At 45.6% G+C, this 59,341-nt stretch overlaps 4 protein-coding genes and 2 non-coding genes across 8 annotated transcripts; 3 read left to right on the forward strand and 3 right to left on the reverse strand.

Annotated features, from left to right (window-relative positions):
- Positions 1-1,276: 1,276 nt before the first annotated feature.
- Positions 1,277-5,461, reverse strand: Mrpl18 (mitochondrial ribosomal protein L18). The gene is made up of 4 exons (XM_038338635.1): positions 5,267-5,461; positions 4,820-5,006; positions 2,834-3,065; positions 1,277-1,654 (listed from the first exon to the last, which is right to left on the reverse strand). The coding sequence occupies exons 1-4, from the start codon at positions 5,316-5,318 to the stop codon at positions 1,583-1,585; spliced, it is 543 nt and encodes a 180-aa protein (XP_038194563.1). The 5' UTR covers positions 5,319-5,461; the 3' UTR covers positions 1,277-1,582.
- A 599-nt stretch (positions 5,462-6,060) lies between these two features.
- On the forward strand, positions 6,061-38,969 carry Tcp1 (t-complex 1). Of its 2 annotated transcripts, XM_038338631.2 has the most exons (13): positions 6,061-6,267; positions 7,375-7,460; positions 7,631-7,759; positions 9,348-9,445; positions 9,795-9,905; positions 10,253-10,434; positions 10,885-11,011; positions 12,586-12,761; positions 13,100-13,223; positions 13,515-13,707; positions 13,831-13,994; positions 14,593-14,716; positions 38,794-38,969. In XM_038338631.2, exons 1-13 carry the CDS (start codon positions 6,204-6,206, stop codon positions 38,884-38,886), a joined length of 1,671 nt encoding a protein of 556 aa, XP_038194559.1. In that variant the 5' UTR covers positions 6,061-6,203; the 3' UTR covers positions 38,887-38,969. The 2 variants fall into 2 exon arrangements, with proteins under 2 accessions (XP_038194559.1, XP_038194557.1); XM_038338629.2 differs by lacking the exon at positions 38,794-38,969 and having other exon boundaries at positions 6,063-6,267; positions 14,593-14,893.
- Positions 9,580-9,716, forward strand: LOC119822077. The gene has a single exon (XR_005286683.1). It is a non-coding gene; the product is annotated as a small nucleolar RNA SNORA29 (small nucleolar RNA).
- Positions 13,281-13,403, forward strand: LOC119822072. Its single transcript, XR_005286678.1, has one exon. It is a non-coding gene; the product is annotated as a small nucleolar RNA SNORA20 (small nucleolar RNA).
- On the reverse strand, positions 14,803-34,272 carry LOC119820386 (acetyl-CoA acetyltransferase, cytosolic). 2 transcript variants are annotated; one of them, XM_038338632.2, is made up of 9 exons: positions 34,112-34,272; positions 33,776-33,910; positions 25,999-26,180; positions 22,235-22,352; positions 18,958-19,101; positions 18,066-18,188; positions 17,093-17,247; positions 15,610-15,720; positions 14,803-15,166 (listed from the first exon to the last, which is right to left on the reverse strand). In XM_038338632.2, exons 1-9 carry the CDS (start codon positions 34,164-34,166, stop codon positions 14,996-14,998), a joined length of 1,194 nt encoding a protein of 397 aa, XP_038194560.1. In that variant the 5' UTR covers positions 34,167-34,272; the 3' UTR covers positions 14,803-14,995. The 2 variants fall into 2 exon arrangements, with proteins under 2 accessions (XP_038194560.1, XP_038194562.1); XM_038338634.2 differs by lacking the exons at positions 33,776-33,910; positions 34,112-34,272 and adding an exon at positions 33,423-33,659.
- LOC121677276 (acetyl-CoA acetyltransferase, cytosolic-like) lies at positions 38,880-56,296 on the reverse strand. Its single transcript, XM_042055487.1, is given in 11 exon segments — positions 38,880-39,243; positions 39,597-39,707; positions 42,439-42,593; positions 43,915-44,037; positions 45,224-45,367; positions 49,416-49,533; positions 50,771-50,938; positions 50,940-50,953; positions 55,621-55,744; positions 55,746-55,756; positions 56,233-56,296. Coding segments are annotated over 11 exon segments (1,194 nt in total). The 5' UTR covers positions 56,288-56,296; the 3' UTR covers positions 38,880-39,072.
- Positions 56,297-59,341: the final 3,045 nt, after the last annotated feature.

Genomic DNA, 59,341 nt, shown 5'->3' on the forward strand with positions numbered 1-59,341 from the left:
TGGTATGCCCTTCAGTTCTAGACTTACGGTCTCCTACAGACCTGAGCTTCCAAGTAAGGTGCTTCAATCCGTATTTAACCGGAGGGAAGAAAAAAATATATATTCGTGCTGGCATTATCATTACTTTGCCTTCACTTGGGTATTTATTGAGCAAAGAGGATTCCTATGCCATTAGATGCTGAATGCCTCAGAATCGACTTTTAAAAAAGAAGGTACGCCGGCTGGTGGTGGCGCACGCCTCTAATCCCAGCACTCGGGAGGCAGAGGCAGGCTGATCTGTTAGTTCGAAGCCAGCCTGGCCTACAAAAGCTAGTTCCAGGACAGGCGCCAAAGATACAGAGAAACCCTGTCTGGAAAAACCAAACAAACAAAAAAGGTACATGCTTGTCATTTTCTAAAATAATGAATTCTCAAAAGTAATATATTTCAATCCCAAGTAAAGCTATTGAGGTACCCAATATTTGGAAACTGCACCAAAATCCACCATGTTTACATGTTTTTCACATTTTATCAACTGAGAGCTGCCATGATCTCTCCAAGCTCCAACCTAACTTGCATGACGTTCTTAATACATAATTTTTTTGTGTATGTTTCTCAGGCAGGCATGTGCATGTGTGCAGTACCTATAGAGGCCAGAAGTGGGCGCTGGATTTCCTAGAACTGAAGTACCAGCTGTGAGTTACTATTCTGGTCTTGGGAGTCTGTTCCTAGAGAACCTAGTTCCTCTCTAAGAGCAACTGCTCCACCATACTGAGCCATCTCTCCAGTCCCTTGTATGACTATTTATAAAGCTTTTTCTAGCTGGGCAGTGGTGGTGCACACCTTTAATCTCAGAGTTCGATGCCAGCCTGGTCTACAGAGCAAGTTCCAGGGCAGGCTCCAAAGCTACAGAGAAACCCTATCTCAACCAAAAATAAACAAATAAATAAAATAAAGCCTTTTCTACAGCCAGATCTGAATTCTTAATGAACAGTCATCACCTATTATTTCCACCTCTCATTGGCTGCTCCTCACACTCACTTCTAAGATTTTCCTGAAATCACTAGGGAGTGAGTCTAGGGAAGTCTAGAAGGCATTTGCAGAATATTGCCATAGCATTTCTGAGTTTACAATTACACTGACATTAAAAAACAAAACAAAACACCAGCCACCATCCTGGGCAGCAAGCAATCCTCACTCCCTGATGACTGGCCAGGAGCCATCCATGACAGTCAGTGCCTTACAGAAACTTCACATTTCCTCCGTAGCCACAAGACGCTAAAAAAGACAGCAAGGGTTGGTAGTTTGTTATAAACATTTTAATTTGTTCTGCAGATGGTTATAACTCGTGATTGCTTTTCTTAAGTATCTCTCATGTCCACAAAAAGGGACAAGTTTGCCCTTCATTGAAACAACAAAACCACACAAGCACATAAAGAAGTGGGAAGAGGTTCTCCGCTGTTACATTATCATTATGAAGCTTTCAGTCTGGTTCTCCTTCCAAAAGCCTGCCTTTCTCTGTTTAGGAGCAGATTCTTCCTTCGAGTGGCTGGAGGAGCTGATGGTTTTGTGTTTACACTTTAAAGCAGTTGGTGCTACTGTTTCATTCATAGATCCTCCGAGGCTCCCGAAGCACCACACCACCCTCTGTCATGGCGTTCTGTAGACATTTTATCTGGTTTGAAGAGCAAAGAAAAACAGCCTTCAGAAAACCTGAAAAATGTTTGCTTTCCAACAGACAAACAATTTGATCTTGCTGACCATCTGGCCTGCATTGGTTTTTCTCTGAGTGATCTTAAGAACATAAGAAGGAAATGGAGAGATATCAGTGATCAGCATCTTCAACTACATGGACAAGTTGCCAGTCTGACAACAGGAAGTACAGTGCTAACATCCTAGACGTCAGGGGCTCCCACATCCTACATCTGAAACTTGCAATACTGACTGACCTCACTTTGTGCAGAGAATGGGAGCAGTAGCTCCTGTGGACTTGCAAAAATCAAATGCTGTCAACCCAGCCACAGGTCTAACACATGGTATATCCTCAGAAAATAATGTAAGTATATCTAATACCAAGAACTAACAAAATGCCCTCTACTGATTCTGTATGTTGCTAGAGGCTGCACATGCTAGGCAGTACTCGCAGAGCTGCATGCCCAGTTTTGTATCGTGTGTATGTGAGTGTGTATTCACGCACACATGTGTGCACACACTATGGATTAAATACAAGATGTACAGCATGCTAGGTAAGAGCAACCACTGACTTACAGCCCTAGTCCCCACCTTTTAAAATTTTGAGACAGGGTCTTAGTAAGTTATTCAAGCCTTGAACTTGATAATCTTCTGCCTCAACCCCTCGACAGCTGACCTGTGTCACCAATAACCAACTTACCACCCTTTTTTGAGTCAGGGTCTCACTATATCCCTGACTAGAAAGGATTTGCTTTGTAGACCTGCCTTGAACTCAAGAGCTCCATCTGCCTCTGCTTCTACCACACCAGAACAAATTTTTATTTTATTATTATTTTTGGTTTTTCTAGACAGGTTTCTCTGTGTGGTTGTGGCTATGCTGGAATTTACTCTGTAGACCAGGTTGGCCTCAGACTCAGAGAGTGCTGGGATTAAAGGTGAGCACCACCACCAACCCCCCAAATTTTTTTTGGTTTTTTCGAGACAGGGTTTCTCTGTAGCTTTGGAGTCTGTCCTGGAACTAGCTCTTGTAGACCAGGCTGGTCTCGAACTCACAGAGATCCGCCTGCCTCTGCCTCCCGAGTGCTGGGATTAAAGGCATGCGCCACCACCGCCCAACCCCCCAAATTTTTATCTTTATGTAAATATATAGAAATGAAAATACCGAGTCTGAGGATGCCTCCCAAGGAGTTGGTTGGTAGACCATGAAGTTGATTCCAGCTTCTAAGCATCGCTGTGCCAACACTCGTCCTATACTCTCACAAGCCACCACATTTCTGGTACTATACAGGTGTTTTTTAATAGCCCATTCCCGAGTGGATGCCGAAACCACCACCTGGCCGTTTTGATGCTCAACCACTGCCTCTATGTGATGCTGAGTCCTTATAACTCGCAACCTAAGAGGGATGAAAAGAGAATAAACCAAAAAGTTAAATTACTTCAGGGGAATAAATGCCTATGTTTCTCAAGAATTTGGTGACTAGGTCTATTAAAACAGTTCAGTGCCAAGGCTCGCCACCCAAACTCAGTCCCCAGGCCTTACAAGCTGCAATGTGACGTGGGTGACGTGGGTGTCTGTGGCACACACAAAGACCTGTGTGCATGCACACACGAATAGCAAACTGAAAAGAGAGAATTCCCAGGCTGACAAATACCGAGGAAGCGAGCACAAGCCACCTGCACCCTGCCACACAGTGGCAATCATCTTAACACTGTGGCTCGACGGCCACACACAAATATGTCTGAATCTTAGCTCATCCTGTCTACCTCCCTTTCAACTCCTCGGTCTCTGTCAAGTGGAGAAAAGTACTACACCTGCTTCTCAATGGAGTGTACATAATTAAATGAAGAAAAATCACAAATTCAAAGCAACTCGCATAGTTCCTGGCAAATACAATATTTTCAATACACAGGCATTTGGGGGCCAGAGAGTCCAGTTCAGAGGCAGAGCACACACTTTGTGTGCTGAAGGTCTGGTCTGGCCCTCACAGTTGTCCCAGAATAAAATCTAACATCTACTTTTATGTGCATGAGTGTTTTGCCTACATGTATATTGTTGTTACAGACTGGAGTTACAGCCAGTTGTGGGTGCTGGGAACTGAACCTGGGTCCTCTGCAAGCTCAGTAAGTGCTTTTAACCAATGAGCTATTGTTCCAACCTCCACAAACAAAATTTTAAGAAAAAAAGAATCTTTTTAAAGCAAGTATCTCATTTCTAGTAAGTCTTTTAGCTGGCTTTCCTTTTATTCTCCACCTTAAAAATTAAGGCCCAACTCAGGAGGCAGAGACAAGTGGATCTCTGTGAGTTTGAAGCCAGCCTAGTCTACAAGAGCTAGTTCCAGGACAGGCTCCAAAGCTACAGAAGAACCCTGTCTCCAAAAAAAAAAAAAAAAATTAAGGCCTAAACTTTATTCTGTGTTATTTACCCCAACTACAAGGTAATCACCTAACTGTACTCTCACTACTCTTTTTATCTTGTTTTGTTTTGTTTTGTTTTGGAGATGAGCTTCTCTGTGTAACACTCCTATGTCTGAACTCGCTCTGTAGACCAGGCTGGCCTGGAACTCAGAGATCCACCTGCCTCTGCTTCCCAAGCGCTGGGATTAAAGGCGTGCGCCCCCACCGCCCAGCTCACACTGACTACTTTATTTCCATCACATTTCACACTTTATTTACTGAACTCAAGGTACACAGACCTGAGGGTCCCTCAGAGACACTAACCAATCCCAGCCCAGTAGCCTCCTCTACCAGACTGTCCTTCGTGGCAGATGATTATCATCCTGTTCTTTAGAGCTCAGCTTTTTTGTTTTTTCGAGACAGGGTTTCTCTGTAGCTTTGGAGCCTGTCCTGGAACTAGCTCTTGTACACCTGGCTGGCCTCGAACTCACAGAGATCCAAGTGCTAGGACTAAAGGCATGCGCTACCACTGCCCACTAGATCTCAATATTTGACATGTCACGTCTTCAGAGTCGTCAGTACATAGTCTCTTATTCTCGAATTATCGTTACGTTGTCTTCTGGACAAGTATTAGTTGTTTGCTCCATGGTTGCCCTCTACTCTCATGTCATCCTTCTGACTCAATCAACCTCGGGTTTCTCTGCCATTGATGAAAATGACGTGTAAGGTGCTATGCACAGCCGACTTTAATTACCTGTGCCAGAACTCACGGCTGGGCCACACTGTAGCCCAGCCCCGCTCTTTCCTGGCTACCCCTAAGAGCTCCAGATTCCGAGGGTTCCGGTTGGTGAACTCTGGGGCCACAGCTTCGTTTTCCTTAGTCGCCACATCGTGCTGGATCGCTGGTGTGGAACTGGTCGCGAGGGCTGCCAGCCCACACTCTAGGAAATGAAAACGACCACATGATCTTTAAAATGACGAACACGAGCACGCGAGGGGTATGCTCTAACCATTCCCATCGTGAGGCCCAGAAGAGGGGAGAAATGGACGTCTGACCACAGACCCATAACGTTCTAACGCCACCCCGGTGTGATTGTGCGTTCACTTTCCCACGCAGAACCTGGGGTGCTAAATCGGATCTGCAAATCCCCGTGTCCTGTGCACCAGGGCACAGCCAATTCAGCGGGGCGAGATTAGTTACCCAGGTTCCTGCAAACAGACAGGCATTTCCAGAACCGCGGCTGAAGCGCCATCGCCGACGGGATGGAGGCAAAGCCTCCCGGTGCCCTGCCTCTCTTCGCTCACGGTCGTCCGAGAGGAGGACTAGACGCAGCCATTTTAACTGAGGGAAAAGCTACAAATGCCAGCACACCCTTGGGACCTCCAGGACCCGGAAACAACAAGCCCCCTCGTGCTGAGTGGTCAGGAGAGCGATCGGTCTCTCCGGTCCGCCAATCGGCGCTGACGTCGGGGCGGGGGCGGGGCACGCTCCCGGGAGCCATTCCTGAGTCACGCGTTGGCCCAGGCTGTCGTTTTGGTGTCTGGTCCGCAGAGCTGCACACCACTGGGGCGCACACGCTTCAGGGCTCGGGGAGAGCGGGGTACACGGCTTTCTCAAAGAGCGGAAGCACCTTGTCCGCTCCGGCCAGACCGGATAGAGTCTCAGCCGACTCGCCGAATGCTCCCCTACATCTAAACATGGGGGAAGCTCAGACGAGAGGCGCTCGGCCGCCCCTCCCACCACACCCCAACTCAGCCCTACCAACTTTTCTAGAAAGCTCTAGAATGTACAAACGCGCACGCGCAACCCGAACAAGTGTGCCAGTCCTTCCGTCCCTGACTTCGGTCCCCCACTTTCGCGCCTTTCTTTTCCAGCCTCTAATAGGACGAAAGTTGTAGGTGCCCCGCCCTCCGCCTCCGGTGTTTTCCGTTTCTTTACCCCCCTTACTCCTTTTTCCCAGCATGCCTCGCGGTTAGCGGAGAGTGCGCAGCGGGCGGGGCGTGTTACCCAGCAGCCCGCGCGCGCGCCGCTCGGGCCTCTCCACGCTGTGGTCGCCGCCGTGGTGGCCGCCGTCCGACCTCGGAGCGGAGATCCCGGCTGTGTGCGGTGTTAGTGAGGTCGGCCAGGCTCCCTGAAGATGGAGGGCCCTCTGTCCGTGTTCGGGGACCGCAGCACTGGGGAAGCGATCCGCTCCCAGAACGGTAAGGGCGAGGGAATCCGGGGCCCGGCCCGCGACGGCGCAGGCCGAGGCCCGACCGTGGTCGGTAGGCCGGGGCCACCCCCTGGGCACCGTGAAGTTCCCCGAGGAGACCGGGCACAGCGAGGCCCTCACCCGCGGGCCGCTTCGGCGCCCAGGCGCCCTTCCGTATAAGGGAAGAACGTTCGAGCACAGCACGCTTTGGGGGAGCGCCCGGGATGGGTGTGGGCATCCACGCCCCGAGGGAGAGCAGCTCTGCACGGAAGGCGAGCTCCAGACCTCCGCGTCTGCCACGCCCCACGCACGGCCCCTTTGTTCTGGTTCTTCCGGGTGGGAGCAACCCTGACACGACCCGTTTGGCCCACGAGGAAATGCCTGCAGAATTTAGGTGGGCTTTGCGGGGCTACCTCTGGCCGGGCGGGTGCTTGGATGTCCAGATCTCGCAGTTGACAGCTGCACCCAGGAAAACCTAACGGAACGTAAAGCGAGTGTTAGGAAGCGGTACTGAGCTACCCGTGCGGCTGTTAGCGGTAGTACGAATTAACACGTGCCTTGCTGTAGTTGACCCTGTTTCCGAAAGCATTTAGCGGCTTGGAATCGTGGTTATGTTTATTAATTTTGTTATTAAGGCCTCCCTCACCTCCGAAACACGATCACTACCCAGACGAACTACTATTCTTACTAAAAGTTTGCTGGAGTGAAGCAGGCTGAAGTGTCCCATTGAATTTTTCTTGCGGGGATGGAGAGATGGTTCAGCAGTTAAGAACACTGGCTGTTCTTCCAGAAGACTCGGGTTCAGTTTCCAGCGTAGGAGCTCACAACTGTTGGTAACTCTAGTTCCAGGAGATATGACACCTTCATACCAATGCACATAAACTAAATTCTAATCAATTATTTTGTACTTATTTTTTGAGTCATTGAACTTTTTAGAACTTATGACATATCAGTACTCAAAATAAAAATATTTAACCTTCACTGGTTCTTAAATAGGTAATTTTGTCTTTCAAAAAGAGTAAGTACAGATTTGTAGATTTGAGAAAACCATATGTGGTTGAGTGTCTCTTAATTTGTGAGTTGATCTAAAAATTTTTTTTTCACTGTTCCTCTACAGTTATGGCTGCAGCTTCTATTGCCAACATTGTTAAAAGTTCTCTTGGGCCAGTTGGCTTGGATAAAATGTTGGTGGATGATATTGGTGTAAGTATATCTTAACTGGTTTTAGTTACTTTGATAAAAATAGTTTCAATAAAATCTTGAAAGTATTTTTTCTCTGTAAAGTCTTTGTTTTTAACTAAATACATTAAAGCTGAGTGTGTGGCATCGTGGAGCTTGGTTTCTGAGGTTACCGCTTCCTTCATATTTCTCAGGATGTGACCATTACTAATGATGGGGCCACCATCCTGAAGTTACTGGAGGTAGAGCATCCTGCGGCTAAGGTTCTCTGTGAGCTGGCTGACCTGCAGGACAAAGAAGTTGGAGATGGAACTACCTCAGTGGTGAGAGGCTCCCTGGGACAGCCTAGAGAACAGTCAGGAGAGTTGAACCCCTGGCAGAATCGTGTGCTCTAGGTCAGAAATGAGTCAGGTGTTTACGGTCTCACAAACATCTGAAAATGAATCATTGTGACTAGTGTGTACAGTTTAAGTAGGAAGGGAACTTAAGGTAGTTGAATAAATACTGAACTCTTATGAATTTGGGGCTCATTTAATCCCCTTGCGGTGATAATGTTTACATGTAGAAAAGAGTTTCGTTTTTGTTGTTGTTGTTTTTATGTTTTTCAAGACCTGGTTTCTCTATAGCTTTGGAGACTGTCCTGGAACTCTCTGTAGATCAGCCTCCCAAGTGCTGTTATTAAAGTGCGCCACCGCCACCCAGCTTAGAAAAGAGTTCATTAAAGAAGAGAATGTTTGGGCTCCTTGGTTTGTTGTTTAATAGATACTTTCGAATTTTAAATATGGGCAGGAAATCTTGGGGATTCAGAGTAGAAATTTGAGGGAGTCAATTTGCTACCTTACAAGGCCATTAGCTAGTTAGCAAGTGTGGTTAATGACATACACTGATGAATTATCCAATGTAGAGATTTAACTAATGGGATCTGTTCCTAAATGATGAAAATGACCTTTGTCTAACTTGTTTATAGATATTGTGACTTAGCAATTACCTTAACTCCTTTCAAAAGAAGGGGACAAATTCTTTTGTTTTGTAATTCAGAAAAATGGTTCTTAGTGTTTCATATTTTAAATGATTTTAAGATTTAGCTAAAAATACTAGATTAGGGGACTGGAGAGATGTCTCATGTTAACATTAGCTCTGGCTGTTCTTCCAGAGGTCCTGAGTACAACTCCCAGCAACCACATGGTGGCTCACAAACCATCTGTAGTGAGGTCTGTGCCCTCTTCTGGCATGGCAGTGTCCATGCAGGAGGAACATTGTACACATAATAAATTTTTTTAATACTTTTTTTTAAGATTTATTGATTAAGTATTTGGTGGTCTGCCTGCACGTCCACAAGAGGGCACCAGATCTCATTTCAGATGGTTATGAACCACCATGTGGTTGCTGGGAATTGAACTGGGGACCTTTGGAAGAGCAGGCAGTGCTCTTAACCACTGAGCCATCTCTCCAGCCCCATAATAAATCTTTTTAAAAAGCTAAAGTTTAAAAAAAATACTAGACTAGCACAAATGATTTCAAATGTTAGCTGTTTAGCTTTTGTTACACTCAGTCTCTAAACGTAATGGATATAAAGTCTGTTGTACTGAGATTTTAGCATTTTTCTGGTGTCTGTAGCTTGGACCATTTACACAGAGTACTTTGTAGTGGTCTCTATTTTTTCAGCTTGTCTACTGTGGCTGCTTAGTAATGCTAGGTCATAGCTGGGCATAGTGGCGCACGCCTTTAGTCCCATCAGTTGGGAGGCATTGGTAGGTGGGTCTTTTGAGTTCTAGGACAGCCAGGGCTACACAGAGAAACCCTGTTATGAAAAAACAAATAAGTAAAGGATGTTAGGTCATTTTAATGCTTTTCTGCATGCACCGTGCATATTGAATGTTATAAATACTTAATGTAGTGTTTACTCAACAGGTAATTATTGCAGCAGAGCTTCTGAAAAATGCAGATGAACTAGTCAAACAGAAAATCCACCCAACATCAGTTATTAGTGGCTATCGGCTTGCCTGCAAGTAAGATTACATTCAAAGAAAACGTTGCTTGTGTAGTGGTTGTAGTTGTCTTACGTTGTGACTGATGTAAATGTTGGAACGGTGTGCCTTAGCATTCAGGTGGTCCTATTTAAAGTACTCGACCCAGGTGCTTTTTTCCCATTTGACTACCACGTTTTCTCCTAATAGATTTTAGTGGCTATGCTTATGGGATAGATGAAAAGTGCCGTGATCTGAAGGGGGAGGACTTTTTGGTGTCTTCCTCCTATATGAAATGGCTCAACAGAAGACATTGACAGCGTGTTAAATGTGGTGAAACACACAACTTTTGAGTAGTGTGCTTAAATTTTCTTTCCCGTGCCTGTAACAGGGAAGCAGTGCGCTATATCAGTGAGAACCTAATTATTAACACAGATGAACTTGGAAGAGACTGCCTGATCAATGCTGCTAAGACATCCATGTCTTCCAAAATTATTGGAATGTATCCTTAAATGATCTAGTGAAATTTGTCCCTGTCACCCTTTCACTCTTAAAAATAAGGCTGGGTTTTATAGAACGTTGATTTTATGCGGTAAAACTTTAATGCTTGTCTAATACAAATTGATCCAGTTAGAGGAAAAACAGCTGAAACTGACTGACGCCGCTGCCTCTCTAGCCTTTCCACGGTGGGGGTGCTTGAAATGTAGATGGTGAGTAGATAGAAGTCACCTCGACGGCAGTAATAGTGCTTTCTTCATGCTGAATTATTTTTTAAAAAGTCTAGTTGAATTGCTTTTTGTGTCCTTGGGTATTTTATTCCATGTCTGTTGTCCTTAACTGTGGTCTCAGAAATGGTGATTTCTTTGCCAATATGGTGGTGGATGCTGTACTTGCTGTCAAATACACAGATACGAGAGGCCAGCCTCGCTATCCAGTCAATTCTGTTAACATTCTGAAAGCCCATGGGAGAAGTCAGGTAGAAAGCATGTTGATCAACGGCTATGCACTCAACTGTGTGGTGGGATCGCAGGGTATGTAAGATTCAGTGTTACATGAAAATTGAGAATGCTACTGTTCCAAGTCACTTTGTTTTGGTTTTTGTTGTTTGGCTGGTTTGGTTTTGTCTCTGTATGTGTTTTCCATAGTATACATCTCCATAGGATTAAATAGTTGCGATGGGGCCAGGCATAGTGGCACTGGCACTTAATTCCAGCACTGAGGAGTGATCGGTAGACAGGTCTCTGAATTTAGGGCCTTGTCTACACAGTGAAACTCTGCCTGTTTTTTAAGAATTTGCTGTGGGTATAGATTGAAATGAATTGTGTGCACTTGTGACTGTCAGGCTTTCCTGAGGTTTAGTGTAATAAATTGCCATCTAAATTTGGTTTATGTGTAACATGATATTTTTTGTTACGTATTTAAGGATAATTGTCTTTTATGAGCCCTAGCATTGTTATAGTTGACCTTTTATTCATTTACAGGCATGCCCAAGAGAATAGTTAATGCAAAAATTGCTTGTCTTGACTTCAGCCTGCAGAAAACAAAAATGAAGCTTGGTGTGCAGGTGGTTATTACAGACCCGGAGAAACTGGACCAGATTAGACAGAGGTATATGGGAAGATTTTTGCCTGTGAAAGGATGTTTGTGTTATAAAGTAATGGTTAGTCAATCCAGTCATGTCCGATCATTTAAGCTGATGAATTGTGGTCATCATGGACAGCAGCATTGCCTCAAGTGTTGGGTACTGTGTGTGGCTTCTCTCCTAAGATACTATGTACTAAGGTGGTGGGACACAGCTGGCAGTGCTGGCTGCAGCTGCTGTGATGTCGCTCCAGCAGGCATGCTCCGCTCCACTTTACTCTTAGGGGACTGCTGTTGTATAGCCAGTGTGTCCATTATGGAGATGTGACGTGACTGCAGTAATTGGCTTTTAAATCTCATATTATGATTTCCATGGCACATGTGACTGCCTCCTGGTAGGTTCATCTGAGGCTTGTTAGAAGTGTCCACAAATGAACCAGGCTGTGGTGACACATCTAGGAGACAGAGACAGGGGATCTCTGAGTTTGGGGCCAGCCTGGTCTACAGAGGAAGTTCCAGGGCAACACAGTGAAACCCTGTCTTCAAAAACCAAACAAAGGGGGCTGGAGAGATGGCTCAGTGGTTAAGAGCACCGCCTGCTCTTCCAAAGGTCCTGAGTTCAATTCCCAGCAACCACATGGTGGCTCCCAACCATCTGTAATGAGATCTGGTGCCCTCTTCTGGCGTGCAGGCAGAGCACTGAGAATACTGTATATATAATAAATAAATAAATCTTTAAAAAAAATCAAAGGAAAGAAAGAAATGTCCACAAATAAACTCTCATTGCCTAACTTGGCCCAAAACCTATATTTTGCTTCAGGGGTACCTTTGCTGTACCTTCCATTACCATAACTTCATAAACTCATACTTTTCTGATCAAGCTGACTGTACTGATAGATTACACAACTCTGGTTTCTGTCTCTGAAGTCTTTTCATTTTCCCAGTTTTTTCACATTGGCATTATAGGCTTATTTGAAGAAAGTAAATTTGTACAATCATAGCCTTGCCTCGGATGTTAAGCATCTTCACCATCTGCTCTTTAACTTACTCTTAAACCTCTCAGGGTTCTTCATTTCCTGGTCTTAAATAACTTCTGCTGTTCAACTCTGCACTAAAACTTTTTTTTTTCCAAGACAGAATTTCTTTGTGTAACCTTGGCTATGCTAGCTCTGTAGACCAAGCTGACTTCGAACACAGAGATCCGCCTGCCTCTGACTCCTGAGTGCTGGGATTAAAGACGTGCGCCACCACCGCCCAGCATGAATCACTTTCTTGTCCCACTATGTAGGGCTTGAGTTCTGCCGCTCACACAGCTTTAGTGATATGTTGTTTTGGGAGTTGCCATTAATTCTCTACTGTATCCTTAACGTGGGAGAGGGCACAAGGGGGTATGTTTTTCTTTTTGCTACTCTTAATTAGGAATTGATTGTTGGTGTAAGAGCAAATGTTACTTTCAAGTGCTTGAAATTAACATAAATTGGACTGATTTAACTTTTGATTTTAGTGGGAAAGAATAAAAGAATAACAAGTCAGAGTTACAGCAGTGTTATCTAAAATTTTAAAGTTGTTAATTTGGGTTTACTGAAATATTTTCTCTGTAGAGAATCAGATATCACCAAGGAGAGAATTCAAAAGATCCTGGTGACTGGGGCCAATGTCATTCTCACCACTGGTGGGATAGATGATATGTGTCTGAAGTATTTTGTGGAGGCTGGTGCCATGGCTGTGAGAAGAGTTTTAAAAAGGGACCTCAAGCGCATTGCTAAAGCTTCTGGAGGTAGGTCTCTCCCAGCCCAAGACACACTACTTAGTAATATGTGACTGGGTCACAGGTCTTTGAACTGAAATGTTGACAATGAGTTTCAAAAACTTTGTTTTTCTCTGTTGTGCTCTGATAGATTTATAGAGCCATATTTTATTTATTTTAGGTAATTGGAAAAGTAGTTTGCTGCTGAGTTGTTGGAAATGAGTGGACTGATTTGACCTTAAAGTGACAGTTTTGTGTTAAGGGGTAGTGTCTTATCTGTGCCCTTGAAATACTACATTGCTCTTCTCATGAGGAAAATGACTAAACTACAGTCATGAAAACAAATGTGTCTTATGATTCTCATGTAGCAACTATCCTGTCCACACTGGCCAATCTGGAAGGCGAAGAGACTTTTGAGGCTACGATGTTGGGACAGGCAGAGGAGGTAGTCCAGGAGAGAATCTGTGATGATGAGCTGATCTTAATAAAAAAGTAAGAACGACTGTTGTAAGTTACAAAGCAATACAGATTCCGTTGTGAAAAGAATTCTTTTCCATTTACTTGCTGCTCTATTCTCTCAGTGATAGAAGCCGTTTAGGCATGGGATAAAGTTATATTGGACCATTGTGAATTGAGATAGAATTTTGTCTCTTCTGCGTGGACTAAACATTGTTCTTGGTGCCTTATGTTTAAATGTGAGCAGGATTTAACCAAGGGTGTTTGTATTAATGCTGCCCTCGTTAATTAAAAAATACTAATGACTTCACTTTTTGTTTTTCATAGTACCAAGGCTCGTACATCTGCATCAATTATCTTACGAGGAGCAAATGATTTCATGTGTGATGAAATGGAGCGATCTTTACATGATGCTCTTTGTGTGGTGAAGAGAGTTTTGGAGTCAAAATCTGTGGTCCCGGGTGGAGGTGCTGTAGAAGCTGCCCTCTCCATCTATCTTGAAAACTACGCAACCAGTATGGTAAGGATGGTTTCAGAAAGGCGCAGGAGACAGTGGTGTTGGGTATACCTGTCAGATCCTACTGCTGTATGCTGTGTGTGCTGTGTTTGCTTTCATGACGACACCTTGTGTTTTTCTTTTTAGGGATCTCGGGAACAGCTTGCTATTGCAGAGTTTGCAAGATCACTTCTTGTTATTCCTAATACACTGGCAGTGAATGCTGCCCAAGACTCTACCGACCTGGTTGCCAAGCTAAGAGCTTTTCACAATGAGGCTCAAGTTAACCCAGAACGTAAAAATCTAAAGTGGTGAGTTTACAATTTCCTTGTGTTCTGTTGTCAGCTGTCATGGGTTTGTTTTAAGTTAACCACAGTACCCCTGTCACATACTGAAGGTTTACAGGCATCATTGTTGATTGGCACCTGTATGTGTAATGGTGGCTGCTGATTTTTAGCACTGTTGCTTTAAGGTGTCATCTCTGGACCCTATTCTGACTCCCTGGGTAGTCTGGAGGAAGTCCAAGAGGGTGATCATAGGTTATTCTCACCTTTTTAGGCAGCCCCCTCAGCTTACACTGAGTACAGTCTCAGAACAGTGTGTCATTAGATAATTTGGTCCTTCTGAGGACATCAAAATATACTTAACACTAAGCAAGATAGCTATGCTGTCACCAGACAAAAGAATCTTTTTGTACCAAACTGTACGAACTGCTGGAACATAATATTATCAGCGTGCAACATGTGACTGTGTGCTAAATGTTTGGCAGATAAGGTTTCTCTGCTACACTACCAGCTTTTCTACGCCTACAGATACACTTGTTAGAATCCCAGTCTCGTGGGCCAGAATAGCTGGAATACACCGCTTCAGCTTGGAAGAGGTCATTGAATCAGATTTTCACCATTACAGGATTGGTCTTGATTTGATCAATGGGAAACCACGAGACAACAAGCAAGCAGGGGTTTTTGAACCAACCATAGTTAAAGTGAAGAGCCTGAAGTTTGCAACAGAAGCTGCGATCACCATTCTTCGAATCGATGATCTGATAAAATTACACCCAGAAAGCAAAGACGATAAACATGGAAGTTATGAAAACGCCGTTCACTCTGGAGCCCTTGATGACTGATTTGATTGGATTTCCCTTTTATTTATAGCAGTGTAAGATGCAATGTCTTAGCCTTGGGTGTCTCATTAAAGTACAACAAGCTGACCACCTGGCTTCCTGTCCTCACTTTGGTCCTCTGATTTCACGTATATGCAGTGTTTCACTGATTTAGCAAGAAGCGTTCAGGGGTGGTGGCTGTCAGGCAGGTCATCCTCTCTGAACACACATTGCTATCCCCATCCCACCCCCAATGCACAGGGCTGCCACACCACGTGTTCCGCCCTTTCTCTCAAGGCTGTGTAACAAGGTCACTAGAATCCTACAGCCGGATGCTCCCAGAGGATGGCCCAAGGCAATGGCTCCTCCATCGATGTTGACCTACAGGAGGGGAAGAGATCAAGTCAGTCTTTTGAGGACACAAGCTAGCACCTCGGTTTATCTTTTTTTTTTTTTTTTAAAGATTTATTTATTATGTATACAACATTCTGCCTCGATGTATGCCCACATGCCAGAGGAGGGCGCAAGATCTCCATACAGATGGTTGTGAGCCACCATGTGGTTGCTGGGAACTGAACTCAGGACCTCTGGAAGAGCAGCCAGTGCTCTTAACCTCTGAGCTATCTCTCCAGCCCACCTCTGTTTATCTTTGTCCTCTCAGGGTTATGCTAGCAAACCACCCTTTCAACGCCCACTGTCAAGCTTAGGAGTAAATACTGCTGATGCCCTCACTGTGAAAACAAGTCAATAACACTGGGCAGAAGTAGCCTTCAACTGGGACTGCAAGTTCTTTAGCAAACAGCAAAGCTTCTCCTGTTGGTTACCTTCTCAGGGTTTAATCCGAGTTCTTTAGCTATTGCAACAGAGAGAGCTGCGTAGGCTTCATTGATTTCAAACGCATCAACATCTTCCAGGGTCCAGCCTGCTTTTGCAACCTACAGGAAGAAAATGAACTGAAGTTAAATCACTAGTTATTAACAAATTCATGATGCATAGGACTCTGGGAACTATGCAGTTAGGTGTGCCATGGTGGACTCTCACTGTCACAAGGGTTTACAAGGTGAACACCAGGCTACACAGTGTTCCCAAAGGAGCACTATGGTGAACTCCTTTAATGACAACACAGTATGGAGGTTAGGGAGAGTGGCATACCTGTAGTTAGGCACTTAAGAGGCTGAGACAGGACAATGAAATTTGAGACTAGGTTGGGCTATGTAGGCCCACTCTCAAAACCAAAAGTCCAGGCTGGAGAGATGGCTCGGTGAGTTTAGTTGCCAGTAACCACATGGCAGCTTATAACCATCTATAATGAGATCTGTTGCATTTGGGCATATGTGCACACAAAACATTATATAAATACACAAAACATGCATAAATAAAATTTAGCTGTGTGGTGGTGATGCATACCTTTAATCCCAGCACTTAGGAGCCAGAGACAGATCTGTTAATTCGAGGCCAGCCTCTGCTACAGAGTAAGTTCCAGGAGGTTGAAAAAGCTACAGAGAAACAAGTCTTAAAAAACTAAAACCCAAGAGCATAATCCAGTACTTTGTGACTAGCATTTTCTTTTAAATATTTATTATGTATATAATAGTCTGTCTGTGTATGTGTCTGCAGGCCAGAAGAGGGCACCAGACCTCATTACAGATGGTTGTGAGTCACCATGTGGTTGCTGGGAATTGAACTCAGGACCTTTGGAAGAGCAGGCAATGCTCTTAACCACTGAGCCATCTCTCTAGCCCTAGCACTTTTTTATACTAAAGAGTCTGAACTGGCAAAGTGACTGCAGGTGAAGTTTTTTGAATAGCACCTCAGTTTTAAGTTTTAACCCCCAGAACCCACGTTTTAAGAAAGGCTTCCAGGCGGTGGTGGCACACACCTTTAATCCAGCACTTGGGAGGCAGAGGCAGGCAGATCTCTGAGAATTCAAAGCCAGCCTAGTCTACAGAGCTAGTAGAGACATGCACTTGTAATCCCATTGCTGAAGAGGCTTGGGTGAGCAGGTTTTAGGATTACGTGCTGCAAATGCAACTGGTAGCATAAACCAAGCGAAAGCACCTCCTAACATTCCAGAGTGGAAAGGGAGCTGACGATAGAGCGGCACACTTGGCACCAGGTACATTGGTACACAGAAAAGTAAAGATTTTCGTTAAAGTCACTACTGATGCATACCTGTAACCCTAGCATTTGGGAAGGTACTAGCTGGAGGAGCAGAAGTTCAAGACCAACCTCTGGCTACACAGTCTGAAAGTAGGCTTCTTCAAACCCTGTCATCTATATGCCAAGTACATTACCAAAGAGACTCACAGCTTGCTTTATGGCTGGAATTGGTCCTACTCCCATAACGCAAGGCTCCACACCAGCTTGTGACCAGGAAACTATTCTTGCTAAAGGTCTCAGCCTTCGACTCTCAGCTTCTGTCTTCTTCATAAGAACCACAGCTGCGGCACCATCATTCATCCCTGTGAACAAGGGACTTGGTTTCTACAGTGCTCTTTGTCAGGTATGTACCCAGGCCACCACCTTTCCCACCTGAAAGCATCAAGCTACTGACAGGTTGGCAAAGCCCTTGACTGTGATTCATCTGACCGTATGGTGTACTTAGAAATGGTCAGGTTTGGAGTATGATGCCCCCAATAGCTATAGAGAAGAGGGGGTCAAAGATGAAACGAAATCGAAGAGACACCCAAAGCCTTCCAGGTGCTGGGGCTTCCTGAAACTTAGAAAAGTACGTAGAGGATGGACATAGGAGGGTTTTGTTTTCAGATGGGGTCTCACCATGTAACCCAAGCTAGCCTAGAATTTATGTAGACCAGGGTAACCTTGAAACCACAGAGCTCTGCCTGCCTTTGCCACCTAAGAGCTAGAAGTGAAGGCCTGAGAAACTGGAGTTTGTTCTTTTCTTTGGAGGGGGTGGTCAGGGGAGATGGTATCCAGACAGGGTTTCTCTGTGTAACAGCACTGGCTATCCTGGAACTCGCTTTGTAGACCAGGCTGGTCTCGAACTCACAAAGATCGGCCTGCCTCTGCTTCCTGAGAACTGGGATTAAAGGTGTGAGCCACCATGCCCAAATACTCTGGAGCTCTTAATTTTACTCTTTTCTCTTGTATGTCTAGACAAGATGTCAGAAAAGCAAGACACTGCAGAACAGATTAATAACCAACAATATAGAAAGGATAAACTTTCCCTAAACTCAGCTTTAGGTATTTTGTGTAGAAAGATTTACTTGGTAGACTTGCCAAAGTTGGTTCTTCCCACAATGCCCTTCAGGAATCGAACCTGTTGCGTTGGCAGACGTGACTGTTCCCGTCCCATCAGTAAGAAAGTAAGGTTTCAGCTTGCCCATGGCTTCCATGTTACTCCCATGGCGAGGAAACTCATCAATTTTCACTTCAGTAGAACCTGCAAAAAGTAAAACCAGCTACCAGGGATGAGTACAGAGAAGGCAGAGTGCCGGGAATTGCTAGAATTACTGCATGCTACCCCCCATGAGAACTCTTCATCACAGTCTTGCTGTGTTCCCAATCCACAGCCCTTCCTAAGGACAGAGGTCATTTGTATTGTATGCACATGGGTTTGGATCACTGCATTCAGCTGGCTACAACTGAGTGGCTCAGGACTGAGACAATCCACCCTTTATGAGCTGAGCATGAATGTCAGTTATGGATAAGGGAACTGTCCTAACTTGATGCGTTCTCTGCAAATGGGATGAGAAACACATGGGAGCAACTGGAAAAGCTTTGCTTAGACTGTGTAGAAGAGTTGTGTCCTCTAACAGCCACAGACCAATGCTCAACTTCTCATGGAGCCCACTGCATACACACTGCAGCCGTGGATGGTTTGAAGATGACAGTTTCCCGTGTGTCCATATCCTGTGTAGACAGCATTTTCCAGCCAGGTGTGGTGGTGCACCTGTAATCCCAGCACTCAGCAGGCAGATGCAGGAGGAGGCCAGCCTGGTCCACAGAGTGAACTCCAGTCCACCCAGGGCTATACAGCTGCACCATGTCTCAAAACAACACATCACCATCAACTCTCTCACATTCCGACGTGTGAAGTCTACACCTCTACAACTTGTAAAGACCAGAGTTCACAAACAGCCTCCATACCACCCTTGGGTGTCAGTCACGCCTATGAACAGGCTCGTGTGGACTGTGGTCTCCATACTCACCGTTCCTGGAGGACACCAGCACTGGCACGATCTCCTTGTCAAAGTGGCCAGCTTTCTGTGCATGTTCCGCCCTGTTCTGGGACAGAACCGCAACCCTGTCCTGGGCTTCTCTGCTCACTTGCCATTTTTTGGCTACATTTTCAGCTGAGGAGAAGAAAAGGCGAAACAGGATTTTCTAGTTCTGGGTGTTGATAGCTCAAGTTACTCACAGTTACACCAGAACACACCAGCACTGCACACCCGCAGGCCTCCTGATAGGCGAGAGGCAGTGCTCTGCAGACTGGCTCGACTGCCCTGACAGTAGACCTGAAAGCTGGTGTCTCTTGAGAGGCATTTCTTCTCTCTATACATGGAAGTGGAAACTTCCAGAAATCAGTATCCAGATTCGTCATTGATATTTTTGTCCCATTTACCTGAACATTCTCTTCCCTAATCATCTGAGGGAAAGATGAACATACAAATTCCCTTTTACCTCTGAATGATAATTTCACTATATACTTTCTGTGAACAAATTATTTACCTATATAATGGGTTGTTTAAAAGCAGAGTCAGGACTGGTGATATGTCTCTGCAGATTAAGATGCTTGCTGCAAAAGCTGAAGACCTGGATTCCACAGAGTGGGGGAATACCTGACTATGACAGGCTGACCTGTGACCTCCAGGCTGACCTGTGACCTCCAGACATTCACTTTGGTACTTGCATCCCTGTGTGCCCAAACACACACAAGAATAGATTTTAAGGGCTGGAGAGATGGCTCAGTGGTTAAGAGCACTAGCTGCTCTTCCAGAGGTCCTGAGTTCAATTCCCAGCAACCACATGGTGGCTTACAACCATCTATAATGAGATCTGGCACCCTCTCTGGCATCCGGGCATACACGGAGGCAGAATGTTGTATACATAATAAATAAATAAATAAATAAATAAATAAATAAATAAATAAATAAATGTTTTAAAAAAAAGAATAGATTTTAAAATCTTTTCTAAACAATCAGGAAATTTCTTAACTCATCTTCAGAGTTTATCTATTGTACTATTAACTCTTAAGAAAAGGCCAGATGACCAGGCGGTGGTGGCGCACGCCTTTAATCCCAGCACTCGGGAGGCAGAGGCAGGCAGATCTCTGAGTTCGAGGCCAGCCTGGTCTACAAGAGCTAGTTCCAGGACAGGCTCTAGAAACTACAGGGAAACCCTGTCTCGAAAAACCAAAAAAATAAAAATAAAATAAAATAAAAGGGCAGATGTTTTAATCCCAGCTCTTGGGGGGCAGAGGCAGGCGGGTCTCTGAGTTCGAGGCCAGGCTGGTCTACTGGGTGAGTTCTAGGACAGCCAGGGCTACCCAGAGAAACCCTGTCTCAAAGAAACAAAACAGAAAAGGAATTCAACTCATTGCTCAGGACCCAGTGCCTAGTGTCTGCTGCACTTAACTGCAGACTAAATGTCTGGACTCTCTGTGGTCCTCAAGTGTGATGCTGTCCCCTGGGCTCTGTTTCCTCAGATTCCATTAGGATCAGGAAACCACCGGTCACATAGGTGATGATCAGCTCATCTCAGGTGCTAGCTCTGCCACCTTGTGGAAGTGGCATGTCCCGTGTTTATGCACTGTTGTTTGAGCATTTCGAGACATGGTCTTACTATGAAGTCCTGGCTACCTGGGAACTTGCCATGTAGACCAGGCTAACCCGGAGCTCACATGGATGTGCCTTGCCTCTCACTCACTACTGGGATCTGGGTGTACATCACTAAACCGGCTCGTATATTGTACAGTTACCACTACTCCACTGAAAACTAATGAGCAGATTCTGACTGTTGTTTTCTTTTTTAACTCTTTCTGCCTCTTGCGCCATGGCTAACCCAGTCAGAAACTGCAACTCCACCACTGCTAGCAGTTTGGCCACAAGAGCCACAGCCTGAGGAGATTCTGTTCCCTCAAACACCAACTCTTTCAAAGCGACAAAGGGAATTTACCTAAATCTCTGTTTCTCTATAAAGAGGCTACGTGTTTGTTCCCGGCTGCTCAACCCTAAAATAACCACACAGAAACTATTAATTAAATCACTGCTTGGCCTATTTCTATTCGCTAGCTCTTACATCCTAAACTAACCCATTTCTATTAATCTGTCTATCACTACATGGCTGTGGCTTACCGGCAAGGTTCCAGCTTGTCTGTCCCTGGTGGCGGCTACATGGCATCTCACAACTCCGCCTTCTTTCTCCCAGCATTCAGTTTAGCTTTCTCGCCTAGCTCTATTCTCCCCTCTCACAGGCCAATGCAAATTCTTTATTCATTAACCAATACAAGCAACACATATATACAGAAGGACTTTCCACACCACCTCTAAAGAATTCAAGATTCAAAGGCTGAGGTAGAATCCTGTTCCCCAGAGAGGCTGCATAGCCATCAGCTCACCTAGCTCACTCCTCACATCCCCAAGGAAGTTCTCCTCGCCCCTCCTTAAAAACCCTTCTCTATCTGGCTCCTCCCTACAACTTCCTGTCAGCTAGTTGCTGAGGCAGCCTCCTGACCACAGGTGAATTTTATTTAATCAAACACATCTTTGCATCATTAAACAAATGTTCCAGATCATAAACAAAAGTAATACACCTTAAATTAATACTCAACAACACTTGAGAATTATTAAGCTATGAAAAATACCTTTTCTTGGCAATACTTGGTGGCATACACCTTTAATTCCAACACTTGGGAGGCAGGGACAGGAGGATCTCTGAAAATTCCGGGCTATCTTGGTTCAAGTTCTGTTAGGACTACTGTCTAGATAAGACCCTGTCACAATTAAAAGAAAAGGAATAGAGAGAGGGAGGGAGAGAAAGAAAGTAAAACCTTTCTTGGACAATTGAAACAGATTAGTGGGTCAAGACACTTGTTGCCAAGGTGGATGATCTGAGTTCACTTTCTCAGGTCCCATGTTGGACACACACAAAAACACAAGAGAGAGAGAGAGAGAGAGACAGAAAGACAGAGACAGAGACAGACAGAGAGAGAGACAGAGAGAAAGAGATAGAGAGAGACAGACAGACAGAGAGAGAGACAGAGAGAGAAAGAGGCAGAGAGAGACAGAGAGAGAAAGAGAGAGAGAAGAGAAAGAGAGAGACAGACAGATAAACAGACAGACAGATCACCAGGTGAACACCTGTTCACTACCACACCATAACAGCTAACTGAGACAGCCTTCAGACTCACAGCCTACACTACGCACCTCAAGTCACACACTCTTTAAACCTTTTTTAAGCCAGTGTTTGCAGCCACATCAGCCTTACCTGTAATGCCCATGTGGTAGTTGTGAAACGCATCTGTAAGGCCATCACAGAGGATGCTGTCAGCCAGCGGCATCTCACCCACCTTGACTCCTGCTCTCAGGTGAGCCAAGTGAGGGGCCTGGAAACAGGACGTGAGAACAGGTTAGACTTGGTGGTCATTATCCTCTCCTTATGAATGGTCTGGACCTGACTTCCTCCCTCTTCATTTACCCATCAAGCCCTTCTCCCCACCACCTGCTTCCCCAGGTCAGGGCCTGAAACCTCTTGGCATTAGCAGGCCATCCCACCTGACTCCTCTTAGGAATCTCTTCCTCTATAACTTGCCCGTTTCCATTTCTCCCTCCAACCTATCCATTCTGGGTCTAATTCCTTATGATTCCACTTTTTCCTCCTAGATAGACAAGTATTGCCTAAGGCAATGGCACAAAAACCCCAATCATGATCCTACTTTAAAAAATGTTATGTGTTAACTGGGTGGTGGTGGTGCACACCTTTAATCCCAGTACTCAGGGGGCAGAGGCAAGCAGATCTCTGTGAGTTCAAGGCCAGCCTGGTTTAGAGAGTGAGTTCCAAAACAGGCTCCAAAGCTATACAAAGAAATGCTGTTTTGAAAAACCAAAAAAAGAAAGAAAGAAATGGTATGTGTGTGCCCGAAGAGACCAGAGGGTACCGGATGCCCTGCAGCTGGATTATAGGCAACTGCGAGGCCCCTGACTATGATGCTAGGAGCTGGACTGGAGCACGTGTCACAACAATACACGCCCTTCACCACTCTCCGTTGAGACAGCACATCTAATGTCCCTTTGGACAGGAGACAGAACCCCCAGAGGAGAACAGTCAGGCTTCAAAATGAACTGAGAGGAGGGTTTCTGAACAGAAGGTATTTCTAACTTCCAGCATACAAACGAAAGGGTAATAATGGACCAGGAGTCCACAGAGGTGAGTCAATCATACAATGATATCTAGAAAAGAAAATGAAATAATTAAACCCATAATATCATATGATTGTTGTTTATAAGAAACAAAAGAACAAAAGCCATGCATTAAAGTGGCAGCTCTGGACATCAGTGTTCCCACCTCTATGTTGGGAATAACAACATTAATTGTTGGGAACAACAACACTGGCTTGTTGACCACACACAACAGCCCTAGGTCCAGGTCTGTACTGTAACTGTATCTGACCAGAAAGACTCCATCTATTGTGTGTGACCTTCGGCCTCCTCCTGAGCTCTGCAGCAGCTGAGCTCACTAGGACTCTGACCAATAGCTTCCAAGGTCAGCCCTGGAGCTGCTGGACAGGAAGAAGATACTGCTCCCCTGCAGTGCCAGCCTCAAGGACAGCACTTGGCAAGACAGAGCAGGATGGCAAACCTCCCAGAGAGGGGCAGTTCTCCATGACCCTTGGCCAGGATCTTTCTTTTGATTTTTGAGACAAGGTCTTGCTGTGTGATCTACGCTGGTCCTGAGCTTCTGGGCTCACGTGCTTCTCAGTCTCAGCCTCCTGAACAGCAGGGCCTGGGCTTGCTTCACCATGGGTGCTTTTTACATGTTCTACCCTCTAGGAGATCAACAAAGTCTGCTCCCTGGGGTTCTGCCCACCCATGGGTCATGGCAGGAAGGTTAAGTGGCCACCTGTGACTGGACCCTTCCTCACAGTAGGAAAGCATAAAGACAAGCTAGCCTGTCTCCTGTTCCCCTCTGTCCAGCTCAGGTGCCTTGTGCTGCGTGTGTGGATCACAGTCTCGAGTATTTGTGTGTGGACTGTTCTGAGCTCTGGCTCCCAGTCTAAAGTAGAACACTGTCTGGGGTTGTGCTGTAACCTGGACTGATGATCTGTGTCTAGGAACAGGCTGCTCGAGCTGCACAGAACCCTACCTGACCTGTTTTGAGTTAAGTTGCCCTAAGACTCTCAGCTGTGCGGCACTGTCTCTAGAGTTCAATCCAATATGAACTAGGGATTTTAAACAGTAGAGTTCATGAGTTCCACTGACCACTCTGTTTAAAGAACATTTAGATCCATCTCTCAAAGGAAAAAAAAAAAGATAGTAGTAGTGTCAGCCTTTGTGTGGGAAGTGATGGGTGGATTTCTGTGAATTTGAGGTCAATGTGAACTACATGACGAGTTATAGGCCATTCCAAGGTACATAGGACCCTGTCTAAAAGAGGAAAAAATAAGCACAGCATTGATAGTGCATACCACTAATCCCATCATTTGAGAATCAGAGACAGGCAGATCCGTGAGTTTGAGGCCAGTCTGGTCTCTAGAGCAAGTTCCAGGACAGCCAGGGATACTCAGAGAACCTATCTTGAAAATAAATAAATAGAAAGGAAGGAAGGAAGGAAGGAAGGAAGGAAGGAAGGAAGGAAGGAAGGAAGGAAGAAGTTTCAGTGAGATGGCTCAGTGGGTACAGGCAGTTGCACCAAGTCTGATGACCTGAGTTTAAGCCCCACAACCCACCTGGTGGAAGAGGAGACTCTGCTCCAGCAGCTGTCCTCTGACCTCCACCTGCCTTGGGGGCACGTACCCACTTTATTTTATTTATTATCATTTCTTTTTTGATATTAAAGGTGTGCCCCAACACTTCCAGCCTCTATTATTGTTATTTTTTTAGAGGAGAGTGATAGCAGTGCATGATGGGAAACAACCTACCACAGAAATGAAAAACCTGCCAGCATCTCGGGTGGCAATCTGTGGCCTAACCAGGATATCAGTCAGGAGAAAGTTGCTCCATTGTTGGACTATCTAATATTTATTCCTTGATAATAAGTAGAGGAGTCGAATTATAAATGTGGATGATTCCGGTGGCTGCAATGACCTTGAGGTCACCTTCGTAGGGATTGACACTTCTCAGAAGTTAGTCACCTGCCTGTGAAACAACCGTCACCTTTCTAGTCTTCTTTCTGTAACAGACATGGCTGCCCAGGAACTCACTCTGTAGACCAGGCTGGCCTCGAACTCACAGAGATCTGCCTGCCTCTGCTTCCCAAGTGCTGGGATTAAAGGTGTGCACCACCACTGCCCGGCATTAAACTTTTAAAGTTGTAAAGAAGACAACTCCTTAAATAAAGCTTTGGCCAGATGTTGGTGGTGCACACCCTTAATCCCAGTACTCAGGAGGCAGAGACAGAGGCAGGTGAATCTCCATGAGTTCTAGGTCTGTCTGGTTTACAGAAGGAGTTTCAAGACAACCAGGACTACACAGAGAAAGCAAAATAAACAAAGGAAGAGAGAGAGAAAGTTAGTTTTGGATACTTGGAAAATACCCTAAAATTTAAAAAGTTTTTTCTGGGCACGGTGGCATATACATATACACATACACATACATGCATGCATGTATGTGTGTGTGTTGTGTGTATATATATATATATGTGTGTGTGTGTGTGTGTGTGTGTGTGTGTGTGTAAATACACACGCATATATAATAGAGCACTCAGAAAGCAGAGGTGGAGAGGCAAGCACTTAAGGTTAGACTAGGCTATGTAACAACTCCTGGGCTAGCCTCGGCTACATAGTAAGCCGGGATGAGACAGCAACCAGCTAATCTTGGGGTTCATTTCACAAAATACTGTATGCTTCTGGAAAAACAGCTTAGAAAAATCACACCCTGGCTCCACTGCCTGGCTGATGAGCTCTTCTTCATTTCCCACCCAACCTGGAGAGCAATGGACATTCAGGCAGGGCTCCAGGCTGAGTCGTTTTCTGTGTGTCCGTCAGCAGCACACGCACCCTAGGTGGCGAGGACGGTGGGCACCTCTGCACTTACCTTGCTCATGTTCTCCATGCCTCCTGCAACCACAATGCTGGAGTCACCTATGGCTATGGACTGGGCTGCAAGGCACACGGCTTTCAGGCCTGAGCCACAGATCATCTGGCAGCTCCATGCTGGAACCGAGTAGGGGATTCCTGCACCCACACTGGCTTGTCGAGTGGGATTCTGCCCACAACCTGGAACAAGGAACACGGAGGCCTCTAAGCCATCAAGGAGAAAGTAAAACACGAGGGGACAAGTGTGGGCTAAAGCCCTCAGGCCAGCTGAGTTCTCAGAGCACAGATGCTTCCCTCCCTCCCTCCCTCCCTGCCACTCCACCTGGGACAAATGGCACCTTGTGCAACTCCTAGGTGTTTCCACGAGATGCTTCCTCCTCCACAAGCAAGTTCCCAAAGCCTTAAGACAGAACCTCAAGACCTTTCTCTCTAGAGGCCAGACTTTTCCTCCTACTCGGCAAGAAATGTAACTAAGACCAAGGGTGACAGCCAGCCGGTCACGTGGCTGTAAACACAAGGCATAATTCAGACATGGAGAGCATTTGCTCCCAGGATCATAGCATATGATACCTAGGAATAAAGGGGGCCTATAACTTATTATACCGTGAGAAAAGCGCATGTAACAAACTATATATAGAATCAGGCTGTTGTAGGGTTCACAGCACTCTTTAAGCTTTGGCAGGAGATCATACACCACAAGTTCAAAGCTATCCTGGGTTGTACACAAAGTTTGAGACCAGCGTGTACTGCATGGTCAGTGAGAGGCCCACATGTTCTGCATAACAACTTGTAGGCCAGCCTGTACTACCTAGTAAGACTGTCTAAAAAGGAAGGGTGGGGTGGGGTCTGGTGGTTAAAAGTACTTATCGGCCCTGCGGAGGACCTGCCTTTTGTTCTCAGTACCCACACAGTGCAGGTCACTACAGCCCTGTGTCTCTGGCTCCATGGGACCTGTCTCCCTCTCCTTGCCTCTGTGGGCATTTCTCTCAAGTACTTAAACTCATGTATACATGCACATATTTTAAAATATAGAAAATAGCTGGACGGTGGTGTTGCACACCTTGAAGGTAGAGGCAGGTGGATCTCTGTGAGTTCAAGGCCAGCTTGCTCAAAGAGAGTTCCAGGACAACCAGGGCTACACACAGAGAAATGCTGCCTTGGAATAAATTCAAAAATAAATAAATAAATAGGTTAAGTAAATAAGTAAATAAAATCTACAAGTAACATACATATATTATATATTACACACACACACACACACACACACACACACACACATATATATATATATAAATCAGAACTGATAAATGCCTCTCTTTCTTAATGGAGGGCACTGTCCTCAGTTGGAATATAACACATACTTAAAAGTAGCAGCAGGCCGGGGAAGCTCTGCTCTTCACCTGCCCAGGATCTTCAGAACCAGGAGAGGCTGCATGGAGTGCTGAGTGGGAGGGGACCAGGAAAAGACTCACCATCGCCCCTGCCGGCACAGAGTGAGGATGCAGAGCCCAAAGGCTCCCATTCTCTGTGGCATCCCTCATAGGGAACCAGACAGCCAGAGGACCTGAGGGCTTTCTTTACCTTTCAGCTGGGCTCCTCTGGGCCAGCCGTTCACTCCCTAGGAATTCGTTTCTCTTATTTCACTGACTCTTGCATAGCTCACGATGCTTTTGCTTTTCTCTACATTGCTCAGGTAGCTTTAGGCCTTTTGTTTGTGTTTCTCCACCCAGGCTGCTATACTTCACGACACTCTTTGGGCACATCTTAAATACTACCCCTCATATTCCTATGTCCTTCCCTTTTCTTCTTCTTTCTCTTCCTCCTCTTCCTATTTTCTCTCTTTTGGAGACAGGGTTTCTCTGTGGAGCCCTGACTGTCACTTTGTAGATACTTCAAACTCACAGATCAGCCTGCCTCCCAAGTTCTTTATGTTCCTGTCTTGAGATTCAGGTATCTGGTGTCATTTCTTGGCTTGCTCGCTTTTTTTTCTTTTAAATCATCTATATTCTTTCAGTTGAAGTATTTGCATTGTTCAAGTGGCACTTGGATATGCTAGTGTTGAGCGTGTAGTTTAGAAAATAATTCCTCAGATCAGAAGCTCTGGATGCCTGACAAAAGCTTTATATTATTCCTTGGGAGAGAAACAAGAGATATTTGATAGTATCATTAAGCACTTATCATACTAGCCAGTTAATAACACTGGCCCCTCTGACATCAATAACTTGGAGAACAAATAATCAAAGATACTATAGAATGTACTGGATTTCAATTAATAAGATTAGGGGTGGGAGGGAAAGAGGGTGGTAAAGATAAGGATTAAATGTTAGACTTTGAAAGGAGAGCACGGGCAGGAAGAAGTCAGTATTTAGATGGACTTTGAAAAAGTAGTGTGGATAAGAATTAAGAATTAGATTAACTTTGGAAAGAAAGAAATCGAGGTGAGCACCTGGGAGGGGAAGGTTGAGGCGGTTATAATCCATAGATTTTAGAGTCTGTTAAAGCAACAGAAGGTTATAGTCAAGTCAAATAGAGAAGAAGGCCAGGTGGTGGTGGCACCTGCCTTTATTCCCAGCACTTAGGGGGCAGACGCAGGTCTACAGAGCTTGTTCCAAGACAACCAAGATTACACACAGAAATCATGTCTCAAAAAACAACACTAAACAGCAACAAGAACATAAACAAAACAACATGAGTCCTCCAAAACTCAACCCTAAAACAGTGGTTTCTGGTGAAAGTAAGTTAAATGAAACCCCAGACATAAAATGTTATAATCATATCCAAGAGCACAAAAAAATGGTTGAATGAAACAAGAAAGGAGATGGATAATGTGAAACAGGAATTCAACAAAGAGAAATGATGAAGGAAAAAGCAACCTGAGATTCTGGAAATAGAAAGTGTACTAAGTTAAAAACAAATACTGAGCAATGGTGGTCCACTCCTTTAATCCCAGCGCTCAGGAGGCAGAGGCAAGTGGATCTCTGAGATCAAGGCCAGCCTGGTCTGCAGAGCAAGTTCCAGGACAGCCAGGACTACACAGAGAAACCCTGTCTGGAAAACCCAGGGAGAAAACCCTCTGTAAAGTCCCAGTGATAGAGCGCACTAAGGACAGACAGACAGTTTGGGCTTAAAGACCAAGTGGAGAAACCGTCACAGTCCGCGAGGACAAAGACAAGAACTCCAAGACAGGTGTGATGGAGAGAAAAGACCACGGTCATAGGTTATAGGCAAAGATGAAAAATCTCATTCTAGGGGCTGGAGAGATGGCTCAGTGGTTAAGAGCATTGCCTGCTCTTCCAAAGGTCCTGAGTTCAATTCCCAGCAACCACATGGTGGCTCACAGCCATCTGTAATGAGGTCTGGTGCCCTTTTCTGGCTAACTGTATACATAATAAATAAATATTTAAAAAAAAAAGAAAAATCTCATTCTAAAGGCAGAGAAAACAGTTTCAAAAGAATCATAACAGAAAATTTCCCAGAGTTAGAAAAATGATGTTAATCCAGATACAGGAGACATTTGGGACACCAAGCAGACCACACTTCTTGTCACAATACAATTAAAACATTTAATATACAGAGGAAAGAAAGTAAACTCTAAATATCAAGAGAGAAGCGCCAAGTCACACACGAAGGTGGGCGCAACAGAATGACACCCGATTACTCTACTAAAATGTTTTGTTTTATTTTATTTTTGTAGGAGGAGGGCACTTGTTCTTCCCAGCTGCCTAGCTAGCTTAGACCTGGAATAATCACACAGAAACTGTATTAATTAAAACACTGCTTAGCCCATTAGCTCTAACTTCTTATTGTCTAAATCTTACATCTTAGTTTAACCCATTTCTAGTAATCTGTGTATCGCCACGAGGCTATGGCTTACCGGCTAAAGTTTCCGCATGTCTGACTCTGGTAGCGGCTCCATAGCTTCTCTCTCTCCCGCCTTCCTTCTTCCAGCATTCAGTCTAGATTCCCCCGCCTACCTAAGTTCTGCCCTACCAACAAGTCAAGGCAGTTTCTTTATTCATTAACCAATAAAAGCAACACATAGACAGAAGTATCTCCCACACCAGATTTTAACTTTTATTTTGTGTGCATTGGTGTGAGGAGGTCAGGTCCCCTGGAATTAGAGTCACAGACAGTTGTGAGCTGCCATGTGGTGCTGGGAATCGAATCTGGATCCTCTGGAAGAGCCCACTGGGCTATCTCTTCAACCCCCTCAGCTGAAAGCTTAAAAGCCAGGGGGCTTAGAAAGATACATAAACTATATGTTATAATAGAAAATAAAGATAAAAAACCATCTGTGACAAAAATACATGGAAGGAATTTATGGATATTAAGCCAACTTTACAGAGCATACTTGAAAAAATACCTAGAAGAGATAAACAAATTCACAAATGCATCCACAGGAAAGAATACACCAAGCTAGAATAATACTGGGCAAGAGAGAAAGATAACAAAATAAAACAAACAAAAACAATAAAATTCAACAAAAAGGCAGGCATCAGTGAGCATCTTTCAAAAATAACTCTGCATATTAATGATCTCAGTCCCCCAATCAAAAGACTCAGACTAGTAGACTGGATGAAAAAAACAGGAACTCTCTGTTCCCTTCAAGAAACACTCCTCACCAAAAAGGACAGATACTACCTGAGGGCGGAGATGGCGCTGGGGATTCCTAGATGTGTGAGTTTAATTTGTTGAGCTCAGGAAGTTAGAAAGGACGCAGGAGAGGAGGAGAGGAGGAGGTGTGCAGGAGTGAGGGGCTGTTAGCCATGGACAGCGCAGTGAGAGGCGGAGTGCTGGGGAACAGAGATGCGGATGGATAATGCGAGAGAGGAGGGGATGAATGAAAACCCTTCCGGAAGCTCACTATTCTGTAAGCTAATTAAAAAACATGTTTTAAAAGGAGTTTAAACAAAGATACCCTACGGAAGTGGAACATGCTTTTGCCAGGAGGCGTGGTTGGTACTGTAAACCTGGTCAAAATCCTATGGGTCAGGAAATCACAAACCCTAATTAGGGGACCTGAATCTTGTTCCCAGCACTATGTCAAGCAACTCACAACTGCCTGTAATTCTAGGCCCAGGGGATTCAAAGTCCTCTTTTGGCCTTCACACACCCTCACATATATGTACATACATGCACACACACAGAGATACTCACATGCTCTAAACAAATAAAAATGGACAGAGACAGTTGGATCGCTGTGAGTTCTAGGCTAGCCTGGTCTTAGAGGTGAGTTCCAGGAAAGTCAAGGCTATAGCATGAGACCTTGTCTCAACAAGCAAATACATCCCCATCCCCAAAAGAAGAACCACACCCCCCCAAACTAAAGCAAAAAACTAACCAGCACAACTACTGTTGTTAACTCCACAAATAAATCACTTTGAAACCCTAACTTTTTATCCCTCGTCCCTAACATCTCAGGTTAATATTGTACTATAAAATGTAGTGCGACTTTAAAAGTCCAGAGTCTTTAAAATCTCCAGTGTGTTAAAAGTCCAAAGTCTCTTTAAAAGTCTAAAGTCATTTAACAGTGATTTCTTAAAAATAAAAGACAAATTATACACTTAAAATATTCTTTCTGGGTTTGGTGGCGCACACCTTTAATCCCAGCACTCAGGAGGCAGAGGCAGGTGGATCTCTGTGAGTTTGAGGGCAGCCTGGTCTAAGAGAGAGTTCCAGGACAGGCTCCAAAGCTACACAGAGGAAACCCTGACTCAAAAAAACCTAAAAAAAAATCCATTTGTCTCAGATTGCCAAGTCTGCTTTGCAGCTCCAGATGTGGCCTGGCCTGGCTTGGGCCAGCTTCGGTGTGCATACCCTGGGGACACACAGTAGGTTTCTTCTCAGCGGTGCAGGTGACCTCTGCTCACAGCTGTATCTCCATCCTGCTCAGCAAACAGAACCTCACTCAAAATATCACATGAGTGGCCCTGGGCCCAGTTCATGATAAAATCTTCTCCCCTCCGATCTCTCATGAGCCAGGCATCCACAGTCCACATTTCTTACAGTATTACTGTTTTCTAAGCTTTCCCCAAAATGGTCCATTAAATATTACAGAGAGAAGGGGATGTTCCAGCCTAAGTCTTCCACGCTCCTCCCAAAGACAACATGGCCAGCTTTTGCACAGCAACCAGCCTATTCCTGATAGCAATTTCTAGTCTAGTGGGTAAATATCTGGCGCCGTGATAAAATATCCTGACAGGACTCAGGAAGGCAAGGCTCATTCGGCTTATTTATTTGACTGGAACAATTCTCTTCCACAGCCCAGCACTCCTGGGGAAACCATGTCACAAGCTCAGTCTCTGAGCTGCATCCCAGCCAGTCAAGGAGACAGAGAAACAAAGGCACCATGGTGCCTGCTTCCTGCTGCTAATGCCCAGCCTGCTCTCATCACCTTAAGCAGCCCAGGGAACAGCTATGATAGGATTCTAAGGGTGATGACCAACCTTCCCTCTCCCTCCTCCTGTCCCTTTCCTTCTCTGACAAAGGGTCTTGCTAGCGGTTCAGACTGGCTTCAGCCTCGTGGTGCTCTGTCCCTGGACTCCAGGGTGCTGGGTTATACCCTCATACCGTCAGGCTGGGCAACACGAACTTTACCACGCTGAAATGATGCCGCGGTGGAAGTCACAATGATGGTGCATAACAGCGTTAGGTCATTGTCAAAGACATCCCGTCCCCTTTACATGGGATGCACGAGATTGGTTTCATGTACAAAATCATAAACATTCTGTAGAACCTCCAGACATTTGAATATTCAATAAATATAACTGAAATTCAATATATATTGAAATTTTAAAAATCTGTTGGTGGTTTTAAATTCTGAAATAAGTAGCTTTCTACATATGGAATATTCAGAGGCTGGAGAGACGGCTCAGTGGTTAGGAGCACTGTCTACTCTTCCAGAGGACAGGTTTGATTCTCAGCAGCCACTTGGCAGCTCACAGCCACAACCATCTGTAATTTCAGTTCCAGGGAATCCAGGGACCTCTTCTGGCTTCTGCCAGCACTAAGCAGGTAAGTGGTGCACAGACACATATGCAGGCAAAACACCCATGCAGAAAACATGGAATAGTCAGCCTGCACACCTGCAGATGGGCCAGGTCCCAGACAGAGTAAGAACAGAAGTCGGTTGTGAATACTAACAGCTAATTCTCTACAATCAGTTCAAATGTATGCCGAGGGACATAGGGGATGGCAGGACGGTACTTGTGATTTCATGCCTGCTAACCACACACGTCACCACTGAGCTACACACCCAGACCCCATGTCAGTTATCAACACGGAATGGTCAGGGTCACTGGTCTACAACCCAGCAGGAAGCAAAGGTAAAGACTCTCCTGCCTCCCTCCATCCCTCCAGGGAGTGATTAGGCTCCCACGGGTGAGGAACAACCTATCTCATGACAAGTGGACATGCACATACCTGTTCTGCTACAGCCATCCTTCCTGCTGCTGGCACAGTGCCAGGCCCGCACGCTTTGATTGAATGTGTGGCATTTCAGGGGTGCGGAGAGGGCCATGCATACTCTCCTATGCACCAGGCTGGCCTTGCTTCTAACAATGCAAAGGCGGCACAGGTCGGTGGTCTGGGATCACTCAGGGAAGAAGCTTGTCAAGGAGGAGGGACAGGAGGAATCCTGGTACACGGAACTCTAAGACAAGAACTGTCCGGAGGTGTGTGTGTGTGTGTGTGTGTGTGTGTGTGTGTGTGTGTTCGTGTGCAAATAAATGTGTTTCCAAAGAGCCTGACCTCTCCTGGGGTTACTGAGGAGTTACCTGCCGCCAAAACGTGTCCAAATATGACCTCGGACACCTCTTCTGGAGCCACCTTGGCTCTCTGCAGGACTTCTTTGATGACAGTTGTCCCCAGGTCGTGGACAGGCACAGTAGACAGGGCACCATTGAAGGAGCCTACAATGGAACGGGGGAGAGAGACGGCGTGTGAACCGAGGGAACACTGAGGATGGCCGAGGAAGAGGATGGGGCCACGTGCATTTTAAACTAATGCTTCCCCAAGTCCAGGGCTGCCCAGAGTCTGCTGAGCTCAGACCACCAGTGCCTGGCACTTGCCACCACAGAGAGACCGATGGGCCACTATTTGGGGACACCCACCTATGGCGGTCCGGGCAGCGGAGACGATGACCACGGGGTCGGAGCCTGCGTTCATCCTGCTGTTCCTCTGGCGTCCACACAACTCTGGCTGCGATTGAGGAAAACTTTGCTCAGTCTGGGCAGAGCTGGGGACTGAGTACACAGCCACCACGCCCCGTTCCGGCTGCGTACACTGCTGGTCCGCCCCCACCCCCCAGGCTCAGGAAGGGGCGGGGCGTGAGCAGCGAGGGGGTGGGGGTGGGAGGTGTCGGTGTGGTGTAGACAGTGTATAGTGGGGTAGAGAGCTTCCTGGTAAGTTTGGGTGGGTGCGGACAGCGTGCAAAAGGCCGAGAAGTTGTTGGGGGGTGGAGGGGAGTCTCAGTCTCAGGCTGTGGACTTCGGACACGGGTAACACACCCCTCGAAACTTTCACTGTATCCCTGTAGATCCCTTTTTCACATCTTGGTTTCTGTTTTTGTGTATTTTCGAAGCAATGAGGGTGACCAAAAGTCTACCTTTGGTTCAGCTGGGAATAGATTACCCTGGCAGAATTCCCGAACCCTGCCATGAGCCAGGGAGCACGCTAGCTACTGTGTCAACTCCATAGGATTTCCCCCACGTGTGCCTGGGCCCCGTGAACTGCAGCTTGCAGCTCACTTGGATGCGAAGAACTGACCCGGTTCTTGTCAAGGGGAGAACCTCAGGAGCCTAGGACGCGGGCGCTTCTGGAAGGTGCTCTGTGGGTCCTCTCCACTGAAGATCCCTTAGGGCCATGGATCTCTGCTGTTTAAAATATCTGTGGCCAAAGTCGGGAATTGCCAGGACTTTCTAACTACCTCTATGATGTTAGAAATGGGCCCAGGTATGTGGGCAAGCAAAGTTTTATTTCTGCAGAGATCGCACGACTGTGTTAAATCCTGCAGGCTGTGGTTGAGGCTGGGCTTTCATCCCTCCCCTCATACCAGGTTGTTTGGCCTCACATTTTTTTCCAAAGTGAAAAAAATTAAAATTTATTTCATATTTATCAGTATTTTGTTTGTTTTTGCCTGATTGCATGCATGTATACCACTTATGTTCCTAGTTCCCCAGGTAAGTCAGGAAAAGGCTTCGATCCCCTGGAATGGAGTTAGAATGGTTTTGAATAACCATGTGGTTGTTAACTCAGGTTCTCTGCAAAAATAAGTGCAAGTGCTCTTAACCTGTGAGCCATCTCTCCAGACCCCCCAAATTATCTCTCTCTCTAGACATGATTTCATAATGAAGCCATTAGCTGACCTGGAAGTCACTTTGTAGATCAGGTTGGCCAGGAATTTAGACATCAACCTGTTTCTACCTTGCTACCTCGCAAGTGCTGGGGTTAAAGCTGTGTGGGCTAACTTAAGTATAACTTTAACTTTTTTTTTTAAGTTTTCCAAGACAAGATTTCTCTGTGTAACAGTCCTGGCTGTCCTGTCCTAGAACTCACTCTGTAGACCAGACTGGCCTTGGACTCACAGAGCTCTGCCTGCCTCTGCCTCTCAAGTGCTACAATTAAAGGCACGAAAACCCCTTCTCCCGCCCCAAGTGTAACTTTTGAGAAGAGATGTAACCTTGAGTACATACTATTAGCTAGAAAAATACTGACGGGGGAGGGGAGTTTTGTGAGGTGATGCCTTTTCTAATTGAAGATGGGACATCCTTGGTCTCATCTAAACTTTTGATAGAAAAGAGAACATTTCACTTACCTTTCCCACAATGCCTTGTGTCATGCCTTTTGCAGACTGGCTCTGGCTATCGTCCCCACCCCCATTCCCTCTCAGGGCAGCTGCAGGGCCCTCAGCGTTCTGAAAGGACAGTCATTCTGGTTTGCACCTGCAGCTTCGTGTCTTGTCTATCCCATGTACCCCTACTCTGTGGGTTGACTGCCCCTCATCCAACTTTGCAGCAGGTTCCCAGGAAACATCATGTCCACCCCGGACACCCCATTATGTTGACAGCTCTGAAATCCTTGTTTGCCTAAGAGCAGACTGGCCGGCCCTCTCTATTTAAATTTCCTAGGATTGAGGCTGGAGAGATGGCTCAGTGGTTAAGAGCACTGGTTGTTCTTCCAGAGGACCTGAGTTCAATTCCCTGTACCCACATGGCAGCTCACAACTATCTTTAATTCCAGTTTCTGGGGACCTAACACTCATGGCAAAATACCAATGTGCATAAAATAAAAATAAATTTAAAAAAATCCTAGGATTGAATTTGACTGGCAGCACCCTCATCTCCTTACAACTACCTCTGACTCCAGGAATATCCACTGCCCCTGGCTTCCTCAAGCTCTGTATTCCTGAGTACCCCTGCCCAATTTAAAAATGGGCTAGAGATGGGGGCTGGAGCAATGGCTCAGTGGTTAAAAGCACTGACTGCTCTTCCAGAGGTCCTGAGTTCAATTCCCAGCAACCACATGGTGGTTCACAAACAGATATAATGGGATCTGATGCCCTCTTCTGGCTGCAGGGGATACATGCCGACAGAGCACTCATATCTTTAACAAAAAAGGTGGGGGGGGGGGAGGTAGAGAGATGGCTCAGTCAGTGGTTGAGTACTTTCTGCTCTTGAGGAGGACCTGGTGTTAGTCCTAACACTACATGGTGAACTCCAGTTCCAGAGGATCTGATGCTCCAGATCTCTAATCTCCAAATATACATACATAAACATGGGAACACACATACATACACAAAAATCCTTGGCTTGTTTCTGTTAAATTTTTGCACAGGTGTAATCCCAAGTTTCTGAGGTAGAGGCAGACCATGTTCCTGATGTGTAGCCCCAGCCTGCAGTGACTGGCTAGCTAGGAGCATACTCTAAAATAACGATTTGTCAAGCCAGGCAGTGGTAGCACACGCCTTTAATGCCAGCATTCAGGAGGTAGAGACAAGTAGGTCTCTGTGAGTTTGAGGCCAGCCTGGATTGCAAAGTGAGTTCCAGAACAGCCAGGGGCACATAGAGAAACCCTGTCTCAAAGAGAGAGAGAGAGAGAGAGAGAGAGAGAGAGAGAGAGAGAGAGAGAGAGAGAGAGAGAGAGAGAGAGAGAGAGAGAGAGAGAGAGAGAGAGAGAGAGAGAGAGAGAGACAGAGAGAGAGAGAGACAGAGGGGGAGAGAGAGAGAAATACCAGGAATGATGTCCTAGCTTCAGGTATCTAAAACAGGTGAATTATTTAAGATTGGGAGTTGTGATCAGCATGGTCAGCACAGTGGCCTCATGTCACATACTAGAAAAATGATATAAAATAAATGTATGATAAGCTGGGGCTGGAGAGATGGCTCAGAGGGCAAGAGCACTGGCTGCTCGTCCAGAGGTGCTGAGCTCAACTCCCAGCAACCACATGGTAGCTCACAGCTGTAAGATTTGGTGTCCTCTTCTGCATGCATGCATACACGTGGGCAGAACACTGTATACAAAAGAAGTACAATAAGCACACAAAGTCCATTGTTTATTATCAAGTGTCAGATACTGTAACTGCTATACTTGTGTGTGGTTTTTTGAGACAGGGTTTCTCTGTGTAGCTTAGCTGTCCTGGAACTTGATCTGTAGACTGGGCCTACCTTTGCCTCTCGAATGCTGGGATTACAGGCATGTGCTACCACAGCCTGGTTTTATACCTTCACCTAAGATGCTATGCTTATACCACTGTGCAGGGTGGTGTGCGCTGTGGCTGTAGTCTGCTGTCAGTGGTGCGCTGCACTGCCACAGCTGCCGTGCTGTCTCAGCAGTCTTCACTTCATTGGACTCTTAGGGCACTGCTGCTGTGTATTTGGCCCATCACTGACCAATCGTGCGGGTGTGACACAGGCTTCAATAACTGACTTTCAAAATCTGTCTCTATTAGTTTGCTTATGACTGTCACAGTGTGTGTGGCTACCTCCTGGCAGGTTCATCTGAGGAACATAGAGGCTTGTTAGTAATGTCCATAATAAATGAACGCTTTCTGCCCGACCTGCCCAAAACCCATTATTTTGCTTCAGACGTCCTTGGCTGAACCTCTCAGTTACATACTTTGGCTGAACCTCTCAGCTACATACTGTGAACCATGGCTTTTCTGTTCAAGTTGTCTGTCATTAATACATCCTTATGTTCTAGCTTTATTTCTGCTGTCACGATAAAACTGACAAAGAACAACAGAAGGGAGGAAGGAATTTATTTGGCTCACAATTCCAGGCTACAGCCCATCATCATTCTGGGGAAGGCAAGACAGAAATTTGAAGCAGGTAACGTCTTATCCAGTTGAGAATAGAGAAGTAAAATACATCAAAACTGCCTGCTGCTCACTTTTCTACTCCCAGAGATACACTTGTTTGAATTCCAGTCTCGTGGGCCAGAACAGCTGGAACACAGCACTTCAGCTTGGAAGAGGTCACTGAATTTTCACCATTACAGGATTGGTCTTGATTTGATCAATGGGAAACCACAACAAGCAAGCAGGATTTTTTTGAACCAACCACAGTTAAAGTGAAGAGCCTGAAGTCTGCAACAGACGCCCCAGTCACCATCCTTTGAATGGGTCATTTTGGGGTCCAGGAATGATGGCACACACCTTTTTAATTCCAGTACTCAGGAGGAGGAGGCAGGTAGCTCTCTGGGAATTCAAAGTCAGCCTGGTCTACAAAACAATTTCAAGGCTACATGGTGAAGACCTATCTCAAAACAAAAACAAAATAAAAAAAACAAACAAAAAATCGATGATCTGATAAAATTACACCCAGAAAGCAAAGACGATAAACATGGAAGTTATGAAAACGCCGTTCACTCTGGAGCCCTTGATGACTGATTGATTGGATTTCCCTTTTATTTATAGCAGTGTAAGATGCAATGTCTTAGCCTTGGGTGTCTCATTAAAGTACAACAAGCTGACCACCTGGCTTCCTGTCCTCACTTTGGTCCTCTGATTTCACGTACTATGCAGTGTTTCACTGATTTAGCAAGAAGCGTTCAGGGGTGGTGGCTGTCAGGCAGGTCATCCTCTCTGAACACACATTGCTATCCCCATCCCACCCCCAATGCACAGGGCTGCCACACCACGTGTTCCGCCCTTTCTCTCAAGGCTGTGTAACAAGGTCACTAGAATCCTACAGCCGGATGCTCCCAGAGGATGGCCCAAGGCAATGGCTCCTCCATCGATGTTGACCTACAGGAGGGGAAGAGATCAAGTCAGTCTTTTGGGGACACAAGCTAGCATCTCTGTTTATCTTTGTCATCTCAGGGTTATGCTAGCAAACCACCCTTTCAACTCCCACTGTCAAGCTTAGGAGTAAATACTGCTGATGCCCTTGTTTGTAGAATGCCCTATTCATTGTGAACTAACATACTCAGGTCTCCTCTGTGAAAAACAACAAATAAGTCAACTGAAACTTAACTAGTATTTGTTCATCTCTTGCCAAGATAACCAGTCCTGGGAAATAACCTCATTTGTTGGTTTTTAAAACCCTAAACTTGGACTGTGCAAGTCCACTGGCAAACCAAACAGTTAATGTTGGTTACCTTCTCTGGGTTTAATCCAAGTTCCTTAGCTATTGCAACAGACACTGCTGCAAAGGCTTCATTGATTTCAAACAGGTCGACATCCTCCAGGGACCAGCCTGCTTTCATAACCTACAGGAAAGATGAACTGAAGTCAAATCATTCATTACTAACAAAATGGTATAAACTTGAGGTGCTGGAGAAACGGTTCAGTGGTTAAGAATACTTGCTGCTCTATCATGAGGATGAGACTTCAGACCCAGAACTCATGTTGAGTGGCTCACAAACCCCTACAACTCCAACTCTATGGCATCACATGCCCTCTTGTGGCCTCCAGGGGCAACTTCATGCTTGCACACAATAATTAAAAAGAAAAGATACAGTGATATACGTAATATCTCCCTCAACGATACGATACCCCTTTTAGGAAACTGCCTATGAAAGTAGGTGTGCCATGGCAGCTTCTGTCTGTAAACACAGGGCTGAAGAGGCCACAGTCAGCCTGCATAATGACATCCCATCTGAAACCACTGGCAGTATGGATAGTTTCTATCTGAGCCGTGACGTTTCCCTGCTCCCTCCCTCCAGCCCCCCATTGAAGCTGTCGCCATTCAAAAGGCAGATGATGTTCTCTAGGGACACACACCTGTAATCTTAGCACCTCAGAAGCTCAGGCAGGACAGTATCTAAAATCATAGAGAACAAGGCTCAGCTTCAAAACCAAAAGAATATACTCTAAATACCCCTTAACATAGGAAGTCTAACCTATTTTAAACACGAAACAAACAGCATCTGTTATGTACAGGTAATACAGCATACTTGTATCTGACTTTTAAAAAACCTAGGGGCTGGGGAAAGATCAGATACGCTTCCAGATGACCCATGCACAACAGTTCCCAACACTCACATGGCAGCTCACCATCCAGCCTGTAACTCCAGTCCCAGGGGATCTGGCACCTCTACTGGCAGACATATATGCAAGCAAGACACTCATGCACATAAAACAAAACAAAACAAAACAAAAGAAATGACCTGGGGCTGGAGAAAATGGTTCAAGAGGTAAAGTGCAAATGTCCCAAGGTCAATCCCAGAACCCACACTGGGGAAAAAATGGTACGCTTGGTGGTGGTGGCACGTGCCTTTAATCCCAACTCAGGAAACAGAAGCAGGTGCCTACAAAGCGAGTTGCACAGCTAGAGCTACACGCTGAAAGCCTATCTTGAAAAACCAAACCAACCAAACAAAAGAACCAGGCATGGTGGAGCTCCTGGGATCACACTGCTGGGAAGGCAGAGATGGGCAAATCTCAGAGCTGGAAAGACACCTAGCCTGGTTGGAAAATTCCAGACGATTGTGAGGCTATCTCAAAAATACAGGGGAAGAGTGCAGCTAGTTGGTTTCACTCTGGAGCTCCCCAGGTCTCACAAGTCTAAGGCAAGAACAATTCCTGCAAGTTGTTCTCTGACTTCCACATATGTCCCAAGCCTACACACATACACAAACACACACCCTGGACAAGCAGGTCCAGGTGACAGGGTCCTAGATCAGACGACCAGGAGCAAGAAGAGAGGAAAGCCAAGGCAAGGATGTCTTGCACAAGCTATGTTTCATGCTAAGCAAGCTTTTTAATAAGTATAGCACCTTACATGCAGTTTCTAGGGGAGAATGGGACAATGGACAAGTCAGCAGGAAGCTAACCAAGCAGTGTTGCACAAGTGGAACACAGGGCATCTCAAGTGAGCCACAGACCAAGCACACAATGGCCGTGGGGCTGATAATTCTAGTCTCTTCAGGGGGAAAAACACAAGCTTCCAGGAATTGAATCCTTAACCCCTTCAAGGTCTTGACTCCAGCTTCAAACTAGATCTTGCCACACATGTTCTGTTTGTCCTATCAACTGGGCATCTGAAAAGCCTCAGAGTGGCCTGGTTCTCTACACACAGAGACACACAGTTTTTTTTAAAAAATACATTTACAATATTTTATTTTGTATATGAGCATTCTGCCTGTGGGTATGTAAGTTCACCACTTACATGCCGGTGAGGGCTATGGATTTTAGGAGAAGAGGGCCTAGATCCCTAGGGACTGGAGTTACAGACAGATATGCACTGCCATGTGGTTGCTGGGAATTGAACCCAGGTCCTCTGGAAGAGCAGTCAGTGCTCTTAACCACTGAGCCATCTCTCCAGCCCTCATATATGTTGGTTGGTTTTTTGTTTGTTTTGTTTTGTTGATCAAGACAGGATTTCTTTGTATAGCCCTGGCAGTCCTAAAACTCACTATGTAGACCAGGCTGGCCTCAAACTCACAGATATTTGTGTGCCTCAGCCTCCCAAGTGCTTGGATTAAAGGCATGGGCCACCACCGCCTGGCTTTTTTTTAAAAAATGGAACAACAATGTGTCACTACCTTCTCACAAACCCAGACACAGTTACATACACAAATATGTGACCCGAAAGTTAGGGAGAGAACTAAATTCACTTAAGGCCTGGGGAATACAACGTTTTCACAAAAGGTAAACAGCAAATAAAAGCTGGTAGAAGTAACAAAATCATGCATGTCCTTACACTTCGGAGTGGCAGTGGGAGGGGAGGGGCTCAAGAGGAGCTTGTACAGAACTGCAGTCAGCTGCCCTCAGAGCATCACCAAAGTCAAGGATGAGGTCCACAAAGATGAGGCAGACAGATACACAGGTGTAGACAATGGTCTCAGGAGTTGGGAAATGCAGGCTGAAGGCCCAGGAGTACAAGGTTGCTCAAGATCGTCCTGAGCTACATAGTAGGTTTGAAGCAGTCTGGGCTACACAGAACTCTGTTACAAACATGGAAAACAAACAGCTGAAAGGCTACAGAGTAAGACTCACAGCTTGCTTTATGGCTGGAATTGGTCCTGCTCCCATAATGGAAGGCTCCACACCAGCTTGTGACCAGGAAATTATTCTTGCTAAAGGTCTCAGCCTTCGACTCTCGGCTTCTGTCTTCTTCATAAGAACCACAGCAGCGGCACCATCATTTATCCCTGTGAACAAGGGACTTGGTTTCTACAGTGCTCTTTGTCAGGTATGTACCCAGGCCACCACCTTTCCCACCTGAAAGCATCAAGCTACTGACAGGTTGGCAAAGCCCTTGACTGTGATTCATCTGACGGCATGGTGTACTTAGAAATGGTCAAGGTCGCTGGGTGGCGGCAGCAGCGGCCTTTAGAACCAACCTTTGGGAGGCAAAGGCAGGCGGACCTCTGTGAGTTCAAGGCCAGCCTAGTCTACAGAACAAGTTCTAAGACAGGCACCTAGTCTGTTACACAGAGAAATTCTGCCTCAAAAAAGGAAGGAAGGAAGGAAGGAAGGAAGGAAGGAAGGAAGGAAGGAAGGAAGGAAGGAAGGAAGGAAAGAAGGAAAGAAGGAAGGAAGGAAGGAAGGAAAGAAGGAAAGAAGGAAGGAAGGAAGGAAGGAAAGAAGGAAGGAAGGAAATGGTAAAAGTCTAGAATGATATTGACCACACAACACTGCAAGACTCTTCCAAAAGCAATGGGGAAGGGAGATGGAAGGAAACTAAAGAAACAAACCTAAGCCTCACTCACAGATATTGGGAACTTTCTGGAACTAGAAAAATATGAAGGAGGGCTGGGGAGATGGCTCAGTGGTTAAGAGCATTGCCTACTCTTTCAAAGGTCCTGAGTTCAATTCCCGGCAACCACATGGTGGCTCACAACCATCTGTAATGAGGTCTAGTGCTCTCTTCTGGCCTGCAGTCATATACACAGACAGAATATTGTATACATTAATAAATAAATAAATATTTTAAAAAAAGAAGGATAACTCTGAAGTCTTTTTTTTTTTTTTTTTTTTTTTTTTTTTTTTTGAGACAGGCTCTTTCTAGCCTTGGCTGGCCTGGAAATCCCTACATGTACCAGGTATACCAGGCTGGCTTCAACCTCACAGAACTCTGGTGCAATGATGAAATTAAATGAGTGCCTCACCATGCCTGGCAACTTTAAATTCCCTCCACTCCCTTGAGACAGTGCTTCTCTGTGTAGCTCTAGCTGTCCTGGAACTCACTCTGTAGACCAGGCTGCCCTAGAACTCACAGCGTACTAGGATTACAGGTGTGTACCACCACTGGCCAGACAACTTCATCGTTTTATTCTTTCACACATATGTTTTAATCTAGATGACAAGAAAGGAAATCACTTCATTAAGTATAGATTAAATAGCCAAGCATATAGAAACTATAAGCTTCCCCTTAAACCTAGATTTAGAAATCATGTTGTGTAGAAAGACATATTCACTTGGTAGACCTCATCAGTTGGTTCTTCCCTCAATGCCCTTCAGAAATCAAACCTGATGCATTAGCTGGGGTGACTGTTCCCGTCCCATCAGAAAGGAAGTAAGGTTTCAGCTTGCCCATGGCTTCCATGTTACTCCCATGGCGAGGAAACTCATCAATTTTCACTTCAGTAGAACCTGCAAAAAGTAAAACCAGCTACCTGGGATGAGTACAGAGAAGGCAGAGTGCCGGGAATTGCTAGAATTACTGCATGCTACCCCCCATGAGAACTCTTCATCAGACAGTCTTGCTGTGTTCCCAATCCACAGCCCTTCCTAAGGACAGAGGTCATTTGTATTGTATGCACATGGGTTTGGATCACTGCATTCAGTTGGCTACAACTGAGTGGCTCAGGACTGGGACAATCCACCCTCTATGAGCTGAGCATGAATGTCAGTTATGGATAGGGGAACTGTCTGCAGATTCGGCTTCAGAGCACGGACAGTACCCTAACATGATGCGCCTTTAAGGAACTGGAGAGACCGTTTAGTCTTTAAGGTTGCTTGCTATTCATCATGATGACCAGAATTTGCATCTACCTCCAGCAGCTCATAAGAACCTGTAACTCTAGTTCCTAGGGATCTAAGATCTTTAAACAGTCCCAAGGGTAACCACACACATGTGCATATACTCACAGATACAGACAGACAGACATATGCACACACATGAAAATAAGGTAAAATAAATTTTTTGAGAATGTGCTCCCTTCAGAATGCGAGTGTGAGACACAAGATCAACTCTGCAGAGTAGATGCCATTCCGGAAAGGTTTGGAGAGCTACTGTCCCCTAACGACCACAGACTGATGCTCCACTTTTCATGGAGCCGACTGCATACACATTGCAGCCGTGAACAGTTTGAAGATGACAGTTTCCCATGTGTCCATATCCCATGTAGACAGCACTTTCCAGCCAGTGTGGTGGTGCACCTGTTATCCCAGCACTCAGTAGACAGAAGCAGGAGGAGGCCAGCCTGATCCAGAGTGAGCTCTAGGCTATCTACACAGCAAGACAACATGCTGGGCAGTAGTGATCACACCTTTAAACCCAGGACTTAGGAGAGAGAATCAGGCAGATCTCTGTGATCTACAGAGTGAGTTTCAGTACAGCCAGGGCTACACAGCGAAACCCTGTCTTGAAAAACCAACCAAACAAGCAAACCTAACAACAACAACACATCACCATCAACTCTCTCACATTCCGACGTGTGAAGTCTACACCTCTACAACTTGTAAAGACCAGAGTTCACAAACAGCCTCCATACCACCCTTGGGTGTCAGTCACGCCTATGAACAGGCTCGTGTGGACTGTGGTCTCCATACTCACCTTTCCTGGAGGACACCAGCACTGGCACGATCTCTTTGTCAAAGTGGCCGGCTTTCTGCGCATGCTCTGCCCTGTTCTGGGACAGAACCGCAACCTTGTCCTGGGCTTCTCTGCTCACTTGCCATTTTTTGGCTACATTTTCAGCTGAGGAGAAGGAAAGAAAAAAACAGCATTTTCAAGAGTTGGGGTTTTTTTTTGTTGTTGTTGTTTTTGTTTTGTTTTGTTGACAGGGTTTCCTCTGTGTAGCTTTGGTGCCTGTCCTAGAACTCACTTTATAGATCAGGCTGGCCTGGAACTCATAGAGATCGGCCTAGAACTCACAGAGATCTGCCTGTCTCTGCCTCCCGAGTGCTGGGATTAATGATGTGTGCTACCACTACTTTGCTTCTCTCCTTTTTTTAAAAAAAAATTTTAAATCAGGAAATTTAACATTGATACAATTTCTTGGCTTCTTCATCAAACCTTACCTTTTGATATAATATGATTTAAGAATAAGGCAGTTTAGCTGGTGGTGGTGCATGCCTTTAATCCCAGCACTCAGGAGGCAGAGGCAGGAAGATCTCTGTGAACGAGGCCAGCCTGGTCTACAAGAGCTAGTTCCAGCACAGGCTCCAAAGCTACACAGAGAAACCCTGTCTCAAACAAACAAACAAACAAACAAACAAACAAACAAAGAATAAGCCAGGTTGCTTGGCTCACAGCTAACAGCATGATCTCTGAGTATCAGGCTACTGCATTACTTAGGATCTGGTGCTCTTCGATGTAAATGTTTTTAGATCTTCAGACTACCAGTGTGCTCCTTAAGTTTGATATCCATTTTTCAATTTTAAGAAGATTTTTATTTATTTTACATGTGTGCTTATGTCTATGTGTGCACATGTGCAGTTAGCTGAGGAGGCCGGAACATGGCCTTAGATGTCTGGCACTGAGCCACATGACATGGTTGCTGGGAACTGAACACTGGTCCTCTGAAATTGCAGCAAGCACTTTTGTAGTGAGGAGCTGTGGGCAGGCCTGCTTTTAGTCCCACCACCCAGCTCCCGCATGCCTAGCTTTACACCAGAAATAACAATACACAAACTGTATTCATTAAAACACTGCCTGGCCCATTAGTTCCAGCCTCTTATTGTCTAATTCTCACATCTTGATTAACCCATTTCTAATAATCTGTGTAGCGCCACAAAGTGGTGGCTTACCGGGAAAGATTTAGCATGTTTGACCTGGTGGCTGGCATCATGGTGACTGTCTCAGAGAGGAGAGGCATGACTTCCCTTTTTCCCAGCATTCTGTTCTGTCTACTCCACCCAACTAAGGGCTGGCCTATCAAATGGGCCATGGCAGTTTCTTTATTAACCAATGAAATCAACTCAAACAGAAGACCCTCCCACATCAACTTTTAAACACTGAGTCATCTCTCTAACCATGGCTAGATAGCTCCTCTCTTCCCTTACATTGCCTTATGTTTCCTCACTGAATAATGGTGTGTTGGCACAGGTGGTAACCAATTTATCTTGCTTATGGATAGTCAGTGAGGCTTGGGGCCCTTGGAGATGAAGTTTCTATGTGTTGTTTTCTTTGTTTGAGTGCTTGTTTTGGATGGAGTCCAGGACACTACATATGTTGAACAAGTACTCTAACCTGAAACTAGCTTCAGGATCTAAAATTTTAATGACCATCTTGGTGATGTTCAGGCAGCTAGTATGAGTATCACTTGAGAAACTGGCTAGACACAATGGTGGCTAAGATCCAGGTAAGAACCATGACACCTTCCATGGTCTGCTGGTGTTATTTAGCTTTCTGGGCTGTTGAATTCCCTGTTTGACACATTCCAAGACCTCCTTGAATTTGCACACTCTGTCTCTTGTGTCTACCTCTTAGCCTCTGCCTATTACCCTATTCCTATGACTGCTACTTCTCATGGAATCTCAGTCATTGCTGCCAGCTTTAGAACAAGTTGCTTCACTTCTCAGGGTTTATTTAACTCACTGTCAAATGTTACTTCTGTTTAAGATTTTAGAAATATATAGATTTATTTATTTATTATTGATGTTTTTAGAGACACGGTTTCTCTGTGTAGCTTTGGAGCCTGTCTTGGTACTTGCTCTGTAGACAAGGCTGGCCTTGAACTCACAGAGATTTGCCTGCCTCTCTGCCTCTCAAGTGCTAGGATTAAAAGTGTCACCACTACCTGGCAAGTTATATTTATATATAGTAAAAATATTGATTTTTCAATTGCTTCATCTGTCAACACAGGATACAGGACCAAGATCAGTGGTTCTCAACCTTCCTAATGCTGCAGCCCTTTCATACAGTTCCTCATGCTATGGTGACGCCCAACCATAAAATTATATTTGTTGCTACTTCATAACTGTAATTTTGCTACTATTATGAATCGTAATGTAAATATCTGATATGCAGATGATCTTAAGCAGCCCCTGTGAAAGGGTCTCTCGATCACCCAAAGGGGTAATGACTCTGCTTCCTTATTTGATGAAATGAGGGGGTTAATCCAGAAAAATCATAGCATTCTTCCGTGCCAAGGATTTACAAGTAGAGAGTATCGATGTACTCATTTCAGTTCCACAGAGAGAAAATGTGTCTGTAAAGAGAGCAAACAAAGAGCAGGCAGTTTAGAGCAGCCTGTATGCTGTCTCTCTGCTAGGCTTAGACCCTGTGGAACTTCCTAAGGATGTGGTACCTTCTACTGTCAGCTTCTTGGGCAGGATGAACCTTTTGGAATACAGTTTTCTTTTAAACATTTTTTTTAAAGATTTATTTATTTATTATGTATACAGCATTCTGCCTGCATGTATGCCTACACACCAAAAGAGGGCACCAGATTCATCATAGATGGTTGTGAGCCACCATGTGGGTGCTGGGAATTGAACTCAGAACCTCTGAAAGAGCAGCCAGTGCTCTTAACCTCTGAGCCATCTCTGCAGCCCTCTTTTAAACATTTTTTTTTAAAAATATTTAATTAATTTAATTTTATGCTTGACTGTTTTACTTGCATGTATGTATATGCATGCTTGCTGTCCTTGGAAATTGGAAAAGGGCAATGGATCCCGTGAAATCATTTTGTGGGAGGTAAGAATTGAACTTGGGTCCTCTGCAAGAGCACCAAGTGCTTTTACCTGCTGAACCATCTCTCCAGCCCCTAAACTAGAGCTTTCATGCCTACACATAACAGTCATGTTTTTAAGGTTTTTTTTGTCTTTTGTTTTTGAGACAGGAACTAAATGTGGTGTATTTCTGGCTGGCCTAAAAACCCACACATTACTAAGAAGACTGGTCTAAAACTCACAGAGATCTGTCTGTCACTGCCTCTCAAGTGTTGAGGCTAAAGGTGTGTACCACGATGCCTGCCTAAGTTCTTTAAAAAATTTTTTTTAATTTATTATTTTTATTTATGTGTATGTATGGTGGGCTGAAATAGCTTATGTACACCATGTATGTGCAGTGCCTGTGGAGGTTAGAAGGCAAAGTAGCCCCTGAAACTAGAGTTACAGATGGTTGTGAGCCACATGATGTGGGTTCTGGGAACCAAACTCAGGTCCTTTGCAACAAGGCCAGTGCTCCTGACCACTGACCCATCTCTCCAATAATAGTCATCTTTACACTGGTAGATCAGCCATGGCATCAGCAAAATGTGCCTTTCAGGAAGTCACTTGCTGTCCATTCAGGTTCCTAACAATCTTCTATTACTGTCTCACTTTTTTGGTTTTATGACCTTAAAATCTGGTGAAAATCTGTCATCTTGTGGCTGCTTTATATTGTCATTGCCAGTGACAATGTGGACATACTGTCAGCAGGTGCTATAGGGAACATTAAAGACAGAATGAGCGAGTCACAGACATTTGGAAGGCATGACCTCTCTCTCCTTGCCTGTGTGCAAGGTCTAGCCACTAAAGTCCGAAGCTGATCAATGACATCTACAATTGTAACAAATTCTCTGGAATCAGGTCAAAAGCAGGCCACAGGCCACCTAGGAAAGCTTCTTGAGGTATTCAACACCACACATATTCCAGGACTCTCTGGGAGCTACTGTATGCCGTAGCTTCCTGACTAAAGCAGATGTTGGGACAGGAGGGTCGCATGACAGTCACCAGACTCACAGCCTACACTACGCACCTCAAGTCACACACTCTTTAAACCTTTTCTAAGCCAGTGTTTGCAGCCACATCAGCCTTACCTGTAATGCCCATGTGGTAGTTGTGAAACGCATCTGTAAGGCCATCACAGAGGATGCTGTCAGCCAGCGGCATCTCACCCATCTTGACTCCTGCTCTCAGGTGAGCCAAGTGAGGGGCCTGGAAACAGGACGTGAGAACAGGTTAGACTTGGTGGTCATTTATCCTCTCCTTATGAATGGTCTGGACCTGACTTCCTCCCTCTTCATTTACCCATCAAGCCCTTCTCCCCACTAACCTGCTTCCCCAGGTCAGGGCCTGAAACCTCTTGGCATTAGCACACCAGTCAGGAGAAAGTTGCTCCATTGTTGGACTATCTAATATTTATTCCTTGATAATAAGTAGAGGAGTCAAATTATAAATGTGGATGATTCCGGTGGCTGCAATGACCTTGAGGTCACCTTCGTAGGGATTGACACTGCTCAGAAGTTAGTCACCTGCCTGTGAAACAACCGTCACCTTTCTAGTCTTCTTCCTGTAACAGACACGGCTGCCCAGGAACTCACTCTGTAGACCAAGCTGGTCTCGAACTGACAGAGATCCGCCTGCCTCTGCTTTCCAAGTGCTGGGATTAAAGGTGTGCACCACCACTGCCCGGCATTAAACTTTTAAAGTTGTAAAGAAGACAACTCCTTAAATAAAGCTTTGGCCAGATGGTGGTGGTGCACGCCCTTAATCCTAGCACACAGGAGGCAGAGACAGAGGTAGGTGTATCTCTGTGAGTTCTAGGTCTGTCTGGTCTATAGAATGAGTTTCAGGACAACCAGGACTATACAGAGAGAGTAAAATAAACAAATAAAGGAAGAGAGAGAGAAAGTTAGCTTTGGATACTTGGAAAATACCCTAAAATTTAAAAAGTTTTTTTCTGGGCACAGTGGCATATACATATACACATACACATACATGCATGAATGCATGTATGTGTATATATATATATATATATATATATATATATATATATATGTATGCATGCATGTACATATATATGTGTGTGTGTAAATACACACGCATATATAATATAGCACTCAGAAAGCAGAGGTGGAGAGGCAAGCACTTAAGGTTAGACTAGGCTATGTAACAACTCCTGGGCTAGCCTCGGCTACATAGTAAGCCGGGATGAGACAGCAACCAGCTAATCTTGGGGTTCATTTCACAAAATACTGTATGCTTCTGGAAAAACAGCTTAGAAAATCACACCCTGGCTCCACTGCCTGGCTGATGAGCTCTTCTTCATTTCCCACCCAACCTGGAGAGCAATGGACATTCAGGCAGGGCTCCAGGCTGAGTCGTTTTCTGTGTGTCCGTCAGCAGCACACGCACCCTAGGTGGCGAGGACGGTGGGCACCTCTGCACTTACCTTGCTCATGTTCTCCATGCCTCCTGCAACCACAATGCTGGAGTCACCTATGGCTATGGACTGGGCTGCAAGGCACACGGCTTTCAGGCCTGAGCCACAGATCATCTGGCAGCTCCATGCTGGAACCGAGTAGGGGATTCCTGCACCCACACTGGCTTGTCGAGTGGGGATTCTGCCCACAACCTGGAACAAGGAACACGGAGGCCTCTAAGCCATCAAGGAGAAAGTAAAACACGAGGGGACAAGTGTGGGCTAAAGCCCTCAGGCCAGCTGAGTTCTCAGAGCACAGATGCTTGCTTCTCTCCCTCCCTCCCTCCCTGCCACTCCACCTGGGACAAATGGCACCTTGTGCAACTCCTAGGTGTTTCCACGAGACGCTTCCTCCTCCACAAGCAAGTTCCCAAAGCCTTAAGACAGAACCTCAAGACCTTTCTCTCTAGAGGCCAGACTTTTCCTCCTACTCGGCAAGAAATGTAACTAAGACCAAGGGTGACAGCCAGCCGGTCACGTGGCTGTAAACACAAGGCATAATTCAGACATGGAGAGCATTTCCTCCCAGAAGCCTGGCATATGATGACGACATTTAGGAAGAAAGGGGGTTACTTAAAGAGAAAAACTTTGCACAAAAGCAATGTAGAAAATCGTGCTAGTGTTTTGTTGTAGCTCACACCTGCAACCCCAGCATTCTCTAAGTCGAAGTAGAAGGTTCACAGTAAGTTCGAGACTAGTCCGGGCTACATACTCAATTTGAGACTTGTATGTCAATTTGAGTCAGTCTGAACTACATAGTGAATTCCAGGCCAAACTGTACTACATAGTAAGGCCTTTTCTCAAAACATAAAAACTAAAGTTAAATATATATATATAACAGAATTAGAACCAACAAATGCCTTTCTGTTGGCATATCCGAGATATCCTTCAGTTGGCAAAACCAGAACATTTTCTCAAAAGAAGCAGAGAAGTAGTCAGTCTACTTCCTGCTGCCTGCGTATCAACACGTTCCTTCTCCAGCACCATGTGCACCTGCACGCCATGCTCTGCCATTCTAAGAATGGACGAAACCTCTGAAACTGTAAGCCACCACCTCAATTAAATGTTTTCTTTTAAAAAAAAAAAAAAAAAGCAGCAGCAGAGAAGGGATGGAGTCAAAACTTTGAAATGCTATTATATCTGTCATTGTATGACGAATGGCAGAGTGGTCCCTCCTTTGCAAGTTTCACATATACCCATATCTATGACATTTCCTTGCTGTAACTACAGTTCAAGGGAATCCAATACTTTCTTCTGGCCTCCCTGGAAACCTGGCATGCATTGCAATACACAGACACACATGTCGACAAAAACACCCATACACGAATATAAAAATATATAAAAACAAATAACCATGCATATACACACTTTTTTTTTTTTTAAAGAAAGAGCCAGGTGGTAGGGACACACATCTTTAATCCCAGCACTTGGGAAGCAGAGGCAGGCAGATCCCTGAGTTCGAGGCCAGCCTGGTCTACAGAATAAGTTCTAGGACAGCCAAGGCTACACAGAGAACCCTGACTTGAAAAGATAAAGAAATGAGAACTATATAACTAAACTTAACAAATACATGTCAAATATCTGTATTTTAAGAATCTCAAAAGCTCCAAAGTACTAAGCTTAGTATATCTTCTTCTTTTTTCTGTGCAAGGTATTGAACCAAGTGGCGTGTGCATACCAGCCAAGTGCTCTACAACATTTCCAGCCTTTCCTGGCTTTCCTTCTTAGGAGGGATCATCATGCTTAAGGGCTCAGGCTGACTTCAATCTCGTGACCCTCAATTCACAAGCCTCAGAGTGCTGAGGTTATACTCACAGATCAGCAAGCCAGGCAATACAAAACTTTTGTAAGCTGAAGTGACACTATATGATCCCTCATAGTCTAGTTAGAGTAAAGATGCAGTTTGACTTGTAGCAGGCTTTCTCAGACCTCCAGCTCTCAAGTCATGACACAGAGGCTTAATATTAGTTATGAATGCTTGGCTGTATGTATGTATGTATGTATGTATGTATGTATGTATGCTTGAATGTTTGAGGCTGCCTGTACTTTGTGAAGCCCAGAAGAGGGTGCTCAGTTCCCTGGATTCTGGAGTGAGGGAGGCTATAAACCTCCAAGAGAGTGCTAGGAATTGAGCCCAGGGTCCTCTAGGAAAGCAGGAATACTTCTTAACGGCCTGAGCCATCTCTTCAGGCTCTAAGAGAAGAAGATATCTTTTAGAGACACTTGTGTGGACTTTCGGACTACTGAAACAGTGACCCCCAAACTGGAAGTCCCCACAAATCCTGTGCAGGAGAAGGAAGAAGTTGAAGCCTGATAGCAGGCAGAGGTGGAAGCTACCTCTTAGAAAAAGATCTCGTGGGGCTGGAGAGATGGCTCAGGGGTTAAGAGCATTGGCTGTTCTTCCAGAGGTTATGAGTTCAATTCCCAGCAAACCACATGGTGGCTCACAACCATCTGTATGAGATCTTCTGGTGTGCAGGCAAACATGTAGACAGAACATGTATACATAATAAATAAAATAAATCTTTAAAAAAAGGGGCTGGAGAGATGTCTTAGCGGTTATAAGAGCATTGCCTGCTCTTCCAAAGGTCCTGAGTTCAATTCCCCAGCAACCACATGGTGGCTCACAACCATCTGTAATGAGGTCTGGTACCCTCTTCTGGCCTTCAGGCATACACACAGAATATTGTATACATATAAATCAAAAATAATATATATATAAAAAAGAGTGGACAAAGCAACCTATATAAAAAAAAAGATGCTGGGCGGGTGGTGGCACACGCCTTTAATTCCCCAGCACTTGGGAGGCAGAGGCATGCAGATCTCTGTGAGTTCAAGGCCAGCCTGCTCTACAAGCGCTAGTTCCAGGACAGGCTACAAAGCTACAGAGAAATCCTGTCTCGAAAAAACAAAAAAAAAAAAAAAAAAAAAAAAAAAAAAAAAAAAGAAAGAAAGAAAGAAAGGAAGGAAAGAAACGCATCGAGCGCAGTGTTGGGATGCACCTTTGATCCCAGAACTTGGGAGGCAGAGGCAGGTGGATCTCTGTGAGTTGAGGCCAGCCTGGTCTACAGAGAGGAATTTCAGGACTGACCCCATAGCTACTGGGAAACACTGTCTAGAAAACCAAAGAGGAGGGAAAGTGCTTGAGCTGGACTTGGTATTGCATCCTATAATCCCAGCACTCAGGTGGATCTCTGTGGGTTAGATGCCAGGCCTGGTCTATGGAGCAAGTTCTAGGACAGCAAGGTCTGCCACTCAGAGAAACCCATGCTTTCTTTTAAAAAAAAGATTTCACACACTTTGACAACTTGTCAGACCACTTTGCTAAAGAGACCCAGGTGATGGGTCAATAGTGGGTGTGGCCATAACTTGACTATTTAAAGTTTACTCTCACTTCTAGACCATGAAGATGGATGTGAGGGCTCAATGGGTCTCTTTGCCTCTCTTCCCAGTTTAACCAAATAAATAAATTTCCCGTGTCTGCCATTTGCTATCCATTTTGCTATTCCAGGTTTAATATTTGGTATTATGAAAGACAACTGACTGAACCTGGTTTGAGATAACAATTGTGACATCAAGTTTGGTAACAATGATACTTCATATATATATACACACACATATGTGTTGTTATGGAATATTATTTTAATGTGTGCTACTTTGGTTGATGCCCTGCAACATTTGTTTAATGATGCAAAGATGTGTTTTGATTAAATAAAATTCACCCTGTGGTCAGGAAGGCCGGTCAGCAACTAACTGACATGAAGTGGTAGGAAGGAGCCAGGTAGAGAAGCTTTTTAAGGAGGGGTAATAAGAGGCACTTTTGGAGAGACAGAAGAAAGAGGTAAGTAAGCTACTTGCTGTTCAGCTTCAAAACCTTGAATCTTGATGTTAACTTTTAGATGGGACAGAGATTTAGTTAAGTTCCATTAGTGGCTTTGAAAGAGCGGGTGCCTTAGGGAACAGAATTCCGTTCTCTGCAGAAAGCGGCAGAGTTGCAATTGCTGATTAGGACAGCTGTGGATTAAGAGGTAGCAATAATTTAGAAAAGGACAACATATACAGATGTTGCAAATCCCGGTGAGGGGATCTGAAATGAAAACAATCCTGGCTCCAAGTATTTCAAACATGGAATAGTCAGCCTGCACACCTGCAGATGGGCCAGGTCCCAGACAGAGTAATGAACAGAAGTCGGCTGTGAATACTAACAACTAATTCTCTACAATCAGTTCAATGTATGCCGGAGGGACATAGGGGATGGCAGGATGGTACTTGGGATTTCATGCCTGCTAACCACACACGTCACCACTGAGCTACACACCCAGACCCCATGTCAGTTATCAACACGGAATGGTCAGGGTCACTGGTCTACAACCCAGCAGGAAGCAGAGGTAAATACTCTCCTGCCTCCCCTCCATCCCTCCAGGGAGTGATAAGCTCCCAACGGGTGAGGGAACAACCTATCTCATGACAAGTGGACATGCACATACCTGTTCTTCGCTACAGCCTCCTTCCTGCTGCTGGCACAGTGCCAGGCCCGCACGCTTTGATTGAATGTGTGGCATTTCAGGGGTGCGGAGAGGGCATGCATACTCTCCTATGCACCAGGCTGGCCTTGCTTCTAACAATGCAAAGGCGGCACAGGTCGGTGGTCTGGGATCACTCAGGGAAGAAGTTGTCAAGGAGGAGGGACAGGAGGAATCCTGGCACACGGAACTCTAAGACAAGAACTGTCCGGAGGTGTGTGTGTGTGTGGTGTGTTCGTGTGCAAATAAATGTGTTTCCAAAGAGCCTGACCTCTCCTGGGGTTACTGAGGAGTTACCTGCCGCCAAAACGTGTCCAAATATGACCTCGGACACCTCTTCTGGAGCCACCTTGGCTCTCTGCAGGACTTCTTTGATGACAGTTGTCCCCAGGTCGTGGACAGGCACAGTAGACAGGGCACCCATTGAAGGAGCCTACAACGGAACGGGGGAGAGAGACGGCGTGTGGAACCGAGGGAACTCGGGTGTGGCCGAGGAGGAGGAAGGGGCCACATGCTTTCCGTGCAAAGACTGCTAGCGCCGGGCTGGCACAAGCGATGGGGACCTCGGGGACAATGCAAGGCCTGCCCGGAACCCCTGCTCAGACCCCTAGCTCCCGGCCCCCACCACCACGGCGTGACCGATGGTGCTTGGCAGAGCGGGGCCAATTACGGATCAGGAAGAGAGCGCGTCCCACAGGCAGCCAATAGGTGATCCCGGCAGAGCGGTGGCTCTACGGCAAAGAGCCAATCGCAGCGAGGGGGGCGCGGGGCCACGGGCGAGGCGCGAGGCACAGGTCCGCGGAAGGTCCGCGGCCGGCTAGCCCGCCGCCCCCCTCCCCGTCACGCGAGCCCGGTTCTCGCGCAGCTGCCCGGGCGAAGGGTCGGGGGCCGATGGGTCGGGACGCTCACCTATGGCGGTCCGCGCCGCAGAGACGATGACCACGGGGTCCGAGTCGGCACTCATCCTGGCGCTCCGCTTCCTGCCAGCTGTCAGCCGGGCGCAGTCTCGGACTGAGGTACAAGAACTTCCTCCAGTCGCGTAGGCCGGGCTGGTGGGCGGGGCTGGAGTCCCCACAGCCACGCCCCCACGCGGCCTGCGCGGCACGCTGGCGGGGACCAAGAGCCGGAAGTAGGATGGGGATCAGGCACCCGTGTGTGTGTCTGGTTAGCGTGGCCATAGGCGATCTGGGGATGTTGGGTGGACCTGGAGAGTCTGGTGGTGTGGGAGAGCGATGAGCTGAGCCGACGGTCTAGGAGTCTACGGTGGGGTCGGGGGTAAAGGGTCTAGGGTGTCTTGGGGGTCTTCAAGCGACACACCTCGGGGAGCCGCCTAGCCTTTCCTGGGTAGGCACCTCCCCGCTCCTTCTGGGGGTCCTCCAGCGCTCGACAGCTTCTAGGCGCGAGGCCTCTTTAACTAAGAGAGATCCTTAGGTCATTGGATCGCTGTGTTTCAAAATCCTTTCGGACTTGCCTACTCAGCCACAGTCATTCTGTCAGACCTACTTAGCTCTCTCCTTGTGTCATTCATGCCTTTTGGCGACTCCCTCTGGCCCCCCCTCGCCCCCCTCCAGCCCCTGGCTCTCATGCTTCATTTTAATATACATTTTAAAAGATGTTTTTTATTTTTATTCTGTGCGTATTGAGGCTTGTCTGCTTTTTTCGTCTGTGTACTGCGTGTGCATGCAGTGCCCGAGAGGTCAGAAGAAGTTGTTGGATCTCCTGGAGCTGGAGTTACTGACAATTGTCAGCTGCCCTACTCTAGATCCTAGGAACTGAACGCCGGGTCTCTGGAAGAGCAGTAAGTGCTCTTAACCCCTAAGCCATCTCTCCAAACCCCCAAATAATAATGATTTCTTCCTGGGAAAAAATAGAAAAATAAAAAACTTGTCCTTCTTTTCTCCGTTCATTACTTTTAGCTTGCATCTGGCCCCTCTGTAAGCTCTCAGTAGACAGCTGCAAGGCGCTATAACGAGGGCTTCTTGGTGTCGCTGCTGTGGTCATCAACAGAAGCAGTTAGCTTCTTGACATTTCTCTCCTTTGCATACGTGCCTGTGCCTAGTGTCTGCAGAGGGCGGAAGAGGATGCTGGAGCTCTGGAACTGGTGAGTTACAGAAAGTTGTGAGCTACCATCTGGGTGCTGGGAAACAAAACCCAGTTCTGTGCAATAGGAGTAAGTACTCAAACCACTGTGCCATCTCTCCAGTCCTCTGTTTCCCTACAACTCTGGCCACTCTTTAATCCTGTTTGGTGAATTTACTCTGAATGCCTCTTGACCAATTTTGCAGCAGCTCCCAGGAGCACTGTGTCCACCCCATCACTTCATTTACCACCCATTATGTTGACAGCTCTGAAATCTTTTCTCTAACCTTATTTCCTATGAGCAGACTGGCCCTCTCTATTTAAACATTCTATAAAAATATCAAATTTATCACATCTAATCCAAAGTTATTATATCTACCTCTTCAGTTTATTTCTTCTATCTGAAGATGGCAAGTGGTTGTATCCTTCTTTGGCAACGCTAGAATCTCTTGAATCAACTTAGATTTTACTTCCTCCAGGAAGCCTTCCTAAATCCTAAATCCTATAAGAGCTGGTGTCCCCTTCAGATCTTATACCTAATCTCATCTTTCTACTTAAACATATAATCCTTAGTTTCTGGTTTCCTCTATTACGTTATACAAACTATTCTTGTTCCTTTTATACTGTTTTATTCTATATGGCTAGTTACATTTTAGGCAGTAAATCTGATGAACATTAGTATATCCCTATGCCTCTACGCATGAAGAATAAATAGATATGAGCTAGGTGGGGTGGCACAGGCCTATAATCTGAGCATTGGAACAAAGAGGAGGGGCAGGAGTTCAAGGGTAGACTGGGCTACATGAATATTTTTTGCTTTATTTTGTTTTTCAAGACCAGGTTTTCTCTGTGTAGCAGTTCTTGTTGTCCTGGAACTCACTTTGTAGACCAGCGTGGCCTCTAACACACAGAGATCCACCTGCCTCTGCCTCCTGAATGCAGAGATTAGATGTGTGAACTGCCATGCCCGGCCTTGTGGTTTTTTATAAAAGAACATGGTTCTGTGGAGTTAGCTCAGTGATTAAAGCATTTGTGCGAACAAGAGAATCAGGATTTGGCTTCCAAGAACTCATGTAAATGTTGAGTGGATATGGAAGTCCACCTATAATCCCAGTCTCCCAGGATCAAGCTGCCTAGTTACATAGGCTGTATTGTTTAGCTGTTGGTTTATTGATCGATCATGTCTCAAAAGTAGACCAGTTAAGAAAGATCTCTGACACCAGTCTCAGGCCTCCACACATAAACACATCAAAGTGAGTAGGGTCCGATGGTGATAGCGCACACCTTTAATCCCAGCACTCAAGGAACCAGAGGCAGGCACATCTCTGTGAGTTCAAGGCCAGCCTGGTCTATAGAGCGAGTTCTAGGACAGGCTCCAAAACTATACAGAGAAACCCTGTCTCAAAAAAACAAACAAGAAAGAAAGAAGGAAGGAAGAAAGGAAGGAAGGAAGGAAGAATTCTTTTAGGGGCAAGGTTTGTATTCACTTGTCTCCTGCCTGGAGGCTCTGCCTGGAACCAGCAAAGGAGAAAATGTCAAGAAGCTAACTGCTTCTGTTGAATGACCAGCAGCAACACCAAGAAGCTTTCGTTATAGTGCCTTGCAGCTGTCTACTGAGAGCTACACATGGGCCAGATGCAAGCTAAAAGTAATGAATGGAGAAAAGAAGGACAGGTTTTTTATTTTTCTTTCTTTTCCTAGGAAGACATTATTTATTATTTTGGTTTATAGTTCCAAAGGGATAGAGTCCATAATGGCAAGAAGGCACAGCAACAGGCAAAGGAAACATGACTTTTTTTTACAATGTTCAGCTGGCATGTACATGACAGAAGAGGGCACCAGATCTCATTACAGATGGTTGTGAGCCACCATGTGGTTGTGGGGAACTGAACTCAGAACCTCTGGAAGAGCAGTCAGTGCTCTTAACTTCCAGCCCAGA

The sequence above is a fragment of the Arvicola amphibius genome, chromosome 8 (assembly GCF_903992535.2).
Source record: "Arvicola amphibius chromosome 8, mArvAmp1.2, whole genome shotgun sequence".
NCBI lineage: Eukaryota > Metazoa > Chordata > Mammalia > Rodentia > Cricetidae > Arvicola > Arvicola amphibius.

Excerpts from the sequence above, each read along its gene's own strand:
- LOC119820386 (XM_038338632.2), bottom strand. The coding sequence starts at position 34,166 with ATGAACGCAGGCTCCGACCCCGTGGTCATCGTCTCCGCTGCCCGGACC. Across the intron at positions 33,911-34,111 it reads CGCTGCCCGGACCGCCATAG|GCTCCTTCAATGGTGCCCTG; the intron begins GTGGGTGTCCCC and ends GTTCCATTGTAG. Across the intron at positions 15,721-17,092 it reads TTCCAGCCATAAAGCAAGCT|GTTGCAAAAGCAGGCTGGAC; the intron begins GTGAGTCTCTTT and ends TTCTTCCTGTAG.
- Tcp1 (XM_038338631.2), top strand. The coding sequence starts at position 6,204 with ATGGAGGGCCCTCTGTCCGTGTTCGGGGACCGCAGCACTGGGGAAGCG. Across the intron at positions 7,760-9,347 it reads GAGATGGAACTACCTCAGTG|GTAATTATTGCAGCAGAGCT; the intron begins GTGAGAGGCTCC and ends TTTACTCAACAG. Across the intron at positions 9,906-10,252 it reads TCTTCCAAAATTATTGGAAT|AAATGGTGATTTCTTTGCCA; the intron begins GTATCCTTAAAT and ends CTGTGGTCTCAG.
- Mrpl18 (XM_038338635.1), bottom strand. The coding sequence starts at position 5,318 with ATGGCGCTTCAGCCGCGGTTCTGGAAATGCCTGTCTGTTTGCAGGAAC. Across the intron at positions 3,066-4,819 it reads AGCCGTGAGTTCTGGCACAG|GTTGCGAGTTATAAGGACTC; the intron begins GTAATTAAAGTC and ends CATCCCTCTTAG. Across the intron at positions 1,655-2,833 it reads GGGAGGCATCCTCAGACTCG|ATAAAATGTCTACAGAACGC; the intron begins GTATTTTCATTT and ends TCTTCAAACCAG.